The sequence below is a fragment of the Coenobita brevimanus genome, chromosome 79 (assembly GCF_032717465.1).
Source record: "Coenobita brevimanus isolate Jiangsu-jjx chromosome 79, ASM3271746v2, whole genome shotgun sequence".
In the NCBI taxonomy this organism is placed as follows: domain Eukaryota; kingdom Metazoa; phylum Arthropoda; class Malacostraca; order Decapoda; family Coenobitidae; genus Coenobita; species Coenobita brevimanus.
In genome coordinates, this window is record NC_137032.1 from 27419192 (window position 1) to 27491280 (window position 72089).

A 72089-nucleotide genomic window follows, 5' to 3' on the forward strand; every position below is an offset into this window, starting at 1 on the left:
TTCTTTCTTATATTTTGCCTTTTTTCATCCTCTTGCAACCTTTCAACCTTCTTTGAGGTATTTTAACCCTATATTAGGCACATGCAAAATTGTGGCAAAAAAAAAAATTACCATTGTAAGATTTTCTTTTATTTTAATGAAAACTTTTACTTAGTAATTTTTTTCATATCACCTTTATTTTTCATGAGTCTCATTAATTTTGTTGAAGTGCCTGTATAAATAACAGCACTGCTCATAGTTTATGATGTTCTGTCAATAAAAAAAATAAGTGTATTGGATTAGAATAGACCTTGTTATTCTCAACCAGCTTTGGAAAACACAAATAAAAGAACTGTGCATCCATCAAGCATTAGAATCCTTAATGGTATTGTTGTATTTTATGGTATAGAAACAAAATATGTATATTTTTTTGTAAATAAGAGCCTTCTGCATCACACAAATATATTTATATGCCTGTTTGCTCATTGCATCAGTACCAAATGCAAAAATTCTCTTTTCAGTATCTCCACTTCAGTATAGTTTGTACTCATTGAATATACCTCTCCATTTTGTTTGGCAATATGTTAAAGGGGTAAGTTCATCATCACATTCCTCTGCATCACATAGTCACTACTGCCACTAAGTCTTAACCTTTTCACTAATAAAACACGTGAGCGTTCATTATAGTGTATAAAAGAATATTGTATCCACTCACAAAAGCTGTATGAACTGTTTCAGTTTCATGTAATTTTACCATACACATGTCGCTCAATAAAATTGTTAAGTATTAATCAAGCATGTAGTACAATGTATTACAAATCATATACGATACTGCTACTCAATCACCAATGTATAGAAAATACAAAAATGGTACAGAAATATTGTTTTCCTTTCAATCGACAACTCAAAACCATTGAGGAGGATGAGGAATATCAGGTCTGGTTGGTACCTGAGAGGTTGTGTATACTCTGAGTCAGCTGACTGACACCTGCTGCCATCTGTTGAGGGGAGCAGCCTGGACAAGGATGATCTTTTCTGCACCTGCACTTCAGTATATTTAGTACTTCTTGAATATACCTAACCGTTTTTTGTTGAGCAAAAGGTTTAACGGGTCTCAGGGCACCTGTTGGGATGACTGGGTGTCACATTTTATTGGTCCTATCAACAGCTACATTAATAAATCCATTGGCGAAACTCCACTCTTTGTCTTACATGGATATGATTAATCTCTACCCTACTAAATGCTACTATCAAAGCCTACTCTGCTCTATAACCAAGATGATTATGTGAAAGTGAAACTGTCAGACTTCCAGAGAATACAACAGTACATAAAAGCAAATCTGATTTTGAACATTGTCTAAAGAAGATATGCTACACTGTCAACACATTTCTGCCTCACTTACCAGTATTTATGTAGGAGATTTAGTGTTCACTCTTTCACACACTCGCACATCGAAATTGGATGACAAGTTCTGGGCCCGCACTGTGTGCTATCTCGTAACGGTAATAAATATGAAATTATAAACTTTTTATCATCTGAGAGTAAATGGGTCCATGCTGCTGAGCTTAACTTATTTGCACCCTGCGCCCCCGATATGGGACAGAACTGGGCACTTCCAAAATTTAACCCGTACAATCCCGCCATCGGCATGATGCCGACAGTACAAAACGTCTCGAGTAATCCCAGTGACGTGATGGTGCCGACAGCAAAATTTGAGCACTGTAGTGCGTCTCTAACTGCTTCAATGTAGCTAATTTTTTGCTAAGGAGTAGCTTAATGTATTGGCAGCATTGTGCACAAGCACTTGTAGCACTGATTTTGCTTCTGCATGACTGGGTAACATCAGTGTGCCACTGTCCGTCACAGCATTAGAATGTCGCGGAAGTCACGCCATTTTTCCGCTCAGTGGGCTGGAGAAGGCGGTTGAAACTGTCACATGGATCCTCTGTCCCTTCATTTAGTGATTCAATAGCAGAGGAAGACCTGGATAACTCTTCTGGGGAGGAATATGAACCAGTTGAGGAGGATATTGAGAATGGTGATTCCCCCATTCTCCTCCCCCATTCTCTCTCATCCCACCCAGCTGGGTGGGAAAACTTAGTCACGGCTTGGGAAACTGGGCTAGAAACACAATGGACAGCCATCCTGCACTTATTTTTCCTATAAGGGGTACTTTTTTTGGCTTTTCCTTGACTTATATGTCCTTTTCGATTGTTTTATGCAATGAAAATTTTTTCCGTTTTTGGTCCGGGATTAGGTGGGTATAAAATTGCAAAAATGCCTGGGATGGTACTGGTTGGGAGCTAAGGGGTTAAACACTGACAAATCAACCACCTTCTTTAACCCACCCCGTCCCGGAAACGTGAATTCACGTCCTCACATGATGTGCACTCATATCCCGGAGACGTAAATTATTGGAAAAGTTTCTAGAGAAGGGAAAGAAGTTGTATGCGGCTTTCATGGATTTGGAGAAAGCATATGACAGGGTGGATAGACAAGGATTGTGGAAAGTGTTAAGAATATATGGAGTAGATGGGAAGTTGATGAATGCTGTGAAGAGTATGTACGATGGTGCGAAGGCTGCAGTGCGTGTGGATGGTGAACTAAGTGAATTTTTCTCTTTGAAAGTTGGGTTGAAACAGGGATGTGTCATATCTCCATGGTTGTTCAATCTGTACATGGATGGGGTAATAAAAGAGGTACAAGGTAGGGTAGTGGATGTTGGAGTGGCCCTGGTGAGAGAGGATTGTGTTTGGAAACTCCCTGTACTGTTGTTTGCAGATGATACTGTGTTGTTGAGTGAAGACGAAGGGGAACTGCAAGGCTTGGTGGATGAGTTTGGGAGAATGTGTAAGAAACGGAATCTAAAGGTGAATGTAGGGAAGAGTAAAGTGATGGTCTTTGAGAGAGGTGAAGTCAGTGAAAGTACAGTGAGGTTGGATGGTGAGGAATTGGAAAATGTGAGTACGTTTAAGTACTTGGGTAGTGTGATGAGTAAGGATGGATGTTTGGAGGGTGAAGTGGTTGAAAGGGTACAGCAGGGAAGAAAGGTTGCCGGTTCTTTGAAAGCAGTGATAAGAAACAGGGAAGTGAGCATGGAAGTGAAAAAGTTACTACATGACAGTATTGTGATACCAACTCTAACGTACGGAAGTGAAGCTTGGACGTTGTTGGAAGGACACAAGTCAAGAGTGAGAGCAGTGGAAATGAGTTATTTAAGAGGAGCCTGTGGAGTCACGTGGAGAGACAGGCTGACGAATGAGGATATAAAGGAGCGTTGTGGTGTTGATGTGGATGTGATAGGAAGTGTAATGAGGAACACACTGAGGTGATTTGGCCATGTGGAGAGGTTGGAGGGTGAAAGACTGACGAAGAGAGTGTATGTGAGTGAGATGGAGGGGGGAAGAGGGAGGGGGAGGCCGAGGATGAGATGGAGGGATGGGGTGGAGAGGTATATGAGAGAGGGGTGTGTGAGTTGGGAGCAAGGCAGTGAAATGGCAGGGGACAGCGTGACTTGGAGGCGATTTGTTTGTGGCCACCCCAAATGGGATTGAGGCGTCTGGCAATAGATAGATAGATAGTAGAACATTGCATGGTCCCTAATTTGCACAATTTTCAATTTAATTTTGCACAATTTTCAATTTTCGCGAGTCATTTTTGGCACATATACACAGGACACCTTCCTCTACAAGATGCCAGGCAGGGACAATGCCTTACCCAGCATGACCTCCTCCCCCCCTGCATGCCCTTTTCTCAGCAATTCACCTGTTATCAGTGTGCTGGCCAGTAAAGCCATGTCATGCCACGGTACGAAATTCAGGGCCAGAGTGATTCCCCAATCGATGACAATGTGGAGGACAAACATTAGAGGAAGGAACAGTCAGAAATGATGATCAGGTAATGTGGCAAAAAAAAGTCAAGAATGGTGATGAGTTAGTGAGTGAAACAATGCTTATAATGCCGATATTACTGTTTGAAAACCAATATACTCTCGTACTACATATAAATTCCTACCAAATAAATAAATAAATACGGTTTATGAGTGGCGTGGAATAGTTATCCTAGATAGAACTCGTTTTCTTTGCAGCCAGCCTGATAGAAAACCCTGTAAGTTAAGGAGGTACTCCTACCTGGATCGAGTATTTTAAACCTCAGGTGAGCGATTTCGCTATGAATTTTAGATGTTTCTCACCAAAAGTGGATGTTTGAGCCAAAAAAAAAAAGGTCCAAAAATGTCGGGACTGGGGCATACCACTGCCCAGAAAACGTCGGGATGGGAGGGGTTAACCTCTTTGTGCCCCACGCCCTCGTTATGGGATGGAACTGGGCATTTTCAAAATTTAAAACCCGCCACGTCCCATCAACGTAAGGGTACGTCAGAACTTTTTTTCAAGCTGAGACCTGTCAACATAACGGTATGTTCTGCAATTGCAAGGTCTGTCATTTGCACATTTTTCAAGTTTCACAGGTGATTTTTGGTGGGCATATGGCGGCAGGGAAACTCTCCGACCCCTTGTGACCTCCACACGCCATTGTCTCGGTCACTCAACTGTTAGCATTGACAAGTAAAGACATGTCGGGCTGTGGTATCTCCGATGACAAAATTCAAGCCGCCCTTGATGCCTTCACAGGCAACAGTGATTCCCCAGTTGATGATGATGTGGACAAAGATTACGTGGTGCCAGATGAAGAAACAAGTAGCAGTGATGAGGAGGTCCAGCTGCCAAGGTAGGTGCGGTATGTTATGTACCATAGGGCTAGGGAAGGTCTGCCTGGAACCCAACCACACGAACGCACCTCTCTCCATCCTGTGGACGAAGGGTCTGATGAGGACGAGGACGGAGCCGTAGGTCGTGGTGTTCCCTCATGGTTGGGGAGGGAAAGGATTTCGCCATGGGGAGCTGATGGGGCAGCGAGGAGAAAGGTAAGGTATGGGCCTAGTGCTTTGTCTGGGGAAGGTGCAAGTGGTGGGGCGAGCATGAGTGATAGGGAAAGTGTGGTAGCAGGGAGGCAGCATGTGGTGCACCTTGGCAGCAAGCAGGTGAGGAGCAGCCGCACTGCAGCACCTCTTTCCACCCCAGCAAGCTTCCCGTGCTTCCTCCCCACAGCCCCATGATGTAGGGAAAGGAAGGAAAGGGAAGTAAAAGGGGAAGGGAAAATGGAGAGGGAAGAGGAGCATGAGTGGGGAAGGGTGCCGCTCTCCACCTCCCCAACCACCCCCACCACCCTCTGCTCCCCACCCCAATGGAGGCGACGATGGATATGAGGATGGAGATGGTGGTGTGTCGTGGGACTGAGAAGATGGGAGTGATTTCACTCCCATCATTCACCACTTCACAGAAGAGTGGCGGTCTGGCTGTACCACACCTAGCCTCCATGCAGGCTCCACCGGAGTGGATTTCTTCCACCTATACTTTAGCGAGGAGTTTGTGGAGCGAGTTATGGATCAGACAAACACTTTTGTATGCAACCAGTGCTGCGAGAGCATGCATGAAGGAACAACTAGCAGGCATTCCCAAAAACATGACTACCCAGTAACCACAGGTGAGATGTTCATCTTTTTTGCCTAGGTTCTCTTGATGAGTATTGTAAGGAAAAGACAAATTCCGGCATACTGGTCTACGGACCTTATGATCAACACAACTTTCTTTGGCAGGTAATGGGTCATAATAAATTTCAACATATTCTGAGCCGCCTCCAATTTTACGATGCCGAGGAACCTGCTAATGCTAATAATACTGATAGAATGAGGAGACTAAGGATGGTATTTAATCACCTGCAGGAAAAGTTATGCTCATCCTTCTATCCTTACAGAGACCTGATCATAGATGAGAGTCTCATGTTGTGGAGAGGTAATATTTCTTCTCACCAGTACATACCGTGCAAAAGACACTGCTTTGGGTTCAAGATCTTCGTTATGTATGACTGTAAGACTGGTTACGTGCAAGACACAGTCTTGTACACCAGCACACTGAGAGACATAACAGAAGAACGGAGTATATGACTCGCAGGGGCCGTGGTGAAGACCATGATTGAGGAGTACCTTTATTGTGGCCATGTCTTGTATCTGGACAACTGGTACACTAACCCCCTTCTCGCTTGGAACCTCCACCTTCATGACACCAGAGTCAGTGGCACAGTCAAGAATCCCCGTTGGCATATGGTCAAGGTTGGAAGGAAGCTTGACAAGAACGAAGTGGTATTTTTCAAGGTGAATAACATCCTCGCCACCATTTGGAACCACAACAGGGAAGATTTCCTCCTGCCAACAGTACACCGCCCCCTGATGCACTGCACCTACTCCATGGATTACCACAGGAAGAGGAGGCTCCATGTTTGGAAACCAGAGTCACTGATTGACTACAATGTCAACATGAGGCAAGTTGACCAGTCTGACGCCATGATTTCCAGTGTGGAATGTGCCATGACCATGCTGAAGTGGTACAAAATGCTGTTTTTCCATTTGCTGAACATCACGGTCCTCAACAGCCACTACCACCACACCTTGACTATGGGTACCTCAGAGACCTTAGAGGGATATGTGAGGGTGCTGTTCCAGGAAATTATCTTGAAATGCACAGTACACACTACACTTCCTTTTCCAAAATATAAAAAAAGTCATGGCAGCACTACACGTGGCCTCGGAGTCCCCAGAGGGGGGGACCATAAATGCCCCCACCTTCTGCCCCTCTCCCAGTGACGACTCGAGCTGCCTGGAACCACTGTCTGACTCTCTTCTTCTTCATTTCTGCAACATTCGCGGCCTTTCCTCTTACTTTCGATCTGTTGAGCACCATTTCTCCTTGTCTAAACCTCACCTTCTTTTTCTAACTTAGACTCAGCTGTCTGAGGCAACTGACAGCAAACCCTTTTCTGTATCCTCCTACTTTCTCTTTACTCATTTCAAACCCAAAGGTTGATGTTGCTATATGTACGCAACGACCTATCTTGTTCTCGTGTTCCTGAACTCAATTCTTCTGAATTCTCTACACCAGGGGTTCTTAACCTGGGGTCCATGGACCCCCAAGGGGTTGATGGAAGGGCTTCAGGGGGTCCGTGAAGGTCAGAAAAACTGAGAACAATTTAGCAATAATGCGTGATACCATTTGGCATCATTAGCTAAAAAAAAAAAAACTCGAAGAGTCTTGAAGAATTCTGGTTTTCATTGACACAAGCCTACCCTCATCTGGCACAGCGAGCTATGGGTGCTCTGATTCCGTCATCTACATACCTTTGTGAGTCAAGGTTTTCAGCGCTTGTTTCTATCAAAACAAAAAGTCGAAATCAACTGGATGTCAGCAATGACATGCGTGTTTCCTTGTCAAAGACCACACAATTATATCTTCTTATTCAAGCCAAACAACAACAGCCCTCTCATTGAAATGAACTTTTCAGCAGAAATAAAGTTTTGTTTTGTTTAATTTGTACAAGTTGGATGTATTTCATTTTTTCATCGAGTGGCCATTAGGTTTTTGCATCAAAAAGAGTGAGAAACATTATTCTTTGTAAAGACTGTTTATAATTTGTGTACGTCATACACTGCGTGAGATAGTTTTCAATGAAATATATTCATTGCATGCAAAATGCTGTGTTTATGTGCTTACATGCATTTTTGGAGGGAAAGGGTTCATAGCTTTCACCACGTTCTCGAAGGGGTCCGTGACTCAAAAAAGGTTAAGAGCCACTGCTCTACACTCTGGTTTCGGCTTTCCTGTCATTCTCTGACTAAATTATCTGTGCTGTTTACTTATCTCCTAATTCTACTATCAAAAATTCTTTGACTATCTTACTTCTACGATGGAACACATTCTATCCATTTCTTCTTTCTCTGAAATCTCCATTCTAGGAGATTTCACTGTTCACCACCACCTTTGGCTCTCCTCTCCTTTCACTGATCCACCTGGTAAACTAGCCTACACCTTTTCTATCCTCAATGACCTAGAGCAGCTTGAACAGCACCCTACCCGTATCCCTGACCGCCTTGGAGAGAGCTCCAACATACTTGACCTCTTCCTTACTACTAATCCTTCTACTTACACTGTTAATCTCTTCTCTCTGTTGGGCTCCTCCAATCACAACCTTATCACCTTAACCTGTCCTATCCCTCCGTTACGGCCTGTGGACACTCCAAAGAAACGAAGTCTGTGGCACTTTGGAGCTACGGATTGGGAGGCCCTCAGGCAGTACTTCTTTGATTTTCCATGGAATGATTATTGCTTCCATGGCCGTGAGCCATCTGGGTGTGCCTTGTGCATTACGGAGGTTATTCTCTCAGGCATGGAAGCATACATTCCTTTCTCATATCCTCTGACTAATGCAAGAAAGCCTTGGTTTAATCACGCTTGTTTTAATGCTGTCCGCAACAAGGAGAGGGCCTATAAAAGGTACCAGAGCCAACCCACCCCTGAATCACATCTTTTATACGTTTCTGCCCGGCATCATGCTAAGTCTGTTTTTTGCTTTGCTAAAAATAATTTCATCCGTACTAAATGCTCTCAACTCTCCAACTCGAATTCTTCCCGCTCCTTCTGGCACCTTGCCAAAACCTTTCTAACAACTTTACCTCATCATCCTTCCCTCCTCTTTTCTACTCTGATGGCTCTGTAGCTATTTCTTCTACTGATAAAGCAGATCTCTTCACTCAGACTTTCTCCTCCAATTCCACCTTAGACGATTCCGGTGCTGTTCCTCCATCACTTCCCCCCTCTGACTTCCTCATGGCTGACATTAAAATTTCTTCAGCTGATGTATTTTCTACCATCACTGGCCTCAATACTAACAAGGCACATGGGCCTGATGGAGTCCCTCCTGTTGTTCTCAAGAACTGTGCTTCTGTGCTTACACCCTGCCTAGGCAAACTCTTTCGCCTATGTCTATCAACTTATACCTTTCCATCTTGCTGGAAGTTTGCTCTCATTCAGCCAGTTCCAAAGAAGGGTGACCATTCCCAACCCTCTAACTATCGTCCAATTGCTTTAACATCCTGTATCTCAAAAGTTTTCGAGTCAATTCTTAATAGAAAAACTTTAAAGCATCTTTCCTATCACAACCTTCTTTCTGATCGTCAGTATAGGCTCCGTCAGAGATGCTCCACTGGCGATCTTCTCACCTACCTTTCAGACTCCTGGTCATCCTCCTTTCGGGACTTTGGCGAAAGCTTTGCCATTGCACTTAACATCTCAAAGGTTTTCGATCGAGTCTGGCATAAATCTTTAATTTCCAGACTGCCCTCTTACGGTGTCTATCCTTCTATTTGTGCCTTCATCTCTAGCGTCCTTTCTGGTCGTTCTATAGCCGCTGTTGTAGACGGTCATCGTTCTTCTCCTAGATCTATCAACAGTGGTGTTCCTCAGGGCTCTGTCCTATCACCAACTCTCTTCCTTTTATTCATCAATGACCTAAGCTGTACATCTAACCCTATCCACTTATATGCTGATGACTCGACCCTTTACCTATTCATTCGGTTCCAGCAACGTCCATCTCAGCAGTTACTTCAACAAACAAGGGACGAGGCTATGGCAAACCTAATGTCTGACTTGGCTCGTATCTCTGACTGGGGTAAAAATAATCTGGTTGTTTTTAATGCATCAAAGACTCAGTTTTTACACCTATCAACCCGACAAAATATTCTGCAGGTATACCCACTAGTGTTTAATAATATTCAGCTTAATCCTGCATCATCCTTGAACATGCTTGGGGTTTCATTTACTCGGGACATATCTTCGAAAGATCATATTACATCTCTCGTAAAATCTGCTTCCAAGAGATTAGGTGTGCTAAGCCGACTCCGTTCCTTCTTTACCCCTGAACAATTGTTGATTCTATACAGGGGTGTTAACCGCCCCTGTGTGGAGTACAACTCTCATGGGTGGGGAGGCTCCTCACATACAGCTCTTCTCAATGGGGTGGAGTCAAAGGCTTTTTGTCTCATTAACTCTCCTCCTCTTACTAACTCCCTTCAACCTCTGTCTCTTCGTCGCACTGTTGCATCTTTATCTCTTTTCTACCGTTACTTCAATGGTCACTGCTCCTCTGAACTGTATGCATGCATTCCTCCTCATCTATGACGGGTGAGTAGCACCTGTCTAGCAGCAAACTCTCATCCCATTTCTGTCCAGCTCTCTAATGCAAGAGTTAACCGTTACTCCCAGTCTGTCATGTATGCAACAGGTCAACTCTGGAACTGTCTCCCTCTGTCTGTATTTCCTGCTTCCTATGATCTCCAGTGTTTTAAACGCAGTGTGTCCAGGTATCTCGAAATGATCGGATCTTGAATTTGGCTCTCTCTTGTATTTTGTTTTTCTCTTGGAAGGAACAATAATTGTGGGCTCGCGGCTTTTGGTTCCTTCTTCCTCACATAAGAAAAAAAAACAAAGCTCCCACCCTGCCACTGCTGGCCAGATTCCTGTCCCTCTCCGGACGCCACTTCCCCACCAGTATCCCTCCTCAACTGAACTGTCCTAGACCCCAGCGTCACTCGAAAGTAAGACCAACCACTCAGAGAAAAGACACAAGGTACAAGAGTGTTGAATGCAACATTGTATTGTGCATAGAGCCCTGATTCAGATAATACCACACCTTAGTACATTACTGATACTGTGTGTGCTTGCAATATATGATGCTCACTATAATAGAAAGGCCTGTAAAAATATGTGATAACTGTTATAAGGTAGAAATCAATGTAATGTTTGTGGAAAAGTATAATGTAAGTTGACAAATAGAATGAAAGTTGAAACAACAGTCATAGTGAGTTAACTGTGCAAGAATTTGGCGACTTTTTTTGTGTTCGGTGAGTGAAACAACACTTATATCGCCTATAATATTGTGTGAAAACCAATATATTCGTGTACTACATATAAATTCGTACCAAATGAACAAATGTCTACCTATTCTGAGTGGTTTGAAATAGTTACCCCAACCATAGAATACATGATAGCAGCACTGCGGCTTCAAAGAAGACGGTACCAGGTTCAGGTGAGCATCTTTTTTTTGGTATTTTCCAATGTTTCTCATAAATAGCAGAGGTTTGGGCCAACAAAAAAAAAAATCCAAAATCCGCCAGGTTTGGGGGAAGGGATCATTGGCGAAAAATCTACTAGAACAAGGCAGGCCAATAAAGAAGAGAACCCCAGGATAGGGACCCATGAGCTTCGAGACTATGAGCCAACAGACAGAGGGTGGTAGGCCTAGCACTCTTGCAGCAAAATCCCTCGCACAGGAGTTCAGGAGACTAAGGGGTTAAGGGAACTCGAAGGTAAGCTGAATGGGAAGAAATTTAGGAAAGTAATATTGTACATCATCCATTGACTCGTTTCCTTCTACAGGACCTTTTTCTACTCTTCTCAAGTTTCCTCCTGCTTCTTCTACCTTTGCTACTCCTTCATCACCTTTTATTCTACCTGTTTACGGGTTCAGACAAAAGCTTCGATCAGCAACTCACCTTACTGTTCCTTATGATTCTTCCTCCACCAGTTAGGACCATTTAGCTGATTTTGAACAAAGTCAAGATTCTTTATATAGGTAAGATGTTGTGGAGAGTGTGGACAGCCCTGCTGGTGCTTGTTATGTTTGGTATATATCTGAGTGATGGGAATAGATATGAGATAGATATTGGGTCCAACCCTGAGGGGTCCGGTGGGGGGGGGGGAGAAAGGTTAGTGGAGGATGTCATTTCCATTGCAAGATACTGTTACACAAATGAATGAAATGGGCACCAACTGGACAAGTTTTCGGTTGTCTTAAGGAAATTTAATATTAATACTTAGTTTCCACAGAAACAATGTATATCAGCTTTCATCTTGAATCAGTGTCCCCGTCCCTCCAGTCATTAATGTTACAAGTAGAGGATTTTGTTCATCAAGAAGTAGATGCTGTCAGTGGTCATGTTACTCTAGACTAGAGTCTAGACCTTGTCTCTATTTCAGATCGTCGTTTAGCCTTGTTTCTGTTTTATTTTTTTTTTCTTTCTCAGGCCTAGAATTCTACTCTCCTGCATTAGAAGCTACCTTCCTGTCCTTTTCACGACTCTCATGGTCCATATCCCTGTTCGTTCCTCAGTCATCTTTGATCTCTTCCAACTCTTCCTTTCCTTCATCCTTCCAATGGCCCTCTTTATACTGCACCTGTTTACTTTGAATTCTTTGTTCTGTCTCATGACCGTATGTCCATTGCCTTTGTCCCATCTGATATCTTACAATCGTTTTCAGCAGTTGTTCAGTCCCTTCATCTTAGTCCTGCATTATTATTTAGTAAAGTTTCACAGCTACCCTCTTGTGAGAACGCTCTCATCCGCAACCTTTCAGTCAAGATCAATTCTTCTGCATTTTCCTTCACACTTACTCCTTACTGTACCCGTTTTCCACACTCCCTTGGACAATATACGCCAACTCCATTTTTGTACAACGTCATTTATTAGTGTTACCTGTCCGAACAGCCCTGTCAAGTCACTCGAAGCTACTGGTCTTTACATTGTTCCAGACTATTGTTTCTTCAAGTCAAATTCTCTCTCTTTACATACCCAGTATGTCAGCATTATGCCATCCGTTCTCATACCTTCGAAATCTTTGTGCCTATAAATATCTCTTTTATTTTCCTCATTGGGGATGTCAATATTGACTTTTCTCAATTGGTGATGATATATTACCTACACACTTCTGATTTTGTGAGTGTTCAGATGTCTCACCTCCTTCATCACTCTTTCTTGAGTCCTTACTTTGTGTAACTTCCTGTTGCATTCACTTTACCAGGATTCCTGATCATGGTGGTTGTCGGTCAGTGCTGTGTTAAATGTGTGGAAAAATACTCCATGATGTTCGGGCAGAACACAAACACATGAGACCAGGAAAAACAGTGAAATTTGTTAAATCTGGAAGTGATGTGAAGAAAACGCAGCCTGAACCTAAAACTGAGGAGACTTAAGTGGGAACGTGACAACCCACTTCCCAGATACACCCAACATCTGCACCACCCTCAACTCCGCCTCTGCCTATGTTGTGTTGTTTTGTGTGAGGACATGTGGGCATCCATCAGTTTTTTAAACGGTGCATTGACAGTCCCTGAAAAATTTGAAGGTTTACTTACCTTTGGTAAGCTGGAAAAGACTTACTGCATTCTGAACATATTATGTTCCTTATTACCCAGTTATTTTGATATCATATTCCTTCAAGAAGACATTGAAAATCCTGTATAACCACTTGTTGTATTAATTTAGTTTTATTATCACTGTAATATATCAACACTTTCCTCAATCACAATACCATCTTAAAACCATCATTGTATTTATTCACTAATCTTTTGTTGTCAGCCAGTTTATAATGTTACTGACTGAATTACGTAGTACTTGCAGCTCAGCAAAACGTGCCTGTGACATGCTGTTATATGATCACTCCTTGGTTCTCTCCGAGTGGCTTAGTATCAGTTCACAAGACAACTATACACCCACGGAGTAGGATGTATTGTACCTACTGTCAATAAATGTCAAGACGTTGTGGAGGAGTTTTAAAACCCAAGTTCCTGTGTTTGTCGTCACTCTACTCCTGCCACACTTAACCTGGCTGAGCAGTTACATGACGATGATGATGATGATTATGGTTGACTGATAAACTGATTGATGCTGATGCTGATGATAATGTTAGTGTGGCGGTGGCAGTGGTGGAGGCTGCCCAGGAGGCGGTGGCTAAGATGATGGTGGTGGCGATGGTTGTGGTTATTATTGTGATGTTGTGGTGGTGATAATAATAATAATAATAATAATAAATATTATTATTATTAATATTATTATTATTATTATTATTATTATCTGTTACGCTAGGTGTTTTTAGGCCGGCTTCCCGTCCTAGAAGCACCTGTATCGCAGTCGGGTTCTTTACTAGACCGGAGCTAGGATATACTGTAAGAGGAACAGGGCACAAAAACACAGGGCAACAACCTTACACATATATTAACAAATTCTTAACTACAGAACGGGCAGACAATCCACACGGTACTCTATACAAGTCAATACACAGGCTGGGAAATGGGTTGCGTGTATCGTGCAGGATACAAGATAGACACTATGCTCAGTGAACGTAAATGGATGATACACAGTTTCACAGTCCTTATATTCGTGCCTTGCTTCACTGTGAGAGGGTAGGGTATGGCTTCTTAATGGACACAGAGTAGGTCAAGAGTCCTTATTCTGACACTGACTTGGTCTCCCACTAGTATAGAATGGATATGCACTGTCACAAGAGTTCTTAGTCTAACACTGAGTTTTACCTCTCACTTTGCACAAGGTGGATGTGCACTGTCACAAGAGTTCTAATTCTGACACTGAACTTTACCTCTCACTTACACAAAGTGGTTATGCACTGACTCAAGACTACTTATTCTGGCACTGAACTTTACCTTTACCGTGCACGAAGTGGATATGCACAGTCTCTGAGTCTCGTCTCTCACTTCCGCTCTGTGGGGACTATGTATCACCATCACTGGTTGGTGAACGAGGGGAAAGGGGGAGCCTGGGGACTCACAGGTGTCGGCCTGGCATTGGTAGAGTCCCTTCAGGAGTCCCTTCGTCCAGCAGCCACGGGACCACTCGCAGGGGCGTCGCTTCTCGTCATGGACTGTGATTGGGGGTTTGAAGGGCCCCTCGCTATTGAGGCTAGGGACTGGGATCTGGCCTCAGGGCTGGGACCAAACAGTCTCTGTAGGCGCTCTCGCAGGTGCCTGGTTGGGGAAGGGCGTCACCTTCGTCGGGGAGGGGAGAGGTCTCGCCCCAGGGTCCTGGGGGCACCATCGAGAGTCCGTCGGCTGCGGTCTTCTTTCTGCTGCTCCAATGTCAGGGTAGGACTGCGGTGTTGCTCTTGGCGGGAGTCCATCAGGCATAGTCTTCCCGTGGTGCTGGCAGAATGGAATACAACCCTGTGGGCAACACAGGGCCACTCCACCAGTCCTAGAGTTGGAAGTTCTCCTCCCGGGGGCTGCCTCGATCCTGGTGGGTGGAGGTGGGGCCCACGCCGCCACTGGTGGGTAGGGCTGAGTACAGGTTGCCCTCATGTTTTGAAGTCACAGGGGACAAGGGACTTTTGTGGCATCCCTCCCTTGTGCGGCTACAGGCCATCGCTGAGCTCCCTTGGGCAACAGGAAGAGGGCTGCTACAGGCCATCCCTTCCCTGTCGGTGAGACTACACGCCGCCACCAGGGCCTGACTTCCTGATGGGACTGCAGACGAAGTGCAGCTACAGGCCATGACTTGTCTAGGGATGCAGCTACAGGCCGTCAACGGAGTCCCATACGAAGGGCGATGTGTAGGTGAGGAGCGGCTACAGACCATCTCCTGTCTACCAGTGCGGCTGCAGGCATAACCGGTGTTGGACCCTTTGAGGCAACTGCAGAAGGAGAGGGAGCATACTGTTCTCTTCCCACGTGTGGCTGCAGGCCATCATGGGTTCTGCAGGAGTGGTCAGCATCACTTTGAGCGGCTACAGGTCATCTCCTTTTGGGCGCAGCTACAGGCCGTCGCTTTAGTGTGTGGCTAAGGCCATCGCAAGGGCGTGGCTACAGGCCATTGCCTTATTAGAGTGGCTACAGGCTGTCTCTGAGTTTGCGTGGCTACAGGCTGTCGCTGGGGTGCTGCTTGGAGATAGGTTTTCAGCTCCATCACGATCCTGGTGAGGGATGGCTCAGCTGAAAGGTAGTGCACTCGGACTGGGATGGTCGTGCTGGGTGCACTCCGAGGAATAGGGGTGCATGGCCCATTGGGACTTATGTCCGTATTGTACGGACGTTGCGCGTGCCATATACCCCTCCGTAGGCTCCTCTTGGGGGTGTAGTGGTGTCTTCAGTTGTCATGGCCAGTATTTCATTATTATTATTATTATTATTATTATTATTATATTTATTATTATTATTATTATTACTATTATTTTTATTTTAATAATAATAATAATAATAATAATAATAATAATAATAGTAGTAGTAATAATAATAATAATAATAATAATAATAATAATATTATTATTATTATTATTATTATTATTATTATTATCATTATTATTTTGTTACGTGCAAAAATTTTTTCTAACATTAGACTACACGTGTTTAGAGCAAGTCAGTATTACCTTGAAGCCTTGATGATGAAACTAGCTCAATATTTTGGGTAGTTTTTAACTAATAATTATATTTGCAGCCAGGGTTTAACGGCAGATCCACAAACACTGCTTTGCATCAGTGCAGGCCAAACTGAAGTCTATTAAGATGTGCCAGGTTGTTTTATACCGAGAAGAGAATAATATATTTCCATTGCTATACACGATGAAGTAGCTAGGACATACTTCAGCATGTGGCTCCTGGAATACATTATCATCATCATCGCAAACTTTCATTGTCATAATCCCCATACTTAGGTAAATGGGCTGCATGGGATGGGAAAATCCAGAAAAACGATAAAGGACAAACGAGTGGTAGTGAACGACACATACATTCAAACAACACTCAACCATCTGAAAATCTTGGCTCCACCTCCAGGTCAAACGAGTCACTCAAAATAGCCCTTAATAATACTTTAGTGACAAAACCCTTACATTGATTAACAGATAAAAAATAAATAAATAAATAAGTGAGCTCCAGACATGAACAATGATTCAGTCGAGAAGCTAGAATATGAAAGGTTAGAGAGGGTAAAAAGACATGTGTTAATTAAAACTTAAGAGGAGGAGGGTCTGTGAGAGTTACTGAACGGAGTAATTGAGGAGAGACGAGGAAGAGAAAATCAATGAAAACGAGAGAGAGTGAGAGGGGATATATGGAGAGACGGTCAAAGAGAACGAGACGCAGGGAGGTGAGACAAGGGGAAGCAGGTCAAAGAGAACGAGGGGGAGATAGGGAAACACAAGAAGGGAAGGTTACTGAGAGTAAAACTGAGGGGAAAAGATTGGGAGAGCACAAAGGATGGAAGCTCAATGAAAACTTGATGAATGGAGTGGGAAGTAGGGAAACAAGGACGAGAAAGTCATTGAGGACGAGAGGGAAAGGCAGATAAGAAGAAAGAAGTGGTCGTGGACAGATTACAAGAGTTACAATTGGTCTTTCCTAAACCATACAGAATTGTCTGTTGGTAAAGAAAATTAACCAAGTGCCTGCGTATTGAAAATAGTAACTGAGAACCATAGAGTGGGTGGGAGAGTAACTGGCTGCGTGGGGAGTGTGGGCAGAATGTCAGAGAATCCTTCAATCTCTGCCGCGTCAAAAACCTCATCTTCAGGTTCCACGTTTTACCGTAGCGGCCCGACCATTTCTCGCCTATTGCCCTTCTTTTGGAGTCCAGTTGTTAACACGAGTCCCTCACATTTCACCACCACCACCAGCCGCCACTCCCTCATCCCCACTTGACATATGTTCTCGCTCATAATGCCTTCAGGGAATTGTATAGACTAATGGGGAGACCAACGAGTTTGATAATACTGTATTATGATCGTTAATATATTGTAAGAAGTGGCGTCTGATGCAACATTCACGGCCTATCCTCTAACTTTCTTTCTGTCGATCACCACTTCTCCTCCTCTAAACCTCAAACTTCTCTTGCTTACCAAGACTCAGCTGTCAGAGGCAACTGACAGCAAACCCTTTTCTGTATCCTGCTACTTTCTCTATACTCGTTTCAAAGCCAAAGGTGGATGTTGTTTATATGTATGCAACGACCTATCTTGCTCTCGTGTTCTTGAACTTGATTCTTCTGAATTCTTTACTCTCTAGCTTCGGCTCTCCTGTCATTCTCTGACTAAATATATCTGCACTGTTTACTTATCTCCTAATTCTACTATCAAAAATTCTTCGACTATCGTACTTCTACTATGGAACACATTCTATCCATTTCTCCTTTCCCTGAAATCTATTCTACGAGATTTCAATGTTCACCACCATCTTTGACTCTCCTATCCTTTCACTGATACTCCTAGTGAACAAATCTACATCTTTTCTATCCTTAATTACTTAGAGCAGCATGTGCAGCACCCTTCTCGTATCCCTGACCGCACTGGAGAGAGCTCCAACATACTTGACCTCTTCCTTACTACTAATCCTTCTGCTTACAATGTTAATCTCTTCTCTCCATTGGGCTTCTCCGATCATAACATTATTACCTTAACCTGTTCTATCACTCCGGTATGGCCTGTGGACCCTCCAAGGAAATGTTGTCTGTGGTACTTTGAAGCATGCGGATTGGGAGACTCTCAGGCAGTACTTCTTTGATTTTCCCTAGAATGATTATTGCTTCCATGGCCGGCAGCCATCTGAGTATTATGGAGGTTATTCTGTCGGGCATGGAATCATACATTACTTTCTCATATGCTTTGACTAATGCAAGAAAGCCTTGGTTTAATCACGCTTGTTCTAATGCTGTCTGCAACAAGGAGAAGGCTTATAAAAGGGTCCGGAGCCAACCCACCCCTGAAACACATCTTTTTTATGTTTCTGCCTAGAATCGTGCTACATCTGTTCTTCGCTTTGCTAAAAATAATTTCATCTGCACTAAATGCTCTCAACCTCCACCTCGAATTCTTCCCGCTCCTTCTGGCACCCTGCCAAAAACCTTTCTAACAACTTTACCTCATCATCCTTCCCTCCTCTTTTCTACTCTGATGGCTCTGTAGCTATTTCTTCTACTGATAAAGCAGATATCTTTGCTCAGACTTTCTCCTCCAATTCCACCTTAGAAGATTCCAATATTGTTCCCCCATCACTTCCCCCCTCTGACTTTCTCCTGGCTAACATTATAATTTCTTCAGCTGATGTATTTTCTGCCATCACTGGCCTCAGTACTAACAAGGCATATCGGCCTGATGGAGTCCCTCCTGTTGTCCTCAAGAACTGTGCTTCTGTGCTTACACCCTGCCTAGGTAAATTCTTTCGCCTTTGTCTTTCAACTTTTACCTTTTCTTCTTGCTGGAAGTTTGCTCTCATTCAGCCAGTCCCAAAGAAGGGTGGCCATTCCCAACCCTCTAACTATCGTCCAGTTGCTTTAACATCCTGTATCTCAAAAGTTTTCGAGTCTATTCTTAACAGAAAAATTTTAAGGCATCTTTCCTATCACAACCTTCTTTCTGATCGTCAGTATGGGTTCCATCAGGGACACTCCACTGGCGATCTTCTCACGTACTTTTCAGACTCTTGGTCATCCTCCTTTCGGGACTTTGGCAAAAGCTTTGCCATTTCACTTGACATCTCAAAGGCTTTCAATTGAGTCTGGCATCAATCTTTAACTTCCAAACTGCCCTCTTACGGTTTCTATCCTTCAATCTGTGCCTTCATCTATAGCTTCCGTTCTGGTCGTTCTATAGCTGCTGTTGTAGACGGCCCTCGTTTTTCTCCTGGATCTATCAACAGTGGTGTTCCTCAGGGCTCTGTCCTATCACCAACTCTCTTCCTTATCAATGATCTTCTACACTGTACATTTAATCCTATCCACTCATACGCTGATGATTCCACCTTTCACCTTTCCATTCGGTTTCTGCATCGTCCATCTCAGGAGTTACTTCAACAAACAAGGAATGAGGTTATGGTACACCTAATGTCTGACATGGCTCTTATCTCTGGGGTAAAAATAATCTTGTTGTTTTTAATGCATCAAAGACTCAGTTTTTACACCTATCAACGTGTCAAAATCTTCCACACGAGTACCCACTAATGTTTAACCGTGCTGGGCAGGTGCGCAAACACTTGCTCAAAGCACAGTTGCGCACTGTGGCGCTCTGGTGAATATGATTTGTGTATTGCTCACCGCACGAGACCATGCGCAATATTGCGTTTGCACACAAGAAAAGGCAGGTGCACAAGTGCAAATTTAGTTGCATTTGCACAAATAAATTTGCTCTTGCGCACCTGCCTTGCGCACCTGTCCTGTGGATTGCGCACTGTGCAGTTCAAGGAAGACGTGGTCTTCGGTGCTTCCCATATGTCTGGACGAGGGATGGGGGAGGCTCGGGCTGGATGCAAGGGTTCTGCTGGGGGGAGGCAAGAGGGACGGAGGGTAGTAGCATTTCTTAAAATTCTTCAACAGAGATAATGTATTATAATATATTTTTATTATTATTATTAGGAAATAATAATAAATTAAAAATATATTATATATTAAGAGTAGCATATGCAATTCCTTACAAAAATCATTAAAACATATTTAAATCAAATATCCACACCCTAATAATTTATTAGGCTGTGTTTATTTGATTTAAATAATATGCTTTAATGATTTTCGTAAGGAATTACACATGCTATTGTATATCTATACTGAGTTATTAAATAAAACGTCTTGCGAAAATGCAGATAAAAGTAAAACTGGCAACATCACAGCCTTTGTTTCCATGTCCCTCCGCTTTGCAGCCCGCTCGCTGCTATGTTTGAACTTCCACGAGTGAAAAAGTTACTACATGACAGTATTGTGATATCAGCTCTAATATATGGAAGTGAAGCTTCGACCTTGTTGGAGGGACAGAAGTCAAGAGTAAGAGCTGTGGAAATAAATGAGTACACACTCACACTACACTTCCTATTCAAAATTCAACAAAAATGGCGTCGATTAATCAAGCCTCGGAGTCCCCAGGGGGGGGGACCATAAATGCCCCCGCCATCTGCCCCTCTCCCGGTGACGACTCGAGGTGCCTGGAACCACTGTCTGACTCTCTTCTACTTCATTTCTGCAACATTCACGGCCTTTCATCTAACTTTCGCTCTGTTGAGCACCACCTCTCCTCCTCTAAACCTCACCTTCTTTTTCTGACGGAGACTCAGCTGTCTGAGGCAACCGACAGCAAACCCTTTTCTGTATCCTCCTACTTTCTCTATACTCATTTCAAAGCCAAAGGTGGCTGTTGTGTATACATACGCAACGACTTATCTTGCTCTCGTGTTCCTGAACTTGATTCTTCTGAATTCTCCACACTCTGGCTTCGGCTTTCCTGTCATTCTCTGACTAAATATATCTGTGCTGTTTACTTATCCCCTAATTCTACTGACTATCAAAAATTCTTCAACTATCTTACTTCTACGATGGAACACATTCTGTCCATTTCTCCTTTCTCTGAAATCTCCATTCTTGGAGATTTCAATGTTCACCACCACCTTTGGCTCTCCTCTCCTTTCACGGATCCACCTGGTGAACAAGCCTACATCTTTTCTATCCTTAATGACCTAGAGCAGCTTGTACAGCACCCTACCCGTATCCCTGACCGCCTTGGAGAGAGCTCCAACATACTTGACCTCTTCCTCACAACTAATCCTTCTGCTTACTCTGTTAATCTTTTCTCTCCGTTGGGCTCCTCCGATCACAACCTTATTACCTTAACCTGTCTTATCACTCCGGTACGGCCTGTGGACCCTCCAGGGAAACGTTGTCTGTGGCATTTTCGAGCCGCGAACTGGGAGGCCCTCAGGCAGTACTTCTTTGATTTTCCCTGGAATGATTATTGCTTCCATGGCCGTGAGCCATCTGAGTGTCCCTTGCGCATTACAGAGGTTATTCTCTCGGACATGGAAGCATACATTCCTTTCTCATATCCTTTGACTAATGCAAGAAAGCCTTGGTTTAATCATGCTTGTTCTAATGCTGTCCGCAACAAGGAGAAGGCCTACAAAAGGTACCGGTGCCAGCCCACCCCTGAATCACATCATCTTTACGTTTCTGCCCGGAATCGTGCTAAGTCTGTTCTTTGCTCTACTAAAAATAATTTCATCCATACTAAATGCTCTCAACTCTCCAACTCGAATTCTTCCCGCTCCTTCTGGCACCTTGCCAAAAATCTTTCTAACAACTTTACCTCATCATCCTTCCCTCCTCTTTTCTACTCTGATGGTTCTGTAGCTATTTCTTCTACGGATAAAGCAGATCTCTTCGCACAGACTTTCTCCTCCAATTCCACCTTAGACAATTCCGGTGCTGTTCCTCCATCACTTCTCCCCTCTGACTTACTCATGGCTGACATTAAAATTTCTTCAGTTGATGTATTTTCTGCCATCACTGGCCTCAGTACTAACAAGGCATATGGGCCTGATGGGGTCCCTCCTGTTGTCCTCAAGAACTGTGCTTCTGTGCTTACACCCTGCCTAGGCAAACTCTTTCGCCTTTGTCTGTCAACTTCTACCTTTCCTTCTTGCTGGAAGTTTGCTCTCATTCAGCCAGTCCCAAAGAAGGGTGACCACTCCCAACCCTCCAACTATCGTCCAATTGCTTTAACGTCCTGTATTTCAAAAGTTTTCGAGTCAATTCTTAATAGAAAAATTTTAAGGCATCTCTCCTATCACAACCTTCTTTCCGATCGTCAGTATGGGTTCCGTCAGGGACGCTCCACTGGCGATCTTCTCACCTACCTTTCAGACTCCTGGTCATCCTACTTTCGGGACTTTGGCGAAAGCTTTGCCATTGCACTTGACATCTCAAAGGCTTTCGATCGAGTCTGGCATAAATCTTTAATTTCCAAACTGCCCTCCTACGGTTTCTATCCTTCTATCTGTGCCTTCATCGCTAGCTTCCTTTCTGGTCGTTCTATAGCCGCTATTGTAGACGGCCATCGTTCTTCTCCTAGATCTATCAACAGTGGTGTTCCTCAGGGCTCTGTCCTATCACCAACTCTCTTCCTTTTATTCATCAATGATCTTCTAAGCTGTACATCTAACCCTATCAACTCATACACTGATGACTCCACCCTTCACCTTTCCATTCGGTTCCCACAACGCCCATCTCAACAGTTACTTCAAGAAACAAGGGATGAGGCTATGGCACACCTAATGTCTGACTTGGCTCGTATCTCTGACTGGGGTAAAAATAATATGGTTGTTTTTAATGCATCTAAGACTCAGTTCTTACACCTATCAACCTGACAAAATCTTCCACAGGTATACCCATTAATGTTTAATAATATTCAGTTTAATTCTGCATCATCCTTGAACATGCTTGGGGTTTCATTTACTCGGGACTTATCTCGGAAAGATCATATTACATCTCTTGTAAAATCTGCTTCCAAGAGATTGGGTGTGCTAAGCCGACTCCACTCTTTCTTTACCCCTGCACAATTGTTGACTCTATACAGGGGTTTTATCCGCCCCTGTGTGGAGTACAACTCTCATGTGTGGGGAGGCTCCCCACATACAGCTCTTCTCAATAGGGTGGAGTCAAAGGCTTTTCGTCTCATTAACTCTCCTCCTCTTACTGACTACCTTCAACCTCTGTCTCTTCGCCGCACTGTTGCATCTTTATCTCTTTTCTATCGCTACTTTAATGGTCACTGCTCCTCTGAACTGTCTGCTTGCATTCCTCCACCTCTATGACGGGCGCGTAGCACCCGTCTGGCAGCAAACTCTCATCCCTTTTCTGTCCAACTCTCTAATGCAAGAGTTAACCGTTACTCCCAGTCTTTCATTTATGCAACAGGTCAGCTCTGGAACTGTCTCCCTCTATCTGTATTTCCTGCTGCCTACGATCTCCAGTCTTTCAAACGCAGTGTGTCCAGGCATCTCAAAATGATGGGATCTTGAATTTGGCTCTCTATTGTATTTTGTTTTTCTCTTGGAGGGAACTGTTACTGCGGGCTCATGGCCTTTGGTTCCTTCTTCCTCGCATAAAAAAAAAAAAATGTGGAGTTACATGGAGAGACTGACAATTAAGGAAGTGAAGGATTGTTGCGGTGTGGATGTGGATGTGATAGGAAGCGTTAGGAGAAACACACTGAGGTGGTTTGGTCATATAGAGAGGGCGGAGAGTGAGAGACTGACGAGGAGAGTGTATGTGAGTGAGGTGGAGGGGGGGAGAAGGAGGAGGAGGCCAAGAATGAGATGGAGGGTTGAAGTGGAGAAGTATATGAGAGAGGGGTGTGTGAGCTGGGAGCAGGGCAATGAAATGGTGGGGGGCAGTGTGACGTGGAGGCGATTTGTTGCTTGTTTGTTGCCAGTGGCCACCCCTTACGGGATTAAGGCGTCTGGCAACAGATAGATAGACAGAAAAATAATAAATAAAAGTAAGTATGCTAATGTACTGAAATATCTCAATATTTTACAGTAATTCCCACAAACAGTTGCAAATGGTTTGCGCTAGTGCTTAGCGACATTGCGCAAGCTAAGTATTAGATTGTGCACTTGCACAAATTACAAATAATAGAAAAGAATAATAATAAATAGAAGTAAGTAAGTAAGCATGCTATTTTATTTAAATATCTCAATATTTCACAGTAATTCCCACAAATATATGCAAATGGTTTGCACTTGCGCTTTGTGACATTGCGCAAGCTAAATATTTGTCAGATTGTGCACTTGCGCTTGCGCAAGGCAGTGAACTGTGGATTGCACATTACGCTTGCACAAGGTCCTTCTTCATTTGCACTGTCCACCACTGACGTTTAAAAATATCCAACTCAATCCTGCATCATCCTTGAACATGCTTGGGGTTTCATTCACACGTGACTTATCTTGGAAGGATCATATTGCATCTCTTGCAAAATCTGCTTCCAAGAGATTAGGTGTGCAAAGCTGACTCCGTGCTTTCTTTACCCCTGCACAGTTGTTGACTTTGTACACGGGTTTTATTCGCCCCTGTTTGGAGTACAACTTTCATCTGTGGGGAGGCTCCCCAAATACGGCTCTTCTCAATAGGGTGGAGTCAAAGGCTATTCTTCTCATCAACACTCCTCCTCTTACTGGCTCCCTTCAATCTTTGTCTCTTCGCCATACTATTGCCTCTTTATCTCATTCCTATCGCTACTTCAATGGTCACTGCTCCTCTGAACCGTCTGCTTGCATCTCTCTACCTCTTCGACGGGCGCGTAGCACCCGTCTAGCAACAAACTCTCATCCCTTTTCTGTCCAACTCTCTAATGCAAGGGTTAACCGTTACTCCTAGCTCTTCATTTGTGCAACAGGGCAACTCTGGAACTGTCTCCTTCTGTCTGTATTTCCTACTTCCTATGATCTCCAGTGTTTCAAACTCAGTGTGTCCAGGCATCTCGAAATGATTGGATCTTGAATTTGGCTCTTTTTTTTTTTTTTTTTTTTTTTCCTTGGAAGGAAAGTTTTGCAGGCTCAGTGTTTGGTTCCTTCTTTCTCGCATTAAAAAAAAAAAAAAAAAAAGGTTTGTTTTGTATCAGCCAGCACTGGCTCACGTTCACCATATGATTCTGAGGTCCTTTCATAATGAGTTTCTACTGGGACATTTATTATTCCAGATTTTGTGATTACCTAGACTAGGAAAAATAGAAAAAAACACTCCTCTTTATAAAACCACGTTCCAGGCATATCATTTCACACTTCTACATACATCATGTGTCACTGAAAAACTGCATTCCAAGAACGTGGCGCAGTGTAATGGGGTGTTCACCTTCCAACTTTTACCCCGTCCCACACAATCGTATAATTTTGGTCACAGCATGTCTAATTTCGACCTCTGTATGACAAGTCCCAAAGTAAAAGTTGTATGAAATTCAATGAGCCTTTCTTACGTAACAGGAATGAGCTTTATTGAGTTCTTGCCCATTTAATTCCCTACAGTGATTACACTTGGCCATAAATTGAGCTGAAAGGCTCTGGAATCTACACTAAATTAAAAAAAAAAAACGCGCAAAATACTTATATTAGTGTCTCTGCTAAGTGTTATCGCAAAGGTAGTTTGGAATTTTGTGACACGAAATTATTACACCCTGTAAAGTATCGGCATTAGTGTGTGGCTGGGTGAGGGAGTTGTGTGTGTGTGTGTGTGTTTGTGTGTGTATACCGGGTATATATATGTATATATATATATATATATATATATATATATATATATATATATATATATATATATGTATATATATATATATATATATATATATATATATATGAGTGTGTTTAGACATCCATCTGTGAGTGTGTGTGTGTGTGTGTGTGTGTGTGTGTGTGTGTGTGTTCTTACCTAATTGTTCGTAACTAATTGTATCATTACAGGAACAGGCTCATATTGTTCCGTATCTAAAACCATTTTTTCATACGTATCCTTAAATTTATTAATGGTTTTGGCACACACTATTTCATTCGGTAGTGCATTCCACTGATCAATTGCCCTATTTGGAAAACTGAATTGCCTTACGTCTTTGTCACCTCTTTATTTTTTTTAGTTTTTTGCAGTGGATTCTTGCTGATGCCTTCCAATTGGTTATATACTCATTGATGTCCATTTCCTCTTTCCCAGAGATGCATTTACATGGCATAATCATGTCTCCTCTTTTCCTTCTTTCTTGTAATGTTGGTAGGTTCAGTTTTTTTTTTATTCCTTTTTCGTAGCTTAGATACTTTAAGCTTGGTACCCATCTTTTAGCGGCCCTTACAAGCACTTCTCACCCTAAATACAATTTCTACCAGACAGCCTAAGCCACTTGGTAGAGATACATTGGCTGTATCGTCCCGACTTCGGTCGGGATAGACCGGTCCAGCAGTGGATACTCAAACGGCTGCTGCTGCTGATGATATATATATATATATATATATATATATATATATATATATATATATATATATATATATATATATATATATATATATATATATATATATATGTATATATATATATATATATATATATATATATATATATATATATATATATATATATATATATATATATATATATATATATATATATATATATATATATATATATTCACGATAGGTGTGGTCTTGCGACAAGGTTGTGTGATGTCCTCATGGTTGTTCAGTACAGTATATATATAGATGGAGTTATGAGAGAAGTAAAAACACGAGTAATGGAGAGAGAGATGGCGTTGGTAATGAATGTTGATGGATGGAATATCTCAAATTTGTTGAATGCTGATGATGCAGTACTGCTTGCAAATACCTGACAAGAACTTGGTAGGCTAGTGTAGAGTTTTGCTGATGTCTGTGAGCGTCGTGCCATGAGAGTAAATGAAGAAAGGAGTAATGTGATGGGTATTGAGAGAGAAGGTGACTCCCAGTGAGATGTTACAGTGAATAGAGAGCCTGGAATTGGTGATAGAGATCAGGTACCTGGGTACAGTGATAAAAGAGAGAGGAAAATGTGCAAAAGAAGTGGAAAGTAGAGTGACACAAGGAAGAAAGGTTGATGGTGCAATGAATGTCTTGATTAGAAACAGAGGCTTGAGTGTTGCAGCTGCACGAGGCTTACATGAAGAAGTGTTAGTGCCAACTTTAACATATGGATGTGAGACTGGTGTGGCATGAAAATGAAAAGTCAAGAGTAAAAGCAGTAGAGATGGGACTGCTGAGGAATGTATGTGGAGTACAAAGGGTGGATAGGATACGAAATAATGTGATTCGTGAAATATGTGGAGTGAGGAAGTCGCTGGACACCAGAATCGAAGAGAATGTACTGAGATGGTATGGTCATGTGGAGAGAATGGATAACAACAGAGTGGTGATAAAAGTATACCTGCGCGAATTTGAAAGAGAGAGGAGGCGAAGCAGGCCAAGGAGAAGGTGGAGAGATATGGTGGATAAGTGTGTGAGGAAGAGAAGTTTGGAAGTCGTTGAGGCTAGGGACCTGACAAGAAATCGAGCTGGCTGGATGAATGTTGTGAGGAGAAGTGCATGATCAGGGATTTGTCACCCTTTTTTAACGTGGCAGCGTCCGGATTGACTCAATCGGATACGTTTATATGAAGCTACAGAACGTGGTTAATGGTTTTGGCGTATCCGATAGAGCCAGGATTCCTGGGGTTTGAATGATGAGTGAATGGAAGCGTGGCCATTGGACTGGGCAAATTTGGGCTGTCTGGGCATTGCTACTCCTCATCCTGCCCTAAGGTGGGAAAGTAGGTCCGGATGATATATATATATATATATATATATATATATATATATATATATATATATATATATATTATATATATAAATATATATATATATTATATATATAAAATTAAATGCATTTTTATATAATCATATCATGTATATTCTTTGTGTAATGTATAACAAAAGTTATTGTTAAAATATGATAATACTCCTTTAATATATTTTAATATTATTACTATCCTGTTGCCACTATGGTACTGTAAAACCATAATGTGTGTGTGTGTGTTTGTGTGTGTGTGTGTGTGTGTGTGTGTGTGTGTGTGTGTGTGTGTGTGTGTGTGTGTGTGTGTGTGTGTGTGTGTGTGTGTGTGTGTGTGTGTGTGTGTGTGACGCACTGCACCAACAGGAAACGCACAGTGGTGGCGAGCGGGGATTAGAGTAATAGCCGACGATACGTGTCCAGAAAAGTGTGTGTGTGTGTGTGTTTGTGTGTGTGTGTGTAAACATCACACTTCACGCCAACACCTCACCTGACAACACAACACCTCACATCAGCACCTTACATTACAGTATTACACTTCACACCAGTACCATACCTGATATCACGACTTTTTACCACAGCGCCTCACTTCACTAAGCCAATACGTCGCAGCAGCACCACATTACACCACACCACACTTAACACCTGAACCTCATCTCACAACTTTACGTCAGCACCCCACCTCACAAGACCACATTTCGCACCAGCAACTCATCTCACAACACCGCAGCACACTAGCACCACACCTGACAACACCACACTCCACATCAGCTCCACACCTGGTAACACCACACCTCACTTCATAAAACCACATTCTACACCAGCTCGGCGTCTCACAACAACGCACTTCACGCCAGCAACTTACCTCTCAATACCACCAGCACAACACGTCACACCAGCACCACACCACATAACGCAGCACTTAACACTAACACCACTTGTCATAACACCATGCCATACAATGGCACATCACGTCACAAAATCACACCACACCAGGACTACACTTCACAGCACCACATTGCACATTAACACCACACCTCGTAACACCAGACTTCACACCAGCGCCTCAGAATTACAACACTTCCCACCAACACATCTCACAGGACCACACTATACACTAGCATCCCACCTCGCACCAACATCACACATAAGAGCACCACAATTCACATCACACTTTACACCAGCACCTTACCTCATCATTACACTTCACACTAGAACTTCAACCGTACAGCACCACACTTAATATGAGCACCTCATTTCACAACACCAAACTTTACACTAATGCCTCACCTCAGTGCACCACTGATGACCTCACAACACCAAATCACACTCACAACACCAGTCATTGCCCCACAGCGTCATACTGCATATGACCTTAACTTATATCATCGCACCACAAGAACATCACCTCGCAACACAGTACCAACAACAACATCACGCCATCACAACACAGACGCACATCATACCATCATTTCACATCACAACACCACACACCACAACTACTTCCTAGAATGCCAAACATGACACCAGAATCATATTTCAGAACACCACACCTCACCTCGCAAAACCACACCACAAAATGCCTCAGTTCACAACATAGCCTCAACACATAACAAGAGCAATTTACTTTTCAACACACACACACACACACACACACACACACACACACACACACACGAGAGAGAGAGAGAGAGAGAAAGAGAGAGAGAGAGGACGCACGTCACTTCGCTCCGCTACTGGTTACTGTTCTCCACTACTGGCCACACCTAATTGTATCTCTCTATGAGTCAAGCTCTGTACTAGGCTAAATTTAGTAATGTTCTAATATAGTACTGCAAGTATAAGCAAAAAAAATTTGTCCAAATAGAAGAATACATCCAAGTCGGTGCATCAAAGGAATTCGCTGGTACAACGCAAACATCAGCTAGGTATTGTCATTATCACCAGGCGGGTAGCAGGGAGATGCAAATTTGTAAGTAAAAGTTATCTTTCTAAGTAAGTAGTTCTGCAAGATGAATGCTATCTTTGGAAAAGTGGGTACGGAAAGAGTTAAGAGAAGAGATAAAGGTGGAAAACAGGATGATAATTTCTACCCAGAATTGGTCGATATGGAATCATATAATAAAATAGTAGAGAAAATGAATAAACTGGCAAAAATTTTCACGTGGAAATATATGAAATTAAATGGGAACTACGCATGCAGAAGAAAGAAAATGAAAAACATGTAAAGGAATTAAACAAAAAAGACACAACAATAGATGAGCTGTTAGTTGAGGTAGTTTCACTGAGAAAGAAGACTAGTGAAATGGCGGGTACAGTTATCAACCATGAGAAAGTTATGGAAGAGTTCAGAAATGATACAATTTGGCAAGCTAGCAGTCTGATAAAGCAAAGCAGTGATACTGAAGAGAAGATAACCCAGGTGAATGAAATGATGAGAAATTGCAAAGATGGAGTACAAACTACGTATGCTGGTATGGTGTAAGTAAAGAAAGATTTTGAAACAAAAGTCAAAGAAAAGGCATTAGAAAGGAAATAAAATAAATAATTAAAAAACAAAACTACTCAAACAATTAGCAGATCCCTGACCAGTGTGGTATGCAAGATAATAGAAAAGCTGATAAGAAAAATTTGGGTAAATCATCTGGGAAAATACAATATGATATCAGACAGACAGTTCGGTTTTAGAAAGGGAAAATCATGTGTTGCAAATCTATTAAGTCACTATCATAGAGTTTCAGAAACACTACAGAAAAGAGAGGGGTGGGTGGACAGAGTCATTTTAGATATTAAGAAAGTATTTGACATGTTACCGCACCATAGACTTTAATGGAAACTGTACCTTCGAGGAGGAATTCAAGGTAATCTTTACTGTTGGGTTCAGGATTTTCTCAGAAAAAGTGAAATGAGAACAGTACTAAAGGATAATTACTTATCATGGAGGGAAGTGAATAGCGGAGTTCCACAGGGCTCTGCTGGCACCAGTTAATATATACAAATGACATAGACGGCGACTCTGGAAATGGAAGCTAGCGAAATATTTTTGCCGATGATGCAAGAATACAAAGGAAAATTGCAAACACAGATTCTTCCAGAGTGCTATAAGAAAAATTAAATAAGCATCATGAATGGAGCAATAGATGGCAAATGGAATTCAATGTGGACAAGTGCCATATAGCCTAATTAAATTTGGTAAAAGTGACAAAAGACCAGATTGGGATTATAAGGGATGAAGTTCAACACTACACATATCAGAAAAGGAGAAGGATCTAGGAATGATTATCAATAACAGGCTCTCTCCGGCTGACCACATAAATGAGAAGGTACAAGAAATGCACACACTGCTTGCTAATATCAGATTAGCATTCACACATATAAATGAAGACATGTTGAGAAAGAGGACATCATTCATCAGACCCAACCATCAGTGGTCTGGAATCCTCATCTCAAAAAAAAAAAGAAAAAAAAAAGAAAAAGATAAGACTAAAAAAGTACAGAGAGCCGGTACAAGATGGGTACCAAACTTTAAGAGTGTAAAGTATGAAGAAAGAATAGAATAAATGAACCTACCAACATGACAGGAAAGACGGAAAAGAGAAGACATGATTATGCTATGTGTGTAAATGCATCTCAGGGAAAGAGAAAATAGACATTAATGAGTACATAACCCATGGGGAGGCATCACCAAAAGGACACTAAAAAAAGTGCATAAAAAGAGAGGCAACAAAGACGTAAGGAAATACAGTTATCCAAATAGGGCAATTGATCAAAGGAGTGCACTGCCGAATGAAATAGTGTGTGCCATACATATTCATAAATTTAAGGATATGTATGATAAATATGTTTTAATACAAGGGACAGTACGATCTTAACTCATTCCTGTAAAGATGCAATAAGGTAAAAACACACACACACACACACACACACACACACACACACACACACACACACACACACACACACACACACCGCTCCTTTCCTCCCGGTACGAGTATTACACAATCCAGGTTCCCAAATTCCGTAAACTATTCACCATTGTTCGCTATTACTCTTACTCTTTTCGCTAACAAAGAAGATAAAAAGGACTCCCCCCCCCTCCTCTCTCTGTCCCTCCGTCTCCGTCTCTGTCTGTCTGTCTGTTTGTCTGTCTGTCTGTCTTTCTGTCTGTTTGTCTGTCTGTCTGTCTGTCTCTCGCTCTCTCTCTCTCTCTCTCTCTCTCTCTCTGACACACACCCACACATCCACCACCCCACCAACCCCCCCCACACACACACACACATGCACACACAAATATAACACAACACATTTGATCAATTTCCTCCAAGCTCCAATAACCCATGCAACCCTGGCCCAACATTTTCTGTTTTGAGGAGCAGGCGGCACAAAATTCTCTGGGCTGAGCCTGGAATTACTCAGTGAAAATTGCGTGCGAGGCGGGAATATCTCACAGAAGGAATATTATTAGTGGAAATTATGGCAGAACCGTTCAGGCGTGGCGATAATATTGAACGTGATGTGTGTGTGTATGTGTGTGTGTGTGTGTGTGTGTGTGTGTGTGTGTGTGTGTGTGTGTGTGTGTGTGTGTGTGTGTGTGTGTGTGTGTAAGAGAGAGAGAGAGAGAGAGAGAGAGATTTTATCATCATCGTCGTCGTCGTCGTTGTCGTCATTCAAATCCAGTATTGGACCAGTACCTGAGGTGAGAGGGTTTTGCCACCAGTAACAAGAAAACACAGATTATGAGAACTAATAACAGTGTCTAGTGAAATGGAACGCACATCTTCTTATTCACTATATGAATGCAAACAATTTGGTGAATAATCCTTGTCGACCTTTTCTTCGATTGCCATGTAAAGAAAAAAAGTGTCAATGAGTCATTTCCTGTGGCACCCCACGGGATGCATAGGGCCTCAATGAACTCTCTCCACCAATATTTGTCTCTTGCCATCTCCTTCAGGTCCCACCAACACTCCTCTCCTGCTTCTTTTTTCATTGTCCTCAACCAGTTTTCCCTCGGCCTACCTCTACCTCTTCTTCCTCTAGCAGTCCACTCTGGCACATCCTGTATTAAACTACCTTCTTTTCTGTTTATGTGCCCCAGCCACTTCCAGCGAGACAGTCTCACATATTCATTAACTGGTTCCGCTCTCGTAATATCCCTTACTCTTGCATTTGTAACTCTGTCTTGCCACTTTACCCCAAGAATCCTTCTCAGTATTTTATTCTCAAATCCTAATACTTTCTGATCTGTTGCAATTGTACTGTAACATGACTCATGCCCGTAAATTAAAATTGGTCTAACCATGGATTTGTAAATTTTCACTTTAGTATGTACCGAAAGCATATTATTATTCAAAACAGATTTCAACATTCCAACAGCTCGCCAAGCCTGTCTAATCCTCTCCTCAATTTCATTGTTTAATGATCCATTAGATGATACAATCGTTCCCAGATATTTAAAGTTTTCTACATTCTTCACCACATTATTCCCAATTACAAACTCGATTTGGTTCTCCACGTTCATATTAATAATTTCAGTCTTTCCACAATTTATTACCAATCTCACTTTTTCTCCTTCCTCCACCAGACAATCAAGCACCCTCTGCATCTCGTAAATACTTCCTCAAATCAGTACAATATCATCAGCATAGTCCAAATCCATCAGCTTCTTATTTTCTTTCCAGTTAATTCCTGCACCTGTTCTCCTTACAACCTTTTTCATAACATAATCCATAATCAAAACAAACAACAATGGCGAAGGAACTCCTCCTTGAATCACTCCTGACCTAACTTGAAATGGATCACTCAAAGAACCACCCACCATTACCTTACAAAAAGTACCTTCATGCAGGCTTCTAATAATATTTACAAACTTTTCTGGTATACCATAGAATCTCATAATATTCAACATAGCTCCACGTGAAACACTATCAAATGCCTTTTCAAAATCCACAAAACACATACTAAATGGCTTTTTCATCTCATTAGCTTGTTGCATTAGATGCCTTACAATAAAAATCCGATCATTACAACCTCGACCCTTTCTAAATCCCGCTTGTTCTTCTCTTAAAATTTTATCAATTACTGGCTCTATTCTGTTCAACAAGATTTTGGATAGACTTTTGCAACTACAGGTGTCAAAGTTATCCCCATCCAATTGCCACACACACTTAAATCTCCCTTTTTTTGGTATTTTTATAATCACTCCATTTTTCCACTCTTCTGGAATTTCATCATTATCCCAAGCCACATTAAAAAGTTTCAAAAGCGCATTCATCAACTCTTCATTTTCCACCTTAAGCATTTCAGGGAATATTCCATCCTCTCCTGGGGCCTTAAAATTCTTTAACTCCTTTATAGATTTTGCTACCTCTTCCAAAGTTATATCCCCTGTTTCTATCTGCAAATCTCTCTCGGCTGGCAAAATGTCCTCTTCAGCTGGGATTGGTCTATTTAGAACAGATTCAAAGTGCACTTTCCACCTTCCTTTTATATCCAAATCTTTAGTCATCAAATTACCATTTCTATCTCGTACAGGTATTTCCATCCTTCTCTTTTCAGTCCCAGTTAAGTCCTTTATGGCCTGATACGCTGCTCTTGTGCTCTGACCGTCATTTTTACTTAATTTAATTTCTGTCTCTGCCTCCTTTTCATCATATAGTCTCCTCTTATCACGGCTAACGAGTCTTTTTAGTTCAGAATGTAAACTCCAGTACTTTGCTCTAAGTACTTCAACTACCTGGCCATCAACATGTTGTTCTTCACTTCTTAACTTAGCCTCTTTCCTTTTCTGAATTGCATTCCATGTTTCATCTGACATCCACTTTTTCCTTCTCGCTTTTCCCTTTTTCTTAATAGTAACCTTAGCACACTCATGCAAAACCTCTATTACCTCTCTCCACATATGATTAATATCATTGTCTTCAGATTCCATCAAAGTCTGCAGGATTAGAAACCTGTTCCTACATTTCCACCGAAACTTTTCCCTCGTGCTCTCATCACTTCTCAGCTCATCCAAATCATAATTATTACCTCCTGTACAATTACCATTAACGTTTCTCTTAAGTTTTATTTTAATCTTTGACACAACAAGTTGATGATCACTACCTATATCTGCCCCCCTCCTTACACAAACATCTTGCAAATAACTCCTATGCCTTCTGCTAACTGCAATGTGGTCAATCTGGTTTAAATATTTACAACATGGTGAAATCCAAGTAGTCTTATGTATTTTTCTATGCTCAAAGATAGTTCCACCAATTATAAGGTCATTTGCCAAACAAAAGCTTCCAAGTCTTACCCCATTTTAGTTCCTTATACCAACACCCTCCTTACCCATACAATCTTCAAAGCCATCCCTACTACTGCCAACAATCGCATTAAAATCACCAATGCAAACTAACACATCATGTCTTGCCACTCTATTCACTACATCCTGCAGCTTCTCATAAAAGTCATCCTTCATTTCATCAGCAGCCTCATTTGTCGGAGCGTACCCTACAACCATACTGATATTACCATGGTCAGATTTTAAACGAGCGGAAAGCAAGCGCTCATTAATTGGTTCAAACTTACATACTGCCTTACAAGCATCTCTACTCAGCAGTAAGCCTACTCCTTGGTTATGATTTCCATCACTCCTACCAGAAACCAACATCTTCCAAATTCAGTTTATCAACTCCAAGCACCCTCGTTTCTGTAAGAGCACAAATATCCATCTTGTATTCCTTGAACACTGAAATAAGCTCCTCTATTTTACCAGCCTGATTGAGGTTTGAACATTCCAGTTTCCTATTCTTAAGGTTCTTTTTGGATGTATAAACTCATTTTTACACTATGGGATTCTTAACACCCCCTGCCCACTTAAGGGCTGTAGCCCTTGTTTTTTAGACTTACATAAGTATTGTACATACTCCATCCAGTCAATTGCGTTCTCAGTTTCTGTATCACATTTTTTCTTAAATTTACCCACCATATGCCTTCTTGATATTGTCAGTCTCTTCCCGTCTTCAAAATCATACAAACCATTTTGGAGAAAAATATGCCCCCCCAAAAAAAAATATATATATATATATATATATATATATATATATATATATATATATATATATATATATATATATATATATATTTATTCATTTCGAGACGCCTAGTTACACTATGAAAAAAAAAAGGTCATATACAATTCAAAAGAAAGAACGAGAACGACAATAACCGAGTTAACCTGTTCTTCAAGTGAAGGACAGCCTACCATGTATTGCCTGATTTTGAGAGTACATCCGACTGGCTGTGAGTACACATGTGGACAATGTGTAATGAATATGCACGATATGTAGATCTGTGAGCCACTGGGTGCGATTTCAGTAAATTAGTGTGTGTGTGTGTGTGTGTGTGTGTGTGTGTGTGTGTGTGTGTGTGTGTGTGTGTGTGTGTGTTCATTTGTCAGTATAATGATAAGGTACTAAACAGCTACTCTAGGTTTTCCTGATGAAAGAGGGTTCTCTGTCGGTGCCTCCAGTTCATCTAGTCAGCGGCACACAGTGTCTACATTTTTGGACGCAGAAGGATGGGCAAATAGTGTTTTCAGTTCAGCTCAGAGAACAACAAGTGAAGAGTGAGGCAGCCACTGATTTAAGAAGGTGTTCTGGTGGGTAAGCCGTGTCACTACACATTTTCTGTACGTAGGAGGGTGGTCGTGCGGTACCTCCAGTCCAACTCAGGATGTTTCTACAGGTGTATGCTATGTGCAAAAGCATGTGGGTAAGACGATGACCCTGTATCCAGTAATGCAGGATGGCACAGGTAGGGACATCAGTCGCTCCATATTCTACCACTCCTACTTATCACTTCCCTCGATTGCATAACGATCCTAAGCTGGAAAAGGCTTAATATTTTGCTCCCCATAAACGATTGTCTCTTTGTTATGATGCTTCAGGGATAAAAGTAACAGCTATTCACTTATCTAGAGTCACTAGAAAAGTAGGCAAGCTTTTATCGCACGCAGAATGAGTGCTGGTGCCTTGCGCCCTCGAAGGGGTCCCGTAGAACAGGACAGTAACTGCACTGGTGCAGTTGTAAACTCGCTCAGACTCCTCCGAGAATAAATACTCAGTATGCGGATTCCATTGGAGTGATTGCTTCGGTTTAAATATAACTGTTAAATGAATCCGGTATGAAGTTCTCTTAGATAACCTCGGATTACTCCGACACACACGATTAAAATGGAGAGATCCAGCTGCCATCAACGCTGTGTGCCCAACATTAGCTAATTATGCAACAGGAGTGGGCGACAGCAGAGGCACCTGTAATTGCCAGTGTGTACCCCACGACCTGGCCCGATGGTTGATCTGGCTGGGCTGAGGGAGAGAGTTGGGTGAGGGAAGGAAGGAGGGGGAAGGGTAACAGGGGCGTATCCATCATTTGTCATAACCTAACGGAGCTCCATAACATTTTTGAATGAATTTTACCCATTGATGACAATCAATCACATATGACAATGTAAAGAATAAAAAGTAAAAACAAATTACACCACAGGCATCACAATTTTACCTATAACGTCAAATTCATACGGAAAGGAATTAGGAAATATGAATTATTATTATTATTATTATTATTATTATTATTATCATTATTGTTGTTGTTGTTGCTGTTTTTTAAAAAGTTCTGTTTACATGTTCGAGGATAAATTGACATGAAAAAGGGGGAAATGAGCCTTGACTCCCTAGATCACCCGTCTGGGTCAGACTGGATGAAAATGAGGAGTAGGAAGGAATGGGGGACTGGGAATGGAAAATCATAGCAGCGCGCGCGCGAGCGAGCTAATGAGCGAACGAGAGAGAGAGAGAGAGAGAGAGAGAGAGAGAGAGAGAGAGAGTACAGGAGATGGAAAAGAGGAAGGCTAAAGGAAAGAGTACGGTTCAAAGGGAGAGATGATACAAATAGGATATCATGGTCCATACAGTGGCCTCTAGTCCGGCATGCCTCTTCACCCTCACTCTCGTATATGCTGTATATCATGTACTGTCTGCATCATGTTTTGTGTATTTGATCATTATGCGTTTCAAAGGAACGCGAACCTCTGCTGAAAACAAATCATGTGAGGGTAGAAAGAAGACACAAAAAGCGCCAGTGAGGTACAAGAATAACGAGTAATTTTTAACACCTTTCCTATGGGCGCTGTTCCTCAAAACTAACTAAAACGATTGGTGAAGACAAGTTTAATACATCAAAGAGACAACAATAGTAAATCGATTAGTAACTAAGATAATATAACATCCTTAATTTAAATATTTGTAACATCTCTGCAGTAACAACAAGCCCTTCTGAGTAAGGACAAGGTACTCATAATTGAAGTACTCTAATACATAGACGAGCAAATACTGATCATAATCTGTAAAAGATGATGAGTGAACATTGATGGCAGAGACTGCCGCAAGTGGAGTGTGTGACAATAGTGGCAATACAACAGTACCAGATGTGGCAGAGAAAGATCCAGGTGGTTAGTGTGACAACAGTGACACGATAACAATGCCCGTAGTGGCAATAACAAACACATATGGTGTGATAGAAGTAACATGGAAACAATACATAATGTCAGCAGAAGAAAAAACATAACATCAATCACCCCAACCCCACCAGAAACTAACAAAGAATTCGTTCTCCACAATGTGGCCTTGCATAACAGTTTCAGGCTCTATTAACCCACTGCTTGCTGAATAAAATAGGCTGGACTTACCTGGAGTACAATAGTAGAGTTGTTCCGTCCGCAATGAGTCAGTGGTAACAATATTAACTCTTTGAGACTTATTTGACTTACTCCCATCTTAATAAAATCGTAGCTGCAAGAGAATAATAAAGTTGTTCCGAATACGAGGGAATTAACCACAAGAATTTTGTCCCCCAACTTCACTAATTAAACCAGGCAAAGTGAGGCAGTGAGAAAGGCAGACAGTGGTAGTGAAGTGAGGTACTGGTGGTATGAGACTGTGGCGTAGTGAGGCAGTGGTGTGGTGGGGTGTCGTGGTGAGGCAGTGGTGTGGTGGTATGTTGTGGTGCGGCAGTATTGTGGTGGGATATTGTGGTAAGACAGTAATGTAGTGAGGCATTTGTTTGCCGAGGCAGTGTTGTGGTGAGATAGAATTGTGGTATGGAAAGGCAGTAGTGTGGTGAGGTATAGTGGTATGGTATGGTGAGGAAGCGTTGTAGTGAGGCAGTGATGTGGTGAGGTAGCAATGTGGTGAATTCCTGTAATGATATACCACCAAATATTAGACAGGCCACTAAATAAGGGGAGAAACAGACGCAACAAAAGCCCCTTTAAAAATAAACTACAGGTTATATAAAATTAACAACATCTATTAACGTTTATAAACAATGATGATAATTCCTTTATCAGTGAGGGCAGATCCCGTAAAACTACTCCATCAAGTTAATACGAGTAATTTTTATCTGCAGTTCGATGCTGTGTCTTTGGGTGTTACCAATGAAGCCAATTAGCATACAATGATTTGCTGACGTGTGTCTTTCACTATAGAGTTATGATATACTTAGCTTATGATAAAACGGTGCGTTCACCTCTCTGTCTGTCTGTCTGGCTGGCTCTCTCTCTCTCTCTCTCTCTCTCTCTCTCTCTGTTACTTTCTTTTCAGTTTTTTCCTGGTTTTCCTGCTTAGTTTATTTTCTTTCCCTGTTCCTCCTTCCACCATCGGTCCCTACTCGCCTCCCTCTTGTATCCTTGTTAGTGCCATGTCTTTCCTTTCATAATTTTGAACTCCAGCTTCTTTCATCTCTTTATCTATTGTCAGAAAAATAAGATATCCAATTTTCGTAGTATTGTGGAGAGTCTTGAGAAGATGAGTCGTTACAGAGTTGGAATACGAACGTCTGGTTGTCCATATGTCCACTATCCTTAAAAGATGCATCCTCAATATATATATATATATATATATATATATATATATATATATATATATATATATATATATATATATATTCGTACATGCATTCATCTGATTGGACTGGGCCCCTCCAACAGCTCGTACACCGTGTGGTGGTTTCATGGAATTTGATGAAGTTAGATTTTGAGGTAGAAATCTCTTAGTTACTAAACAAATATAAATACCAGTCACACTACATTAATTTTGGCCGTCGGGTGAACTGAAGATATTAGGGGTCAGTGTCAGTTTAGAGTACAGTAGTAGTATCCTAGTCAGTTGCGGAGACTATGCCGCATCTCTTTGTTTGTAAAATATTTTTCTTGGAGTACATTTGTGTTTACTCTCCCTTTATTGCTCTAACTGGGCCCAGATTTTCCTTGTTTCGCAACTACCTTGCATCCATCACAGGCAGAAAATGACGACACAGTTTCCATTTTTTAGCGCTTCTTGTGACCAGCTTGATATTCTAGTGTTCGCCCCTTTTACATCTCAGTAATCAAGATGGAGGGATGGTAATTTTAGTCCAAGTTAGAGTAAAAAAAAATATATATATAATTTCTGCCGGTGCAAGTGATGTCAGATTCATATGCTATACAAAGCAGAGAATATTTAGTGTGAACTAGGCAACTGAAATCACTAACGAAACCTAGAAAGTCTGATAAGGTCATAGGAATACCAATACATAACTTTTAAGTTTCAGAAAAGATATATCTCATCATACTCTCTCTCGTTTGCCCCATAAATTTTTATTCACATCCATTGACTCCTATTGTCTTTAGTTATTTTAATCTTGCTTTTACCAGACATTACTGTTCAGTGCACACACACACACACACACACACACACACACACACACACACACACACACAGTTAGTTTCCAAGAGATTAGGTGTGCTAAGCCGACCCCGTATCTTCTTTACCTCTGCTAATTTTTTGGCATTTACTGTCCTCCTCCTGGTGGTTCCGTTCAATCTCCGTGTCTTCGCAGCACTTGTACATCTTTATCTCTTTTCTATCGCTACTTCAATGGTCGTTGTTCCTCTGAAATGTCTGCTTGCATCCCTTCGCCACTAGCCTAATGCTGGTGTGTAGCACTTGTCTAGCAACAAATTCTCATCCCTTTTCTGCCCATCTTATCTAAATCAGTAGTTAACCGTTACTCCCAGTCCTTCATGTATACAACAGATCAGCTCTGGAACTGCCTCCCACTGTTCGTTTTCCCTGCTGCTTATGATCTCAATTCTTTCAATCACAGTGTTTCCAGGCATCTCGAAATGAACGGATCTTGAATTTGGCTCCGTTATCATGTTTTTGTTTCTTCTTGTAAGGAATAATTTGCAGGCTCTTGGCCTTTGGTTCCTCCTCCCTTGCATAAAACACACTCAGTACGAGACACACACACACACACACACACACACACACACACACACACACACACACCTACAAAGGCAAAAAAAAAAAAAAAAAAAGTGAAATGGGGGAACATGGTGATGAAGAAAATATGAATGAAGAAGAAATCAGGGGATGAAGAAGAATGATGCCAATCTATCAAAACTTCGTAAATGAAAACTAGGATACACAAGTACAAAGACATGGGAGAGAAATAGAAAAAAGTTTACAAAAAATGAGTAGATCCGCAATGAACAAATACAAAAATAACCGAAATAGGGCTATAATTATAACGACAAGGAAAAGTGAGAGAGAGAGAGAGAGAGAGAGACAGAGAGAGAGAGAAGGCTATTGACAGTGGCGTAGCTATGATGGGGCTTGGGAGGGCCCGGGATCCCCCAGTCAGACCATTTGCCCCCTCACTGTCCCCATCCCATTCTTTATTTCGGATTATTTAATATGTGGACAGTGTGTAGAAGTGGGACCCTAAGAATAGGATTAGGCCTTACCTTAACCCCTCATAACTGTAGACCTGTTTACGTCACAAGAAAATGCTCGGCAGAGGTGTAGAAGGTCTTAGACGTGAAACTGATTAAGAAGCAAAGGATAACAAAATGACCATGATAAGATTAGCAGGAAGACAAAAGAGAGATGACAAAAATAAATTGATAATACGTTCATTCATGAGCTATATTCTTCTGTTCCTACCCTAACCCTACCAGTTCATTGATTAGATGATATATAGAAGCTTCGCTAAACAGTGTGAGAAACATTTCACACTGATTGTGTTACTCATGCAGTGTAGAAAAGCTTGCTGTGACTGTTACTACATGAGAAACAGATCTCAGTGATATTGTTACTCCTGTAGTCCAATAGGTTTTCAGTGATTCTGATATACGAGTGCAGTCCAAAACAAATATCACTTTGATATTGACACTCGTGAACTCAATAAAAATTTGCAGTTATAATGTTACTACTGCAGTCGATAATTATTCGCATTTGTACTGTTAAATGTGCAGTCGATAAAAATTCACAATTATACAGTTATTCCTACAGTTGAAAATAACAATTATACAGTTACTCGTGCAGTCTAGAAAAATTCAAATTGATACTGTTGCTCGTGCAGTCGATAAAAATTAGCAATAATACAATTACTCGTCCATCCAGTAAAACTTCGCATTGATACTGTTACTCGTGCAGTCTAGAAACGTTAGTAATAATAAAGTAGTTCTACTTCTTTAGTAAAAACAATAAATAACCAGCTAATCTAATATGCTATAGCAGTAGGCGTGTGTGTGTGTGTGTGTGTATTTTGGGCAGCCGAAACTACACATTCAAACCGCACCAAAATTGGCACAAAGATCGCAAAAAATTCGCTGATGTGAAAAAACTTGGTCCCATCACGACTGAAAAACTTTTACTATATTTAATGAGCGGTCACATTTTGACCAAAAAACGCTGCTCCCGAGGCCCGGCATAGGATCTCCGCAGAATTTTTTGCCCAGAGGTAGAGCTAAAATAAACTGGGTTACATTCCCGAAGGTGCAAATAACACGATCAGTTGGTTAGCTGCAAAAAATCCAAGTGAAAACGTTACACCAGAACAGCACATAAAAGTGAGAGCCCTCCGCAGGAGCAAGTGCGAGGGGCCCGAAGGGCCCATGAGCACTTGTAATAAGTCTGTGCTAGGTGTGAAAACTCAGCTATTGCTCCTTTCAGCTATGAAAAATAGAGGAAGTGACCTAAAACCATTCCTCACGAGTCACTAATGTACGTCAAAGAAGAACCAATGTCAGTTTAAAAATAATACCTGTGAGGCTAATATGCCACCATACTGTAAGAAAAAAGGATATGTGTGACTGAAGAGCGAATTACCCTAAATGGCTGTGGAACTTATAGTCGGAATGATGCTGGGGTAATGGTTACGAATTAATTGTTAAGGATGCGAATTTCAGTTGATGGAACATGGAAGGATAAATCAGTGATAAAAGAAAGGTACCCGAATACAAAGAGAGGGGAAAAAGGAATATATATGTTTAACAAAATTCCCATATCATACAAACCTAACTAGTTGATCCGGCAGGAATATATATAGAAAAACACATTCCTTCATCAGAGAATAATAAGTATGGAAATGGACATTTTCGGAAATGTGATCTATTGGCATGCTGCAAAAGTGTTTACCTGTCTTGAACCCTTTTCTTGTAAAAATATAGATATGCGTGTTAAAGTACCGACATGAGGAAGGGGGAGAGGGAGGGGTACCGTACTGAGATGTGAGGAAGGTGAAGGAAGGGAGGAATGGAAATAGCCGGATTAGGTGAAGGAAAATGAGCTAGGAGGGAGAGGAGAGGAACGAGATATTCGTGTGTGTATGTGTGTGTGTGTGTGTGTGTGTGTGTGTGTGTTTGATAAATACTTGCTTTCAATCAGCGATATTTTTCTTATCGCGTGTTGCTATCTTCACACGTATTTTTTCCGCATAGGGAATCTTTTCCAACTGGAGGGATAAAATATTGCCCTCATTAACCTCTTCACTTTAAGACGTTCCTCCTACCTTTGCTAACCGAATAGAATTATCTAGTGTTGGTAAAATAAATTAAAATTTTTAGTCTTCTTAATGAAAGACTTCAAACAAAACGTATTTTTCGTCAGAGAAGTAAAAACAAAAAATACTGCATGATTTTGTATGCTTGGGTGCGTGCGTGCCTCTGTGTGTGTGTGTGTGTGTGTGTGTGTGTGTGTGTAAACTAAAGCCATAATCCAATATTCGTGGGACTGAGGGAACCAGTGGGAAATTGTAGGGGAAGGTAACGAAGAAAGTAATGATAGAGTGACGAGGGAGTGGCGGGCCTGTGAAGCCTCCATTCACATGTTCTCTACTTGTTCAAGTCATTTTTGCCAGATTCTTCTCCCCTGTTTTTTTTTTTTTTTTCTTCAAATTATTTGCTTATAAATAACAAAACATAGGAAGGAAAACCAAATGAATAAAAAACAATAATCCATACACCAGATTACAGGTGTCTTGCATTCATAAAAATCTAGACCAGTTAGACAAACAGCTAGGTTGACGTATGGGGGGAAACAACTCTGGGGAAGCGAGTTCAAAAGAGATGCAGTTCGAGAATTAAGAAGAATTCTGATAGGCAGAAGTTCTGCAATACGGCAGTGTGACAGTAGTCATGGGCTTTATCAGATGCCCATGTAGGACGGGGAAGGCATGGAGAGATGGCACAAAGGAAGCAACTTCGTCTTGAGCATTTGGCATAAAAGTATTAAATAATGTGAGCAAGACACCAATCCTTCTTTCTTGTAGGGGAGGTAAGTTATTTATAATCATAGTGTTATTAGTAATTCCAACAGCTTTCTTCTGAATTTTGTCCCATTGTTATAGTGCAACCTCTGCACAAGGGTGAGCGATGTTCCCGTTGGGAATGCACATGACTCTTGTAAATTATAGCTAACTGCTCGTCAGTGAAGAAGTTACGCACTCTGTACTATATTCCAAGTTTCTTTGATTCGGTTTTAGCAAGTGATCTAACATGAAAGGTCCAGTTGGGGGCATGGTAATGTGAATCACCAAGAATTTCAATACTTTCAAAAATAGAAATATTAGTTGCATACAACCGTCTGGAGGTAGAAAGAACAAAGTGCAAAACATGTCAGGCATCCAGGGAGTCACTGGAGGTTGATTTGAACCCCTTCGCTAACTGAGGTCAGCCTTTAGTTGCATACGGGCTCTTGTGAGAAGCAATATCAGATTAACAAATCCTTCCCCATATTCTAATGTTGCGTCCACACCATATGCTTTCTGGGATGGGTGAGGGTTTTGCATCACTGTAAAACAATTGGCCCCACTGTAAGCGAGCAGGTACAGACAAGAATTTCTCTGAATTACAGTGACGTAGAACTCCTGCCTACACTGCCCACAATAGCAAACATTTGGTGTGGACTTGACTTAAGAGTTAACGCTGTTAACCTTTGCTCTCATTTTCGTGATGAGCTTCCCAACATCCAATGAAGAGCAAGACGTGATAAATTAGTTAACAATCTCAGGTTTTTATTACTTACTCTGGCCAAATTGAATCACCTGACATCAATTAAAATAATAAAATGCTAGACATCTCTCAATCAGGAAAAGATTAAGAAGACAACCGTGGCCATCCATTCTTCTTTCCTTTCTTAACCTTTTCCTTTTTCTTTTTAAGGCAAAGAAAAAGGAACCAAAGGCCAGGAGCCCACAAACCGTTCCATCAAAGAAGAAACAAAAACAATACAACAGAGAGCCAAATTCAAGAACCGTTCATTTTGAGATGCCTGGACACACTGCTTTCAAAAGACTGGGGATCATAGGGAGTAGAAAATACAGACAAAGGGAGACTGTTCCAGAGTTGACCTGTTGCATAAATGAAGGACTGAGAGTAACGGTTAACTCTTGCATTAGAGAGTTGGGCAGAAAAGGGATGAGAGTTTGTTGCTAGACGGGTGCTACACACCCATTGTAAAGGTGGAGAGATGTAAGCAGACAGTTCAGAGGAGCAGTGACCATTGAAGTAGCGACAGAAATGAGATAAAGATGGAACAGTGCGGTGAAGAGAAAGAGGTTGAAAGGAGCCAGTAAGAGGAGGAGAGTTAATGAGACGAAAAGCCTTTGACTCCACCCTTTTGAGAAGAGCTATATGTGGTGAGCCTCCCCACACATGAAAGTTGTACTCTACAGAGGGGTGAATAAAACCAGTGCATAAAGTCAACAACCGTGCAAGGGTAAAGAAGGTACTTAGTCGGCTTAGCGCACCTAATCTCTTGGAAGCTGATTTTACAACAGCTGTAATATGATCTTTCCAAGATAAATCCCAGGAGAATGAAACCCAAAGTATGTTTAACCCGCTCCGTCCCGTCGACGTATGGGTACGTTGCAACGATTTGCATTTACCAGTCCCAGCGACGTACCGGTACGTCGTGCAATTGCAAGGTCCCAAATTTGCACAATTTTCAATTTTCGCGTGTGATTTTTCGTATGTATACACAGGACACCTTCCTGTATTCCTCTACAAGATGCCAAGCAGGGACAATGCCTTACACCACATAACCTCCCCCCTCCCCCCCTCACGCCATTGTCTCGGCAATTCACCTGTTACCAGTGACCTGGCCAATAAAGACATTCAGGGCCAGAGTGATTCCCCAATCGATGACAATGTGGAGGACAAGGTTTACATAGCATTAGAGGAAGAAACAGTCAGAAATGATGATCAGGTATTGTGGGGAAAAAAGGTCATGAATGGTGATTAGTTAGTGAGTGAAACAATGCTTATAATGCCTATATTACTGCTTGAAAACCAATATACTCTCATACTACATATAAATTCTTACCAAGTAAATAAACAAATACCATTTATGAGTGGATAAAATAGTTACCCTCCCATAGAACTCATTTTCTTTGGTGCCAGCATGTTAGAAAACCCAGTCAGGTAAGGAGGAACTCCTACCTGGATTGAGTATTTTTAAACCTCAGGTGAGCGATTTCTCTATGAATTTTCGATGTTTCACCAAAAGCGGAGGTTTTAGCCAAAAAAAAAAAAAAAATCGAAAATACCTCGGGACTGGGGGGTGTCGGAGGTGCGGAAAACCTCGGGACGTGACGGGTTAAGGATGATGCAGGATTGAGTTGGTTATTAGTAAACATTAGTGGGTACTCCTGTGGATAATTTTGTCGAGTTGATAGGTGTAAGAAATGAGTCTTTGATGCATTAAAAAAAAAAAAAAATTGCTTTTACCCCAGTCAGAGATACGAGCCAAGTCTGACATTAGGTGTGTCATAGCCTCATCCCTTGTTTGTCTGAGAAACCTGTTTATCAATGGTTGTCCTTACTTGGCTGAATAATTTCCAACACCACAGTCGTTGGCTCTTTATGTCCTACTATATACCTTATTTGTGTTAGACACATTGTCACTGACTTCATGTCAGAGTTATGGCAGCAATTATGCCACCTGCCACCAGATACCATTTATCATTTATCATGCCTTCCATCTTCAGTCACCATTTACCATGCCTCCGATCTCCAGTTATCATTTATCATGCCACTCATCTCCAATCACAATTTATCATGCCTCTCATCTCCAGGCATCACTTACTATGCCCCGCATCTCCAGTCACCACTTAGCCAGTCTTCCTTCTAAAGTTCGTTCATTGACTTTGAGATATATAGCATGTCATTTTGCTGTATTTTTTTCTTGTAACCCAATGACAACTATGACAATACCACACTTCAGATCCTATCCATAGCATGTCTTGCTACAACCTGGCACTTAACCCAAGAGTGCATAATTGTGTGTGTTACACCTGACACTATCTTGTGTTTACGTGACCTATGCATGGGTCATTGTCCTAGGCCATTGCGTGCCCCATGTACCCTCATTCCACAAGTTGCTCTAGCAGGGAAAGGTACTGTCCATTCACTCTCTCCATAGGAAATTTACAAAGTGATGCATCTGGGCATCTCACACCCAATGTATGCACTGCCGTACATCTTTGACAACAGGTTTGTCTCACCCACCACAAGTATTAACCCTCTCGGGCACCATAAGTTTTCAATAAGTTTTGGTTCCGCACACAGAACCAAAACTTCACTCAGGCTTGCTCTGCTCGCACGGAAAGGGGAAAAATTCTATGGCCCAATTTACCCTCGGAAAGTGCTTATATTGTTATAAATCGCATCCTGTCATCTTCACTGATGTTTATACTAACAGATAAGATAAAAAAACAAAACAGATGAATAAATGTACAAAAATGACGCCAGAATAAACCTTATTGAGGTAAAAACTAGCTTCTCGTAAATTCTCAACATCACCGCAAAAAATTTTTCCCATGACACACAGTTGCAAAGGACATGTCTATATGCAGAATTTCACGATCTTTCAAAAGAGACAGGTTTTGAGTTGATCTGTCCAGTAGTTCTCGAGTAAATCGAAAAAAAAAAATGCCTAAAAACGTCTGATTTATTATTTCGTATATCATAAGTGACACTGTAACAAACATATATGTAAATTCTATATAGTTTTGTAGCTCAAAGGTTAAGGAAGCCCATGATATAATTCACAGTGTTATAACCCTTATTGTTATTAAGATAATGAATTTTGAAAAGTTACGATGGGTTGCACGCAGTGACAGCACCTACGCTCCGGCCTGTAGGCTGAATATGTTCGTCTTTCATAACTTTTCCCCAAATAATTATTTGCATACATAGGTTACTTTGCTTAACAAAAGTATGCATAAGAAATCATCAGCTTGATCATGCTTTCTTCAGATTTTTTATGCGACCCATACTACGAGTAAAATAACTGAGAGAATAGCAATGAAATGCACCACATTTTCCCTATGAGAAATATATAGTAAACAGGCAATTTATACCTTACAATACAACAGTATAAAAACTAGACAAATAAGTTAGTTACTTACGTCCTCTAGCAGTGTTGTAGTGTTTCTTGAGAGGAGATGGAGTTGCAGAGAGGAGGACAGGTACGACCACAGCCTGTGTGTGTGTGAGAGAGAGAATTTATGATGTGTGTGTGTGTGTGTGTGTGTGTGTGTGTGTGTGTGATGTGATTTACTGCTGTATGTTTTCATCAGTATGGTACGGCTTAGTCTCCGTGGTCATGGTGGTTCCAGTGGTGGCAGGCTTGACGCCAGTGGTGGAAGGAGTGGTGGCACTGATAACAGTGGTGTCAGTTGTCATAGGAGTAATGGCAGTGGTGTCAGTTGTCATAGGAGTGATAGCAGTGGTAACAGTTGTCAAAGGAGTGATGGCAGTAGTGTCAGTTGTCACAGGAGTAATGGCAGTGGTGTCAGTTGCCATAGGAGTGAGGCAATGGTGTCAGTTGTCACAGGAGTGATGGCAGTGGTGTCATTTGTCATAGGAGTGATGGCAGTAGTGGTAGTTGTCATAGGAGTGATGGCAATGGTGTCAGTGGTCATAGGAGTGATGGCAGTGGTGTCAGTGTTCATAGGAGTGATGGCAGTGGTGTCAGTGGTCATAGGAGTGATGGCAGTGGTGTCAGTGGTCATAGGAGTGATGGCAGTGGTGACAGTTGTCATAGGAGTGATGACAGTGGTGACAGGAGTAGTTACACCAGTGATGGCAGTGGTAAAAGGAGCGGTGGTAGTGATTGTGCTACTTCTGTTTGTAGTGCTAATTGCCGTGGCCTTGACAGCGGCTTTGCGCTTATCTCCCTTGGAATCAGATTAAGCCCTCACTTTCCTCCTCCTCACTCTCTCCTCCTCACCAGAATCACTTTCAGATTCACTTTCACTGTTTTCTTCACTCTCACTTCCACTAAACAAGTATTTCATGTACCCTTTCTCTGATAAGCCCCTTTGAGACATTGTAGTTTTAATGTGAAATAGGAGGGGAACGGTAAAAATTGGTTAGGATTTTTCAAATTTGGCTTTCTCTGAAAATATATAAGAAACACTTATAAACCTTCTTCACAAGCACACCCACTATATATAACACACCATCACTATAATACATGTAAGGTATGGATGATGAGGTAATAGAGAATGCAGATTTAAATGGCAGGCCGCACACTTAGACACCCTACAAAGCTGACTGCTGGGAGAACACTGAGGTAAAAATAGGCCACTTGCTCCTCCGATAAGCTCCTGGGTGTTGCCATATATTTCCCCTAGACCTGGCTACCCTCTCTTTGACTCACCAAAATTTGATGCAAATTCATAGACAGGCAAAGTTTCTACGATCATTTATAGGGAGTTTGCATCACGTTGTGTCATCAGTTACTCTTGAGATTGCAAGGATTATGACTCACATTGAGCTATCGTGTGCAAAAGGGTTTAGTTTATTTTGTAAGGTGTTTTTCTTTGTAGGAAGTGAATATTTGTTATAACAGGGACAATTTACTGCACAAATCATAAATATGGCCCACCATTTTGTAAGTTATGGAGAGCTAGACCGTACAATGAATACTACAGGCCTTTCCGATGTAGTTGGAGGAGGTGAAAGAGATCACGAATAGGAGGCTAAAGATGAAAAATGTGACAGTATTGGGAATTTAGGGATTGATGATAGTGATGTTGATAAAGACTATGCACCCTCATCTAGTGAGGAAAATTCCACTGATAGTAACGAGCATCCCTGCCAGCCTAAACAAAGGCACATGCTCACCCCAGTCAAGTCACATGTCATAGAATTCTTTGTAATTGATTCCCTCATGCCTCCAAATATAACAGAAGTGACAAATAAAAATTTTGAGTTAAGAATCAATGTTTTTAGGAATCATGAGGTATCAGTAGTATAGTAACACTGTACACACGTCAAGTAATGTCAATTTACAGGTGAACGTATGTTTTACCTTAGTTATGTCCCCCCCCAAAAAATAGGGGGAGGGTAAGGGAGGTCCAAATACCATGTAGTGTTCAATTTCAGGGGTAAATGATTGCATCAAAAATCACTATTTTTCGTAGGTCATTTTTTTTTACTAAAAAATGTCCCTTTTTTGTCGACCTCCACCACAGCCCAGTGTGAATCACTAGAAGTTTTGGCGACATGAGCTGCAGCACCCATGACGCAGGAGTGTGTGAGTAAGTGGAAAAGTCTGCAGCTGCAGTGATATGCCTACCTCAGATTTTTTAAAAGTTGCATTGCACATTTTCCCCATTTTTTTTTCTAAGTTACTTATTCACCCTTAAGTTTCCTTTTAAATCCAATCATTTTATGTGGAAAAAGCAAGTACAAGGCTTATATTGTGTATGTATATTTTTAGTTATGTTTTGATTTTAAATTTGGTGTTTTATTTTCTGAAAAATGGGTTTTTCAAACCCACCATATGCCATAGTGTGACATTTTTCGCACAGATGTTCTAGTGTTAAGATGGAGGGATGGCAATTTTAGGCAAAGTTACGTTGGTCACTATATTATTCCGAACCAAATTTCTTCATGTACGTTTTCACATTCTCTTCTTGGTTTTGGTCAGTCACTCCATATTCTCTCATTAATTGTACCTTTTTTTTTTTTTTTTTTTTTAGATTCCCAGGCTTCTTGAACCCACTCTTCACTGAGAAAATCGTTTGGCAATAACTGGAATAGAATGCTTTAGCTGTCCCCACATTTAGGGGGATATGGTACCAATATCAACACTCAAACTGCAACTAGGACTCTTTGTCAACAGCATATAATGGTCTGGCTATACCAGGAATGTAACATTTTGCTCTCTTGACCGTCAGAGAGTGAATGGTACAGCAACAGTATACTCTAAGGCTTCAATATATCACTGTCGGGTGAACAAAATGGTCTTGCGTTAGATGAAAGAAAAAACGAGAGAAAACATGACCTGGGAGGGATAATTGTTCTTTGTTCTGTTTCTTTTATTAACCGTGTCATGATCTGGACAACAGTGGTAATATGGTGAAGCTAACGTTATCTTTTTTTTTTTTTCCGCTGATGATCGTGACCACTCTCTCTCTCTCTCTCTCTCTCTCTCTCTCTCTCTCTCTCTCTCTCTCTCTCTCTCTCTCTCTTTCTCTCTCTCTCTCTCTGCCATCTAACCTCACATGATTATATTCAACTGAGTGTGACAAGCATTTCTTCCTTCCTCATATCCTTTGATTAATGCAAAAAAAAAAAAATGGTTTAATCACGTTTGTTCTAATTTCTTCCACAACAAGGAGAAGACCTACAAATGGCATCAAAGCCAACCCACTCCTGAATCTCACGTCTTTCAGGTTTCTGCCCAGAATCATGTTAAGTCTGTTCTTCGGTCTGCTAAAAATAATCTCCTTCGTACCAAATCCTCAGAACTCAACAACTCGAATTCGTCCCATTCATTCTTGCACCTTGCCAAAAACCTTTCTAACAACTTTACTTCATCATCCTTCCCTCTGTCACGAATTTGCGGGACGGAGTTATAGCAATTCGTGACATTGTATTATTATTATTATGGGAATTCATGAACAGTAGTGAAACCCAATGGAATTTCACTCAGTCAGTTAACTCCTTGCATATGCACTCAGATTTGAAAGTTTTTTTTTTTTTTTCAAAATATTCATCATTGTACTATGAGTCTTTATGTAGCCTATTGACAGTAATGTTTCACTGAGCGAACTGTTGTGTATAAGCTATATCGTTCCCTGCCCCTGTCTTTATAGCTGTTATAGTAATCTTTTCCCACTTCAGCTGATCATGCATTTCTTTGTGCCGGGCGTGAGAAAAACCTAGTCAGCCAGTGCCCAGCATCCCAGCCACAGTGAGTGATGGACATTGACAGCAGTGTAAGGAAGCAGTATCACAGGAAATTACCTCTGTGCCAGCAGCGTGTCTCAGTGGCTTGACTAACTAATTCTTCCTGAAGCTCTATGTCACCAGTATCTCTCCATCAAGCTGGTGACAGGCAGTGGACGTCACACAGTGTGTATTGCAGTAACCAGTGGGCAGCGGTCACCTAGCCTAGGGATGTATCGGATATCCACATCTGCATCCGCATCTCTGGAACATCCTCATCCATTTCAATATCTGCATCTGCATCCGCATCCACGCTTATGTAAAAATATACATCCGCATCCGCATTGGCATTGGTATTTTAACCCACCGTCTGTTGGCTATTTTTAGCCCTCTGGGTTACCCCAGTGCTGGCCATTTTTCAATCTTTTTTTTTTTTTGCTAAAAACTAGATTTTGATGTGGAAACAACGAATTTCGCCATTAAAATGCTCACTGAGGCTCGGAAATGAGTGTTATTTAGTCCTGCATACTCAAGTACAGGTATAGCCACTCTCCTACGCTCACCACATATGTGAGGGAAAGCCGTTTTCTATGTAAGGTATGCTCAGGTATTTATGCTGGAAAGGTATAGCAATGTTCAGTACACTTTTCTGATCACTTATTTCTTCAGCATCTATCACAGTTTGTGTGTCTTTCTCACTGTGAATGCATTATCTTACACTTACTTGACGATAGGTACAACCTGACTTCATTATGTACAGTCCTGCCACTTACAAGAAGGCATTTACAACTTGACTTCACCTTATACTTACAAGAAAATATTTAGAACTTACACTTACATGAAAATATTTACAAAATGCCTTCACTATGTACAGTACTGGGTGAGGCACACAGCCAGAGTGAGGCAGAGCAAGTGTGAGGGGGGGAGCGAGTGAGTGTATGGCCTTGCAGCCTGGGGAATGGTAGAGGAACAGTTGCCTTACATGCCTGCCAATTTTTACCCGCAAATTTGAAAAATGCAGTCACAGTGAATTTGTTTATTTTAAACCGTTTTAAAACGGCACTGGCACTGGCCGCGGCGTTGTGTCAGACCGTATTAAAACGACACTGGCAAGCGGCGGGTTAATAAACATCCACATCCGCATCCACATCCGCATTGGCATTTTAATAAAAATCCACATCTGCATCTGCATCTGCATTTGAACGAGAAATAAAGCGGATGTAATGGGTCACTGCATTATCGTGACTTTAACTGAAAGTTATACCTTCGTTATAAACAAAAACATTAGTGTTTTTCCATGATGCAACTTGCTTACTGTGTTTCCTGTTTACCCTGGTAGGCAGACATAAGGGCTAAAATTTTGTTGTTATTCTATACTGCTTTGGTCTGCACAAGACCGAAGTGGTGTGACTAACTCCACCAAGTCGATAAGTCGTATGAGTAATACGCTTACCTTGGTACTTTGTAATGTCTAACATGGTTAACCCCTTAACCAGGGGGCATCACTTTCGTGACACTTGGGAGCAAGGGATCATACCGCGGGGCATCACTTTTGTGATTCTGTGTTATTTTGAATTCGCCCGGGCTTTCAAGTGGTGGTGTGTATCATCTATCAGTACTGCCAATGTCCAACACTAGTCAGCACTCCTAATCTCTTCTGTACTCCCATCCATTGTTGACAATTTAGCCATTTCTCCCCGTTCTTGACTCCCCTCCCTTCCCCCCCTCCATTACCCTCTCCTCTCACCTGCCCTGCCATGCAGCGCAAAGTAAATCTTCCCTGGAATTTTCCACTGATTTCATCCATTGAAACAAGCCCTATGCCCTATTATTCTTATACCAATTAATATATACAAAAAAGAAATAAGGTAAATGATAGTGCCATATACCTGGAATTGGCTAATTATCACCTGACAACACCTCACATGCACTCATTCGCTAATTTTTCCTGTTTATTTCCCCTTGAAATATGCCGTATAATCTATTCTCATAATAAAAATATATATAAGAAAGGAAGGGGGAAGCCTAAGTGATATTTACATTCACTTGGAACTACCTAATTTATTATGTATTGTCTAGATTTCCTGCCAATCATTTCATAGTGCTTATATTAGCAGCTGTCACCACGCTGACATTGGCAGCCTTTCACTGCCCCTAGGCCACCACAGCATTCAGTTTACTGTCGTCTTTCAAGTGAAACCACGTCGGATTCGCGCCTGTCCAATTCTGCCGCATTTTAGCCCCATGCAAAGGGCCCTGTGACCTCTACCCCTACTAAACCTCATGTGGAAAGGAGTAAAGGGCTAAGTGACTGCTGTGAAACGTGAACTGGCTAATTTATCAATGAAAATGATGGACAGCGAAAATGATCTTTCTGGTGAGTAAAACAGTGCAAGTGGAATGTAAATAATGTGTAAATAATGTGTAAACAGCAAGTCAAAGCAATGAATGTAAGTATAAGTGGACAGTGGAAAATAGTTTTACAAGTTACTGCAAGTGACAGTGCATAACACAGTGCAAATAAAATAGAAATGTATATAATGTAAATAATATAGAGAATGTAAATAGAAATGTAAATGAGTAGTAATATAAGAATATGAGCATATATACTAGGAGTAATGAAAGTGAATGTTTGACTCTAGCATGTATGAATACTATGAGTTATGAAAGTGGAAGTGAAAGTGACAGATTCGCTCTCAACGCAAGTATACAGGAGGAGAAAGTGAATGCTACGTATTTTACTGAAAGAGAAATTGAATGCCTACAGTGACAATAATCTACTATTACTGAAGGAAACTTATGGATAAAGACTGCAGATATATATAAGTGTTTTATAGTAATAGAAATATAAAGTGTGAGTGTTTTTATGAATAATAAAGTAACAGAATACCAGCGGCGAACGAGCACAAGTGGGAAGGTCATACACGCTCGTAATTTTCATTGCTTTCACAGTGTGTGTTTTTTTTTTTAGTATGGATTCCAACTTATTTTGAAAATCATAGAATAGTGTTTCTGGTGATTATATCAGGCTGTGGTAATCATATTACAGGGTGTTGGGAAGTGTAAAATGGAAACTTCGTTACCCAACTTCAGAAGTCTCCACAAATCCTATGGTACTCAACGAAGGCTCAACAAACATCCCAGGAGAAAGTTAATGGTATGTGCCATATGCATTAATAATTATAATATTCTAGGACTAATAACTGATTTTTGGCAAATATTTTTACAAAATCGGTCGGAGCGCAAATATCCTAGCAGGACACGCAAGTCAAGCCAAAACAACCCTGCGGTTTAGGGGTTATTAGGAGTCAAAATGCATTTATATTAGTGTGTATGGCTGTGTGCATGTGCATGTGTGTATCATGGAGACCGTGGCTAGGGAAGTGTCACAGTAAGGTAAAGAAAGGTGCTGAATACCACTGTCTGAAAACACTGTGTTTTTTACAGTAGGTGAGTTCATTATGAATATTTTAAAAGTAGGAAAAAATCAGTTCCCAAGGTTGGGATAAGGGATAGGCAGCTGTCTCCAAGGGTCGAGATTTAGTTAAATGATTATGCAACAATATATCCTTATAACATCCGCATCCGCATCAGCATCCACGAGGATGTCATAGTTTCATATCCACATCTGCATCCGCATCCGCAGTTTTTAGAAACAGACATCCGCATCCGTATCTGCATCCACAAGATACAGAAACATGATATCCGCATTCACATCCACATCCACGGATGTTTAATTTCTGAATATCCGATACATCCCTAACTTAGTCTCTTCACAGGCGCGTCTCAACTTTCTCCACAGACCAGTATTTTCTCTCTTTTTTTTTTTTTTTCTTTCCCTAGGCTTAAGGGTATTAGCTAGTTTAATTGTGTGAGTGAGTGATTAATTGTTTAAGTTATCTTGTAATGTAAGAATTCATTTTGTTAGTCATTAATAAATTACAGTCCTTTTCTTTGAGCTTCATTAAATGTAAGAATGGTGTTTCATTTCTCCATATTGTGCTTATTCGTACTTTAATTTGTTTGCTCCCAGTTTGCACAAACTTTTCTATATTAATCCCTACTGGTAGTTGAGCTAGTCCATTCATATTAATTCATAAATCTATTTACCAGGAAGTAGCATCAGCAAGAAGCTATTTATTATTATTAAGGGGATGGGTCTATTATGATGTTGCAGGGGTAAATCAGCTCTGCTGTCAGGCTCTGCTGCGGATGTCACTGACTGCACTGCGCAGTTGACCCTTGTGCGGTGTGGTGTGGTGTGGTGAAGATCTGTCCCTTCTCCCTTTTGGGGCTAAGATGCGAAAAAATGTGTTTGAATGGATGAGTAAATGGGGAGTGTGTCGTCCTGTCTCGGCTACCTTCCTTTCCTTGAGGGAAGCAGCCTAGGTATATAGATAAATAGATTATTATTATTATTATTATCTATTGTCAGGGGTATGGACACTTTATCAGAGGTCAAGAGTATTAACAATTCAGCATTCGGTAGTGATTAGTCTCCGCTGTATACTGTTATGAAAGTTCCTAAAATTCTCGTCTAAGAGAATCGGCAACGTAAGCCAGAATAAAGTAAAATACTTAATTTCATAAGTCGATAGCCCTCGTGTCAGTGGTGTCTTTCCTTTTTCTTCCATCAGTAGTGGAGATATATTCAGGATTCTTCTTTTCCCACCGTGACAACTGACGACTTATTGGCAGTTTGTTTTTATTTCACTTCCCCCAGTGAAACCCTCCTCTTTTCCACTCTAATGGTTCTACAGCTATTTCTTCTACAGATAAAGCAGAACTCTCCTCCCAGACCTTCTCCTCAATCGGTTGAGAGGTGGCCTGCAGTCTTACAGGACCCAGGTTCTAATCCTGGCTGGGGCAGGGAATAGTTTAAGGATTTGAATGTTATAAAAGCAGACTTTACTGGTCTACCAGAAGACCTGCTGACATGCCGTTAATATACCCCCGGTAATATCAATACACCAGTCCTGTATGAGACAGCCCTAGCATGTATTCAACATGGACGGTGGGTGTTAATGCCGTAGTGGTGACATGTAGAGGTGTATGGTATGTAGGAGGACCACTGGGCCATAGGAACAGGCTGTGAAGCCTCTGCCCAGAGTCGAACACATAAAAAATGAAAAAAAAAATCAACCTCAGATGATTCTGGTCCTGTTCCTAGATCACCTTCCTCCTCTGACTTCCTCATGGCTGACATTAAGATTTCTTCAGTTGATGTATTTTCTGCCATCACCAGCCTCATTACTAACAAGGCACATGGGCCTGATGGGATCCCTTCTGTTGTCCTCAAGAACTGTGCTTCTGTGCTTAAACCCTGCCTTGGTAAACTCTTTCACCTTTGTTTATCAACTTGCACCTTTCCTTCTAGAAGTTTGCTCTTATTCAGCCTGTCCCCCCAGGAGGTGACCATTTCCAGCCCTCTAACATCCTGTATTTCAAAAGTTTTTGAGTCTATACTTAACAGAATAAATATTTAAAGCATCATTCCTTTCGCAACCTTCTTTCTGATTGTCATTATGGATTCTGGCAGGGATGCTCCACCAGTGCTCCCACCTACCTTTCAGACTCCTGATCATCCTAGTTTCGAGACTCTGCCAAAAACTTTACCATTCCACATGACATCTCAAAGACTATCGATCAAGACTGGCACATAATAATTTCCAAACTGCCCTCTTACTGTTTCAATCCTTCTCTCTGTGCCTTTATCTCTAGCTTCCTTTCTGGTCGTACTGTGGCTGATGTAGACGGCCACCGTTCTTCTCCTAGGGCTATCAATAATGGCGTTCCTCAGGGCTCTATCCCATCATCAACTCTTCCTTTTCTTCATGAATAATCATCTAAGCTGTACATTTAACTCTAATCACTCATATGCTGATGACATTTATTTCTCGCAGCATTCATCTCAGCAGTTACTTCAACAAACAAGAGATAAGGATATGGCACATCAAATGTCTGAGTTGGTTCATATCTTTGATTGCGGTAAAAATAATCTTGTTTTTAATGCATCAAAAACTCAGTTCTCGCATCTATCACCCTCACAACATCTTCCACATGAGTTCCCTCTAATTTTTAATAATATCCATCTTAATCCTGCATCATCTTTCACCCTTAACCTGCCGCATCACGTTGGCATATATATACGTCCACACGTTTTGTCACTGTCAGTCCCGTTGATGTATATAAACGGGCATCAATTGCACGGTCCCTAATTTGCACAATTTTCAATTTTCGTGCGTGATTTTTGGTACGTATACATGGGACACCTTCCTCTACAAGATGCCAGGCAGGGACAATGCCTTACCCCGCATGACCTCCCCGCCCGCACGCCATTGTCTCAGCAATTCACCGGTTACCAGTGACCTGGCCAGTAAAGACATGTCGTGCCACGGTATGAAATTCAGAGCCAGAGTGATTCCCCAGTCGCTGACAATGTGGAGGAGAAAGTTTACATAACATTAGAGGAAGAAACAGTCAGAAATGACGATCAGGTAATGTTGCCAAAAAAAGGTCAGGTATGTAGAGGTAGATGTGTTTGGTGAGTGAAACAATGCTTATATTGCCTATATTACTGTGTGAAAACCAATATACTCTCATACTACATATAAATTCATACCAAATAAATAAATAAATACCATTTATGAGTGGTGTGGAATTTACCCTCCCATAGAACTCGTTTTCTTTGGAGCCATCCTGATAGAGAACCCAGTAAGGTAAGGAGTACTGCTACCTGTATTGAGTATTTTAAACCTCAGGTGACCGATTTCTCTATAAATTGTCGAAGTTTCTCACCAAAAGTGGAGGTTTGGACCAAAAATTTTTTTTTTCCAAAATTGGTCGGGATTGGGGGCAGTCAGTGGTGAAAAATTGGTCGGGATGGGTCGGGTTAAACAGCAGGCTACTTCCCAATGTTATGTCAGTGTGGGATGAAGTATTTTGGAAAAAATAAAGTGTTATGAAATTAGGCAAAACATGCATAAATGGATCAGAATAGCTGAAAAACAAAGATTTCGATGATACACTCTTTAAACTGCGCATGGGCTAGGTGGTGGTGGGGGTGAGTGAGAGGGATGGTGGCACATCAAGATCACTCTCAGTGGCATGCAACTGAGAGCTGGTGGGCAGAGAGCCTTGTTTTTTTATCATATTTATAACAGCATCTTAAAGTATATTATTTTTACATTATGTACACTGTTCTGTCTTCGTAGTGCACTAAGAACACTACACACTATATTATAATGTATATAATTTATCTCTTCTACAGTTTGAATCATATGTATGTAAACATTATGTACAACTGTATATTTCAACTGTTCACACTAATATGTCTTTACGTGTGGCAGTCTGTAAAGCAATTGTTACAGAGACCCACACCACACTCATGGCACCACGTAGTCATCTCTGTGTTTACCTGGGCATCTCACTGAATTCTTGCACACAACACACCCCTCTGTTGTTTACGGCCACTTGCATCAACTGGAAGTGACTCAAGGTGGTGTCGTGAGATATATTCACATCCTAACAGGCACTGTTGCCAATTTGTTTCATATACTAGATCCACAGAATACAAATGCTTTCCAGAATGTCAACTGACCTTTCCTTAGTGGACGTTCGGGAACGTTTACTGCCCTTTAGGAGTAAAATATACTCGAGGTTTCATTCTCTCGGGATTTATCTTGGAAAGAACATATTACCTCTCTTGTAAAATTTGCTTCCAAGAGATTAGGTGTGCTAAGCCGACTCCATGCCTTCTTTACCCCTGCTCCGTTGTTGACTTTATACATGGGTTTCATTCACCCCTGTGTAGAATACGACTATCATGTGTAGGGAGGCTCCCCTTATACAGTTCTTCTCAACAAGGTGGAGTCAAAGGATTTTCATCTCATTAACATTCCTCCTCCTCCTACTGGCTTCCTTCAACCTCTGTCTCTTCGCTGCACTGTTGCATGTTTATCTCTTTTCTGTCGCTACTTCAGTGGTCACTGCTCCTCTGAACTGTGTGCTTGCATCCCCCACCACTACGATGGGCACGTAACACCCATCTAGCAACAAACTCTCATCCCTTTTCTGTCCAGCTCTCTAATGCAAGAGTTAACCGTTACTCTCAGTCCTTTATATTATATCCAATAGGTCAAGTCTGGAATTGTCTTCCTCTGTTTGTATTTCCTACTGCGTATGACCTCCAGTCTTTCAAATGCAGTTTGTCCATGCATCTCGAAATGTACTGATCTTGAATTTGGCTCTGTTGTCTTTTGAATTTTCTTGGAGGGAACAATTTGTGAGCTCCTGGCCTTTAGATCCTTCTTCCTTGCATAAAAAAAAATATATATGGAAGGCTGAGAGAATTTACTTTTTATTATACTTGCGTTCCGTAATATTCAATTGTATTTGACAGAAAAGTTTCGTTTTTGCTACCAGAGTCCTTGCCATTCCCTGGCCATTTTTTTTTTTTTTTGTCCCATTGCAGCTTATTTGACAGAGGTCAGGGACAGAATAAGACAATACGTTGGCTAGTCACCTTGATGAAGTACTTCTTCGTGAACTAGTGAAAGTTTATTGCCAAAACTTAACATTTAATAGGGAGAGATGGCAATTTTATAACAAGTTAGAGTAGAAGGAGTACATCGTAGCTTGCAGAACTATGACGATCTTCCTGTTGTTTAATCTGTTGCCTGACATCGCATTATGTAAGGGGTGGACTTGACAAGAGGACGTCCTGGTGTTTTCCCATGGTCATTCATTATCATCGTACATTGCCATCTACGTTCATACCATATAGTTTGCTAGTGTGTGTGTGTGTGTGTGTGTGAGAGAGAGAGAGAGAGAGAGAGAGAAGGACGGGGAGGAGGATGAGATGAATATAAAATGCAAAAACTATATTCGAAGTGGGTATTAAATTGTTTGTCAGAATAATAAGGTAAAATTAATAAAAGAGTTATGACTTACTGGTTACAGACAGAAGGCAAAGTGGCTGCTGAGATGGAGCAGGGGCCAGAATCGTATCGAGGGTAGAAGACAGAACATAAAATGTGATTGGAGCGTAAGCGGAAAATCGAGAATTTTTCAAAGCAGACAAATGTAAAGTGAAAAGGATGATAAAGTTTAATCCAAGAATGGCTCAACAAAATTTCTTGAGCCTCAGTTGTAAGAAGAGAATTTGCGTTTTTACTTTTATCTTTATGCACAGAATTACCAAGTACTTTACAATTAAATTTCAGTGTTAATAACTAAGTTAAAAATACAACAAAGCTCGACAATCCTTGATAATAATTACTGAGTGTTATGGAGACCCACTATTTTTTTTTTTTATTTGTCAGTGAATGCAAAACAGTTTTTCTCGACACGAATTCATTATCGCCCAGTCAGTGCTTAAAGCTATTTAAATAATGTTTGTCTTCTTTTTACCTTAGAATACTGTTAGAAAATTATGTATTTTACGCTGGATAACACACGGTGATGAGGAGCCAACTCGTGATGGAGCTGTTCATCCTGGGCGGAGCACCTGCTGTGGCGTCCCCTCTGTGACCTAACATCCTTTTACTTCCCTGCACTTAGCAGAAGGAAGGACCCTAATCCGACTCTGGTGAGGCGATGTCTACCACGAATAAGAACCGAATCCCTGCATCGTATATGTGCTGTAGTGTCCTGTACATGCAGGACGACCGCATAGAAGCAGTTACATTTGGTCGACGAATCTCGTCTGCCAGACAGACTGGGGCTAAGCAACAACACCAATAACAGCTCTGGATGATATAAGACAATTTTATTTGCCACGGGGAAAATTTCTAACATATTATAATTAGAAAAACTACTTTTATAACAATTATTGTGGACCATATTTATCTTCAGTCATCAGTGCCTCTGAGATACACTTTTGTGAACGACAGCCCTGCAAATTGATAGCGACAAAACAATTCAAGTAAAGTATTAATTCCGATAATATAAAAAATAAGATTATGTTACCAGACGACTTTTTCTATCTGTCTGTCTATCTGTCTATACATACATACATACATAGATAAACAAAACCAAACAGTGTTAGTGATGGGATTAATGAAGGATTGAAAGATGAAATGATAAAATATGCCATAACAGCACAGGAAGACCTTCATGTGGTCGGCAGGTAAACAGATTGATTGTTAGATAGATAGACAAATAGATAGATAGTTTACTTACATCAATGACTTAATGTTCCCATATAATATCAAACAGCTCCAATACAAGAACGAAAATAGTGTAGTTTGTTGGAAATGTATCCAAAGAAGGCAGCATGTAAAATTAATAGAGAAATGGGAATTGATACAGGAGAAGCAGCGTGGGAAATAGAAAAAAAAAAAAAAAGAGCAGATATAAAAAAACACAGAAAACAAAACTAAAATATAAAATGAAAAATTGATGAATTCCTTACAAATAACGAGACAAAGAGAAATGTGGAGTCAGGGAGGTTTAACGAACTGAGGTGAAATGTGAAGGAAAAAGAAAAGTTGGAGAAAGAGAAAAACGGGTGAGAGAGAGAGAGAGAGAGAGAGAGAGAGAGAGAGAGAGAGAGAGAGAGAGAGAGAGAGAGCAACAGGGGATGGAAAGGAGAAAGGCTGAAGGAAAGAGTAAGGTCCAAAGGGAGAGGTGATACATGTAGGATATCTTGGTTCACACAGTGGCCTCTAGGTGTGCATGGCTCTTCACCCACACACCCGCGTTTATATCGGGTACGGTCTGCTTCAGGTTTTGTTTATTTGATCATTAAGCGTTTTGATGGGAGAAGAGAACCTCTGCAGGAAAAATCATTTGATGCTAGAAAGAAGATAAAAAGCGCCAGGGAAATACAAGAAAAGCTGGTGATATTTTAACTCCTTTCCTATAGGCGCTGTTCCTCAAAGCTGACTAAAATGACTGGTGAAGACAAGTTTAATACATGAAAGACACCCTTAAAGTAAACTGATCAGTAACAGAGATCATATGAAATCCCTATTTTAAATGTTTGAAAATTGTTTGCAGTAACAATAAGCTTTTTGGGTATGAGCAAGGTAATCATACTTGAAGTACTCTAATGCACAGACAAGCAAATACTGCTCATAATCCGTAAAATATGATAAGTAAACAATGATGGCTAGACAGACGTATGTTGTGGGTGTGACAACAGTGACAGAATAGAAGTATCAATGGTGGCCGAGGAAGATGCAGGTGGTTAGTGTGACGACAGTGACATAGAAACAGTGCCACTGACGGCAGTATCAAATACATATGGTGTGGTAAGCGTAACACGGAAACAGTACAAATTATCAGAAAACACAAAAACATACCACCAATCACCTCTTCCCCACCAGCGACTACCAACGAAATCAGTTTCCACAATGTGGCCAAGCATAATCTCAGGCTCTATTAACCCACTCCTTGCTGAATTAAACAGATTGGACTTATCAGGACTACAATAGCTGAGTTGTTCCGTCCGCAAGGGGTCAGTGGTAACAATATTAACTCTCTGAGACTCCTGTGACTCACTTCCATCTTAATAAAATCGTAGCTGCAAAACAATAACAAAGTTGTTCTGAACACGAGGGATTTACCACAAGCGTTTTGTTCCTCAACTTTGCTAATTAAACCTGGCAGAGTGAGGCAGTCAGAGGGACAGGCAGTGGTAAGGGGGTGAGGTAGTGGTGGTATGAGGGTGTGTTATGGTGGGGTGTCGTGGTGAGGCAGTGGTGTGGTGGGGTGATGTTTTGCGGTAGTGATGTGGTGGGATATTGTGGGGAGGCAGTGGGATAGTGAGGCAGCAGCGTGGTGAGAGTGTTATGGTGCAATAGTGGTGTGGTATGGTGAGGTAGTAGTGTGGTGAGGTAGTGATGTGGAAAGGAAGCGTTGTAGTGGGGCAGCGATGTGGTGTGGTAGCAGTGTGGTGATGAATTACTGCAAAATTATACCACCAAATATAAGACAGGCCACTAAATACAGGGAGAAACAGACGCAACAATAACCCCTTTAAAAATTAAGTAGAAATTTTATAAAATTCAAGGCATCAATATACATTTGTAGAAAATGATAATTCCTTTTCCAGTTAGAGTAGATCCCGTAAAACTACTCCACCAATACGTGTAATTATTATCTGCAGTTCGATGCTCTGTCTTTGGGTGTTACAGTGAAGCCAATTAGCATACAATGATTTGCCGACGTGCGTTTTTCACTATAGAGTTATGATATACTTAGCCGGCCCCTATATAATGAGCTCAGTCTCTGCATTATTGTCACTTAGATCTACTCCTCATTTTGTTCACATCTCTGTCCTCCCCTGTACAGTTGTTATTATTGTGAGTGCTCAGGAAGTCTCCAGCCATCTAGCAGCTGTGTAATTTGAGTATATTATTGCATTTTTTCTTGTACTGTGTAGCATAAGGTGTTAATTCTTAGGCCTAGTAAGGTTTTTGTGATTAATGTAAGGTTATGTCAGCCAATTGTTAATAAGTTTTTTTTTTTTTTTTTTTTGCCTATCGACCATTGAGGCCGGAGCCTCTGGTCATTAAGGCAAATATATATATATATATATATATATATATATATATATATATATATATATATATATATATATATATATATATATATATTGACACATATATACAAACATATATATACATACATAAATACATACACACATCCATGCATATGAACATACACACTTTCATGCACACGTACATATATATATAATAATTTTTATTTTATTTTTTTTGTAGTTTTATTTTTATTTTTTTTTTATATTTTTAACCTTATATTACTTATAAACAAAAATTCCTAAATTAAAGACCCTAAAACTAATCACCTGACAGACAAATCGCTAACCTATACTAAACCCTAAGAGGCAAATAACTAGGCCTACACTAATATTCAAAAAGCTTAGACCAAGAAATAATAATTGTTTGAATCTGTAATAATTTATCTTGCATTAACTGAGCATTATCCAGTGTATTGTCATTTTATCAGGGCTGACTTAGATAAATTTACTCTTGCTAATTTCGTGTTAATAGAGGCTATTGCAGTTAACCATATATTTAACCTGTTTTTTGCCATTACATTATCCTTATGAGTCCTGAATGTTTTGTTGTTAGTTTGAGCATTAAACTTTAACTTGTAATTTTACCTAACTCTTTTGTTTTGAACCTGGAACTTTACGGGACAGTAGTGATTTTTAGTATTCTCACTTAAAGTGTACATTATCTTTCTCTGTTTCGTAACGGGGGAGGCGGTGGCTGAATCGGTAGAGAGGCGACTTGCAGTCCTAATGGCCCCAGGATCGAATTCCGGCTGGGGCAGGGAACAGTTTAAGGATTTGAATTTCCTAAAAAGGAGACTTTCCTGATCTACCAGATGATCCGCCGACATGTCGTAGAAGTACCCCCGCTAATACCAGTACACCAGTCCTGTATGAGACAGCCCTAGCATGTATTCAATATGGACGGTGGGTGTTAGCGCCGAAGTGGTGACATGTGGAGGTGTAGGAGGACTACTGGGCCTTGGGATAGGCCACTGCCCCCAAGAAATAGGCCCTGAGCCTTTGCCCAGAGTCGGACACGTAAAAAAAAAAATAAATAAATAACGAGACGGTTCGTTCATCTCTCTCTCTCTCTCCCTTTCGATTTTCTTGGCCTTCCTTTTTCTTCCATTTTTCTCCCTTCCTCTCCTTCCTCCATCGGTCCCTCCTTGACTCCGTCTTATATCCTTGTTGGTGCAATGGCTTTCTTTTCATAATTTTGAACTCCAGCGACTTCTTTCATCTCTTTATCCAATTGTCAGAAAAATAAATTGTCCAATAGACGTAATATTGTGGAGAGTGGTGAGAAGATGAGTCGTTGTCTAGGGTGCATCCTCAGGATATACTGCATATATATATATATATATATATATATATATATATATATATATATATATATATATATATATATATATATATATATATGCAGTCGTATATGCCATCATCTGATAGGACTGGACCACTCCAACAGCTCGAACACCATGTTGTGATTTCATGGGATTTGATGAAGTTAGATTTGGGGGTAACTTGCCCTATTAATCTTTAATCACATCCATTTACTCTTTTTGTATTTCTTTAAGTGACTCTTGTTATCATCAGGCAGTATTGTTCAGCGCGCGCGCGCGCACACACACTCACGCACGCACGCACGCACGCACGCACGCACACACACACACACACACACACACACACACACACACACGGGAAAAAAGGGAATCGGCGGAACATGATGATGAAGAATATAGGAGTGACGAAGAAATCAGGGGATGGGGGAGAAGATGCCAATCAATCAAATCTACATTAATGAAAACTAGGATACACATGTGCAAAGACATGGGAGAAAAAGAGAGTAAAAAGAACGTGAACAAGGAAAATAGTAGAACTGCAATGAACAGCCACAAAAATATGTGAAAAAGGATTTTAATTATGACCACAAAAATGAGGAAAAAAAAAAAAGCAGTGCCAAGGCACAGCAAACCCTTACTCGGCAGTCATTTTAACGCTGACATATAAACACAACACGACATCTAGTCAAAGATGTCACATTTCAAATCGGGTGAAAATTAATTAATTAATTAATCCATCTGAATTTTTAGGCCTGATCCACCGGATATTGATCCCCTACCACTAACTGGGGGGTGATCCCCCATGATGTATTGAGGAATGTTATAGGATTCAGCTTTGAAAGATGTGCCTTTAGCTTTTTGTTTCATGTCGATACGACGAATGTAAAAGGAGTTATGGAGAAAAAAATATATTATTTTTTACATTTTTGGATTTTCAGCCTTGGCCTTGACCCAAAATTTAATCAGATGATCAAGTCATAGACCATTATCTTCGTAATTTTAGTCAAAATCGCACTACTAATTATCGCACAGAGTTGTTAACAGGCAAACAGACAGCCAAACCGAGTGAAAACAATACCCGTCCCCGAGCCACTCTGGGGCGAAGACGGGTGATGAATCTGACAGTGGCGTAGCAATGATAGGGCTTGGGAAGGCCCTCAGTCAGACCAATTGCCTCCACTGCCCCCAACCCATTTTAAATTTCGGATTATTTAATATGTGGACAGAGTGTAAAAGAGGGACCCCCAGAGTAGGGTTTGGCCTTATCTTACCTACTGCCCATATGTACAGACCTGTTTACGTCACTAGAATCTGGCACGAACTCAATGTCCGGCAGATGTGTAGAAAGGCTTGGACGTAAGACTGATTAAGAAACAAAAGACAAGAAAACGACGACGACAGAATTATTAGGACGAAAAGTGAGAAGTGACAGAAATAGGTTGATTTTAATAGGTACATTCATGAGCTATATTGTTCTATTTTTCCTCTAATCCTACCAGTAGCTTGAAGGAAATTTTAGCTAGAGTTTTATACCGAACGATGACCAGTTGTTCATTGATAAGATGGTACTCCGAATTATTATTAAACAGTGTGAGAAACAGTTCACACTAATACTGTTCCTCATGCAGTCGTGAAAAGCTTGCAGTGATTGTTACTACATGAGAAACACCTCCCAGTGATACTGTTACCCCTGCAGTCTAAAACGTTCATTTATACTGTGAATCGTGCAGTCCAAAACAAAAGTCGCAGTTATAGTGTCACTCGTGCAGTCGATAAAAATTCGCAGGTATAATGTTACTTCTCCAGTCAATAATAATTCGCAGTTCTACTGTTACTCGTGAGTCGATAAAAATTCACAACTATACTGTTACATCTACGGTTGATAATAATTCTCAGTTCTACAGTTACTCGTGCAGTTTAGAAGAATGCCCAGTGTTAATGTTACTCGTGCAGTCGGAGAAAAAAAAAAAAAAAAGCACTGAAAGAATTACAGTACTTGTCCATTCAATAAAAATTCGCAGTGATATTGTTTCTCGTGCAGTCTAGAAAAGCTCGCAAAGAAGCTGTTACTCCTTTAGCTTAAAAACTTCAGCGAAGAATGAGAAATCTTCGTTAGGTGCAGAAATACAGCTATAGTTCCTTTCAGCTTGGAATAAAGAAGGAAGTGACAAGAAACCATGTTTCATGGGTCCTGAGTGCACTTCAACGTAAAACAAATGTCCACTAAAAGTGTTACGTGTGAAGCTAATAAAGGATTTGTGTGACTTAGAAGGGAAGCACCCTAAAAGATTTTGGAGCTTATAGTAGGAGGGATGCAGGGGAGGCGGTGGCTCAATCGGTAGAGAGGTGGCTTGTAGTCCTAACGGACCTGGGTTCAAATCCCGCTGGGGCAGGGAACAGTTTAAGGATTTGAATTTCATAAAAATCAGACTTTACTGATCTACCAGAAGACCCGCCGACATGTAAAAATACCCCCGCTAATACCAATACACCAGTCCTGTATGAGACAGCCCTAGCATGTATTCAGTATGGACGGTGGGTGTTAGCGCCGAAGTGGTGACATGTAGAGGTGTGCGGTACGTAGGAGGGCTACTGGGCCTTGAAAGCAGGCTGTGAAGCCTATGCCCAGAGTCGGACACATAAAAAAAAAAAAAAAAAAAGGAGGTCCGATTCACACGACCCGTTTTGGTTCCGACAGGCAGTCCGGCGGCTAGACGCCGTCGAGATTTCTTACATGCATTCTAACGTAACTGTTCACATGACCCGTCAAGCTGACGGCGGCAGGAGTCCGTCAGCCGACTGACGTCACGGATATCTTATCGAGAAATCCTGGCCGGCTAGCTGGCGACTTGACACAATTCTGACGGGTTGGTGTTGGCTCATGTGAACAAGGATATGTAGCGTACCCGTCCATTCCACGACTCGCTGTTACCGCCTTGTCCATGTAAATAAACATACAGGTCATTGTTTGGCATCATGGACGAAAGGCTGATAGAACTTGTGCGTTCTTATGAAGAATGATTTGATATGACTAATAAGAAGTACAGTGATAATCTGCATAAAGATATGGAAAGTGACTGGTGAGGAAGTAAACAAACCAGGTGAGTGTGTCATTAGTTTATTATACAAAAAATTATAACTCATAATCTTTGCAGGTAAAATTCACTGTTTTTTCTAGTCTTAATACAGGATGTGCTATATCACTCCCAAAGTAGTGCTCCAGCAGGACTACTGAAATACTTTACCTCATCATCTACCAGTTCTTTATACAAGAATTCTCCCTTGAACTTTCTCATTTTCAGTGACTGGTGTACCCATAACCTTTTCCTCTTTCCACGAACTTTTTCTTCCTCCTCTTCTTCTAATAGCAGAGCAATTGCCACCAAATTCCTTAGAGACTGACCGGCCATGATCCTCGCCAACAATGAGCACACACACGATGTTGGACGGACCAGGAACGAGTCACGTGAATATACAACATTCTGACGGCGTCAAGCCGGCAGACTGCCTGTCGGAACCAAAACGGGTCGTGTGAATTGGGCCGTAATTGGTGAGGATGTAAATTTCAGTTGAAGGAGTATGGTAGGACAAATCTATGTGATAAAGGAAAGGAAACTGAATATAACGGGTGGGAAAAAGTGCAATGTCTATTGATTTACAAATTTCCATATCACACAGACCTAACCGATCCGGCATGAATATGAAAAGAAAAACATAGTCCTTCGTCACAGAATTATTATTAGTATGGAACAGGATATTTCCGGAAATGTTATCTATCAGCGTGATGCAAAAGTTTTTTTCCTGTCATGAACCCTTTTCTTGTAGAAATATAGATATGCGTGTTAAAGTACTGACATGAGGAAAAGGAAGAGGGATGGGTAACGTATGGAGATGTGAGAAAGATGAAGGGAGGGAGGAAAACAGCAGGATTAAATCTTGGAATATGGGCTAGGAAGAAGAAGGGAGGAACGAGAATGTGTGTGTGTGTGTGTGTGTGTTGTGTTCAGTAATTACTCTCTTTCAATCGGCGATAAATTTCTTATCTTGCTATCTTCACACGTGTTTAGTCCGCATAAGGAAAGTAACGAGTGGATAAGTATGGTTCTCATTAACATCTTCACATTAAGACGTCTTTCCTACGTTTGCTAACCGAATAAAATCGTCTAGTGGTGATAGAATTAATAAATATTTTTAGTCCTCTGAATGACAGGCTTAAAACAAAACCTATTTTTCGTCAGAGAAGTAAAAACAAAAAATAATGCATGCATGCATGTGTGTGTGTGTGTGTGTGTGTGTGTGTGTGTGTGTGTGAACAAAAGGCAGAATCCAATATTCGAGATGCATAGAGAACCTGTGCGAAATGATAGGGGAATTTATCGAGGAAAGTAAAGTGAAGAAGGACTGGAGGGCCTGTGTAGCCTATATCCAAATGTTCTGTAAGTGTTCAGGACTTTATTGCCATAGTATTATGCTTATCCCCAGTTGCATACAGGCGTCTGGAGGTAGCATGAACAAAGCGCAAAACACGTCAGACTCTCAGAGACTTACTGGAGGTTGGCTCCAACATTTTCACTAACAGAGCTCTGCCTTAAGTTATATACTGGCTTTTATCTTCACCATATTCTAATGGCGCGTCCACATCATATGCTTGCTGGGGATGACCGGTGTTTTGCATTACTGGAAGACAATTGGCCTCACTGTAAGCGAGCAGGTACAGGCGAGAATTTCACTGGGTTACAATGATGTAGAGCGCCTGTGCAACCGCCCGCGCCAGCAAGCATTTGGTGTGGATGCGACCTAACAATAAACGCTGTCAGCTTTCCTCTCATTTTACTGATGACCTTCTCATTATCCAGTGAAGAGCAAGACTTGATAAATTGGGTTAACAATCTTAGGTTCCTATGACTCACTCTGGCTAAACTAAATTACCTGACGTCAATAGGAATAATTACGAGCGAGGGCGAAGTCCTCGCAAGTCTCTCGTCAAATAGATGCGTTTTCTCATATATGAGCGGCCCGACCCGACCAGGTCCAACCCTGCTTGGCCCGACTGTAACACTTTTGAGGAGCTTATATCTCAGAAACTACATGGCCGATCACTGCATGGTTTACCCCATATAATAGCCCAATTCTTTAAGCTTTGTTTTTGACCGATTTCTTCATACCCTAGCGGTGCACGTGGCAAGTGACATGTACCAAGTGCAGCATATCAAAATTTTCAAAAGGGGGTCACAGGCCAGACAGCTTGTCGCAGAAGCATGAAACTTGGTAGGTATAGGCTATAGCCATCTATATGCATCATCGGGGTGAAAGGCAACATTTCAAACTCGCCGACAAAGACGTTTTACTGGTAAAGTACTAGATATCTCTCAATCATGGAAAGGTTAAGGAGACTACGGTGGTCGTCTCTTCTTCTTTCCCTTCTTATCTTTTTTCTGCCTGAGGAACTTGTTTATCAACCGCTAACCTTACTTGGCATGATAATTTCAAACATCACACTCAGTGATTATGTCTTACTGTCTACCTTGTTTATATTAGACACATTTGCACTGACTTCATCTCGGAGTTACGGCAACAATTATGCCACCCACCACCAGTCACCATTTACAATGGCTCCAATCTCCAGTCACCATCCCATATCTCCCATCTCCAGTTACCATTTGCCATGCTTCCCATCTAGAGTCACCATTTACCATACCTCCCAACTCCAGTCACATTTACCACGCCAATCATCTCAAGTAATCATTTTCCATGACTCCCATCTGCAGTAATCATTTACCTAGTTTTTCTTTTAAATTTCTTTCATTGACTTTTAGATATACAGTGCATCATTTTGCATTTTTTTTCTCTCGTAGCCCAGTGACAGGAGA